At 47.4% G+C, this 72089-nt stretch overlaps 1 protein-coding gene and 1 long non-coding RNA gene across 3 annotated transcripts in view; both read right to left on the bottom strand.

Annotated features, from left to right (window-relative positions):
* LOC120945897 (prostaglandin reductase 1-like) overlaps positions 1–3429 on the bottom strand; it is a 70953-nt gene extending 67524 nt beyond the window's left edge. The window contains exons 1-2 of one of the 2 annotated variants that reach the window (XM_040360462.1): positions 3329–3429; positions 3131–3233 (exon numbers count right to left, since the gene is read on the bottom strand). The gene's annotated coding sequence lies outside the window, so the exon portion shown is untranslated. The remainder of the gene's footprint in view (positions 1–3130; positions 3234–3328) is intronic. The other variant, XM_040360471.1, reaches the window with a different exon arrangement.
* Positions 3430–23752: 20323 nt separating this feature from the next.
* On the bottom strand, positions 23753–60442 carry LOC120945923. The gene is made up of 3 exons (XR_005750627.1): positions 60257–60442; positions 53353–53500; positions 23753–23963 (listed from the first exon to the last, which is right to left on the bottom strand). It is a non-coding gene; the product is annotated as an uncharacterized LOC120945923 (long non-coding RNA).
* Between the last annotated feature and the right edge of the window lie 11647 nt (positions 60443–72089).

Below are 72089 nucleotides of genomic sequence, written 5' to 3'. Positions count from 1 at the left end.
TTCCAGTTAGCGTGAAACAGGAGAAGTTCTGTTTTCGAACCATTGAGTTTAAGATAACTGTTTGTCATCCAGTTATCTATTAGAGTGAGGCATTTCTCTAGTCCAAGAGAATGATCCTTTTTGTTGCAGATGCGGAAATACAGTTGTGTGTCGTCTGCATAGGAGTGGTAAAGTAACTTCTGGTTACTGATGATTTCAAAGCGAGGGCGAAGATAGATATTGAATAGTACGGGCGATGAGGGAGATCCCTGAGGGACTCCGCATGACACCGTACGTTTTTCAGAAGTGAAAGACCCCAGTTTCACCATTTGTGATCGATTTTCCAAGAAGGAGGAGAACCAGGGTAAAAAACACATTCAGCGACTCCGGCTACTTCAGCTAGCCTAGCCAGTAGTAGTCCGTGGTCTACAGTGTCAAAAGCCGCGCTTTGGTCCAGCAGTATCAGGAGACAAGATTCTCCTTTGTCTGCGGCCTCGAGCGTCATCCCATATTTTGAGCAGCGCCGTTTCTGTTCGTGACCTGGACGGAAGCCTGATTGAAACGGATCGAGTAATTTATGGGTGTCTAAATGCAGTTGCAGCTGTTGTACAACTACTTTCTCCATTACCTTGGAAAAGACATTTAGAGCCGTTATGGGCCTCCGGTTGTTTGGGTCTTTGGGGTCGAGGGTAGTGTTTTTTAGAATTGGTTTTATTGTACCTTGTTTTAGCAAGGTGGGCACCATGCCCTCCTTGAATGATTGGTTAATGAGCTGCGTGATAACTGGTGCCAGTATATCGGCACTTTCTTTCAGCAGTTTAGTGGGGATGATATCATTGGGTGCTGTGCTATTACGCAGAGTCCCGATGATGTTTTTAGTGGCATTGATGGAAATGGGTTTTAGAGTGAATTTTGGTGATTGCGGCGGATTTATGTGGGTATTAGGTTTGTAATTTGGGGGGGAGTTGGTGACAGTTCCATTTTGCTGAATACTTTCACGGATTTTTTCAATTTTATTAATGAAATAATCCGATAATTCGTTGCAAAATTCTTGTGAATCATAACTGGGTGCCTCTAAACAAGCAGGATTCATAGTCTGAGTGACCAGCTTGAAGAGTTCTCAGGGGCGGTTAAGGGCATTTGCGATGATGTTGGAGAAATGATTTTTGGCCGTGAAGATTTTTGTGATATTTCTTTGTTATTATCTTGTAAATGGTGTGGTTTTTATCTGAAGAGCACCTTTTCCACGCAGCTTCTGCTCTTCTACGCTCTTGCTTTAGCAACGTCAGCTGGTCATTAAACCAGCTGGAGTTGTTTTTCCGGATGAAAGTTTTGGTGCTACCAAGTCAGCTGACTGTAGTAACGCCTTGTTGATGACATCAAGTGTTTCTGTGGCTGTTTGTTTTTGTTGGGTTGTTTTTATTTTGTTCCCTAGTGTTGTTTTGAAGAGTTCCGAGTGGAGCTTCTTCTGAGATCTAGTCCAGTGAGTTGTCACCGGTTTTGACGTTTTTTTTTTGGGCTGGCATTTTTGGTGATTGTGAATTTGATGGCATGGTGTTCGGTCCATGGTTGCGGCTCATTTCCCAGGATGTCAATTTCCAAATCGTGTTTGAAAATGAGATTGAGCGTATGGCCTGAGGTATAAGTGGGGCCTTGTATTAGTTGCTGCAGACCTAATCCTTCCAGATGGTCGATGCAGGCGTCGGCTACGGGGTCCAGCGAGGAGTTGGCCCAGATGTTGAAATCCCCAAGCACCAAAAGGTGTTTGATGTTTAGGGTATATGTGGAGATGAATTCCGTCAATGACGTGAGAAGGTGCGTTTTTGGGCCTGGTGGTCTATAGCAAAGTAGCATATGGACCGTATCTTGGGGATTTGTTTGCAGCTGCAGAGTGAGGGTTTCCATGAATGGAAGCAAGTTTTGAAGGACTGGTTTGGTGATCGAGAGGTGAGTCTTGTGGATCACCGCCAGGCCCCCCCCCCCCTCTTTGCCCCACTCTGTTTTGCATTTGAATGCGATAATTTGCTGGCACCAATTCTGTTAGAATGGTGTTGCAGTCAGCTGTCAGCCAGATTTGTGATGAAGAGGCAGTCTAGATCGTGTTGAAGGATGAAATCATAGATTTCTTGTCTGTGTTTTACTGCCCATCTTGTGTTGACCAAAGTGCATATTATGCGCTTGGGCTGGGGTACCTGCGCGTAGTTTTTGACTGTTGATCGTTAATTGATTCTCAACAGTCGCTCATTCCTTAGAGCTTTTTTGGTGACAACTGGGAGTATAGAGGCAAATGGTTTTAGTTCCCGGATGGTTTCTGCTGAGTATTTTAGGTAACCCATGGTCGCAGAAAAAAAAAAAAAAAACACAGGGAAGTAATTGGAAGTATGGTCCAAGATGTTTAGATTCACCCAAAAATAAGGCACCTAATCCCAATTAGATAGATAAAGTTTTTTCCAATGGGAAAGGGAAGGGGATAATTTGCGGTGCGTACTTTAGCAAATTGATAGTGATGAGAAAGCACAATTCTTGTTACAAAAATGCTTTATTTATGAATACAAAACATACAATACAATAGTTTAAAAGAAAAGTGGACAACCAGTTTGTTGATTTGATTCAGTGGATAACACAGCATCAGTCAGTTGTATGGATGCAACTGGAAAAGGAAATCGCATGGACCCTACATATTTCGAGGACTTCCGCTTCTTCAGGGGAGGGAGCGATATCCAGTCAAAATATGCAACTGAAAGGTATAACACACACACACACACACTAACCAGTAAGATATGATACACATTCCAATTGCTTGGTAGCATAAATCTGGTACAACATATATAGGTAAAAAATGGTTCCAAAGTTTAAAGACCACACTATCTTACCCACGAGTTGCCCACAGCTAGCGACAAACACAGAAAACCGCCGAGGTGAAAATGGTCATGTGCATGATCCCGCAAATGAGCAGGAAAAGTTTGAAAATGGTCACAAAAGGACAGTCATATAAGGGTTAACATGTAACGATAACAATTGGCTACAAATTACAAAGGTGTCCCTGCCTCCAAACGGGACAACCATAGAAAAAGATAAAAATAAATAAATTGTATAAACATTATCAAAACAGAGCCAAGATTATTTAGAAATTGCAAAAAAATACACATACCTGTATAAGATCTATATAAGGATCACAGGCAGTGTTGCAAAGTCACAATAAGCTTAGTGTGTATAAAGCCAGAAGAAATCAGCTGCTTGATCCAGGAGGGGAACTAAAGAGCATACACAGCAAGCATAATTGAAATTAGATGGAGTGAAATCTAGCAGTGTAGTTGTAGAGAGATAGCACAAAAGGAGTTTAACATACCTGCAAAGCACTAAGGACAAGAGTGCTCACTGAACATATGACCCTGCACCATTCTGCACTGAGTGTGCAGCAAAATGCCATTTAAATAGGCTGTCCTAACCCGATGTGTGACGTGTAAGCATCACATGATATCGGGTGGGCCAATCACAGCTAAGACAAGTCCCAAAGCAATGCACCTGCAGCGTGAGGAGGCTTGATGGGATGACAGGTGGAATGGATCAAGCAGAGAGCTCACTATGTCAACACGGTGGGGAGAAAATTTAACCCCATCAGTGGACAAGTGGGCTCAAGAAAGTATGTATGACAATGCACACAGCAAACAAGGCAAGCTGATCACTGATGGACAGGGTCTGTGTTGTCAGTGTTACCGACAAAAAAGGAAGACTGCTAACGACATTGCATAGGGGAAAATCAGCTGTGGTAAGGGGAGTGAGTGTGGAGGCTAACACTAAACTCCCCGGGCGCCCTTGTGGCCAATAAACAAACTGCACAATTGGCCATACCAAGGAGGAAACTGCGACACATCGCTAAATGTGCCCAAAACAGTGGAAAGAAAGTTGAAGCCCAGCCCGATATCCACTATCAGGTTGAGGGCCTCAAAATATTGGATGTGGCCAGAAAACTGTGGAACCATTAAATTAGTACATATGATTGAAATAGTTTGTGTAGATGTTGTAGATATTATATATGTAAAAAACATATGACTATAGAGCTGATTTTTGGTTGAAAATAAAAACAAATAGTTCATATAGTATGGTTACAGTGTACCTATTATAAATTCATAATTCAACAATATAATTCAACAATGTTAAAGGAACAGGATGTTATCCTGTATCCTAAGAAATGCCCCAGTTAATTATGCATCGGAAAGAGGGAAAGAGTAGATTGGACTAAAAAAAAAAAAAAAAAAAACAACAACAATAATTATATAAAATAAGGAGAAAAAAGGAAAATAGGGAAAACCCCAGGCGTGCTGTGCCAATCTGCAGCGATCGGGAAAAAAATTCCTTCCTGACCCCCTAACGGGCGATCGGTGCAACCCTGGATCAATTGCCTAGGGGGGTGTGGGGGGGGGGTGGGAGTCCTGTTTTTTTGTGCTGTGTCTGCAGCAGCCGAGAGCTGGGAGGATCCTGCCTGGCTGCACTATCCCTGGGGAGAGCCGACTCGTTTGAGAGCATCCTGCTCTCACTATCCCTGGGGTGAGCAGACTAAGGTGAGAGCGTCTGCTGCACTGCTGAATCTATATATCAAGAGTTCCAACTTTATTAGCTGCAAGCTTGTTCTGGATCAGTGATTGAAAAAAATAATGAAGACTCCAGTCTTACCTCCTGTTTCAAACTCCTGGTTTTTAACTCAGGCACTTTTGGTCAAAGAATGCACTTCTGGTCAGAGAGTCCACATGTGAAGCCACCATCAACTGGGAGCCAGTTTGTATTCACAGTTTACATCAGGTGTGCTCAACCAGTGGCCCACAAAGCCCTCTGATGTGGCCCGCGACCTCCTTCTCTGGGATGGAATAAAATAGAATAGAATACTGTTATTAAAGGTAAGTTTTTATTACTAAAATCACAGTGTGTGTATATATGGGCATATCTTTTCTGAAGTGGTTGCTGGGCTGCTTTCAAACTAATCCACAGGTACAGAGAAGTGCATCTGTGGGTTACTGAGCCATAGATTTCTATTACCTGCGAGTTTTGTGTGCTGAGAGTAGAGTGGGCTCTATAGAGCTAAGTGGGCAGCCATCCACCCACTCTACTCATTGTGGCCCATGATCGGTTACCAAGTTGCTTAAGTGGCCCTTTCTGTTCAAAAGGTTGGGCACCCCTGGTTTACATGGTATATCAACACTTTCAAAAGAAAACACAGAAAGATAGTGTATAAGTAGCAGAAAACCACACATATACAAGTACCAATCTAGTAAGTGCCAGCTTTAAGTGGGTGCTTAAGTTGTGCCATGGCATGGTTGGCTTTATCTAAAGACAGATCTTGGGCTAAATTGGAATTGCCCCCAAAAATGACCTTACCCTCCAGGTGTGGAGGCAGGATGTGAATCAATGTGGTGAAGAATGAAGCTTGGCCCGTGCAGAGAGCACAATTTTGGTTATGCTAATGTACAGTTGTGTTGTCTGTATGTTTTATTAACAAATAAAAAAAATAAAAGTAGTGCGTGTACAGCTTGTATAACAGTGTAAGTTTGCTGACCCCTCAAAATAACTCAACGTACAGCCATTAATATCCAAACCGCTGGCAACAAAAGGGAGTACACCCCTAATAAAAAATATCCCTCTCCGGTGTCATGTGACTCGTTAGAGTTACAAGGTCTCAGGTATGAATGGGGAGAAGGTGTGTTAAATTTGGTGTTATTGCTCTCTCACACTGGTCACTGGAAGTTCGACATGGCACCTCATGGCAAAGAACTCTGAGGATCTGAAAAAAAATTGTTTCTCTACATAAAGATGGATTAGGCTATAAGAAGATTGCCAAGACCCTGAAACTGGAGGACACTACACCACCGAGAGAACCAGCGAAGAAAGATTTCTTTTTTCGGTCCTCTCGTGGTGTAGTGTCCTCCATTGATTGTCAGCGGGTCACCTGTACACACCCAGCACTGTCCTCCCTACCTCTCATCAATCATGTGTGACCGGAGAAGATCTCTGAAGATTATTGAAACCAGACACTTGAGTTTTTTTCCTGATTCATCTACATCTAGAAATTTGGATGTCTATACCACCACCGGAGAGTCCCATTCGAACCATCAGGAACATGGATAGGTGTAGAGCGGGATAACCGCTTTTCCCCTTATCTTGAAGGCTCAGTGTAATCTGGTGTGAGGTAAGCACTCTGTGAGCATTAATCACTATGAAGATCCCTTATAGAAGAATCATTTGATGCACTAGTTTAAAAGAATTGTGGCACTCATCTCACATTATTAAGAAGGACTATTGTTTTCACTATTTACTTTTTCGATATGGAAAAGTGTGGACATTTGCATTTATACACAGTCTGGCTTACAGAGTCAGACCATGGGGCCTGATTTACTATGCTCTGTGCGCTGCGCTGGTTCATGCCTTAATTAGTGCGCCGGGTGGAGGCTTAATTAGGCGCATGAACCAGCGTAGCAGCGGCGCATTGAAAGTAATATGTAAAGCCGCGCCGAACTCCCTATAGAAGTCTATGGGAGAAATCAAAAGTGTTCATTTTAAAGGCTAATCTGCTAGTTTTGTCCTAAAAAGTGTTTGGGGACCTCAGTCCTGCCCCAGGGAACATGTATCAATGTTTTTTTTATTTTTTAAAACGGCCGTTTTTTTGGGAGCAGTGAAATTAATAATTCTTAAAGTGAAACAATAAAAGTGAAATATTCCTTTAAATTTTGTACCTAGGGGGGGGGGTGTAATGTCAGCATGTGAAATAGCGCATTTTTCCCGCACTTAGAACTGCCCCTGCACAAAATGACATTCAGAAGGAAAAAAGTCATTTAAAAATTCACACGCGGCTATAATGAATTGTCGGCTCTGACAATTCTAAAGGGATTCATTCATAAAACAAACAAAAAAATGTGTAGGGGTTCCCCCAAAATAAATTACCAGGCCCTTCAGGTCTGGAATGGATATTAAGGGGAACCCCGCTGTAAAAACAAAAAAAAAAAAGACGTGCAGTTCCCGGCAAATATCCATTCCAGGCCCTTCAGGTCTGGTGTGGATTTTAAGGGGAACTCCACCCCAAATTGAAAAAAAAATGGCGTGGAGTCCCCCTAAAAATCCACACCAGACCCTTATCTGAGCACGTTGACCTGGCCGGCCGCAGAAAAGAGGGGGGGACAGAGTGCGGCCCCCCCCCCTCTCCTGAACCGCACCAGGCCACATGCCCTCAACATGGGGAGGATGTCCCCATGTTGATGGGGACAAGGGCCTCATCCCCACAACCCTTGCCCGGTGGTAGTGGGGGTCTGCGGGCGGGGGGCTTATCAGAATCTGGAAGACCCCTTTAACAAAGGGGACCCCCAGATCCTGGCCCCCCCCTATGTGAAATGGTAATGGGGTACATTGTACCTCTACCATTTCACCCCAAAAAAAATGTCAAAAGTGTTAAAAATGACAGTAGCCGGTTTTTGACAAATCTTTTAATAAAATCTTCTTTTCTTCTTTCCTTCGGGTTTCTTCCGCTGCTTCTTTCTTGGGTCTTCTCGTCCACATCTTGCCCGACGTCTTCTTCTATCTTCTCCGTCCGTCCTTCAGCCTTCTGGTCCCGCATCTTGCCCGTTGTCTTCTCCGGTCTTCTTCTCCGTCCATCCGCCAGCCTCCTCGTCCGCATCTTGTGTCTTCTCCGGTCTTCTTCTCGGTCCGCCAGCCTTCTCGTCCACATCCCCGGACCCAGCGTTTGAATTTGATTTGGCCGCCGTGTTGCACTCCTGGGACCCGCCCCCCTCTGACGCCACAAGTAAACTCCTTAGAATGTCATGTGCGTCAGAGGGGGGCGGGGTCACAGAGCGTCACACAGCGGGGGAATTCAATTTCAAGCGCGCCGCCCGGAGAAGAAGTTCCCGCCGTGTCACACTCATGTGACCCCGCCCCCCTCTGACGCACATATGCCACACGCGGACTTTCATATGAGTTTACTTGTGGCGTCAGAGGGGGGCGGGTCCCAGGAGCGGGAACACGGCGGCCAAATCAAATTCAATCGCGGCGTCCGGGGAAGAAAAAGATGTGGACGAGAAGGCTGGCGGACGGACGGAGAAGAAGACCGGAGAAGACAACGGGCAAGATGCGGGACCAGAAGGCTGAAGGACGGACGGAGAAGATAGAAGAAGACGTCGGGCAAGATGTGGACGAGAAGACCCAAGAAAGAAGCAGCGGAAGAAACCTGAAGGAAAGAAGAAAAGAAGATTTTATTAAAAGATTTGTCAAAAACCGGCTACTGTCATTTTTAACACTTTTGACATTTTTTTTGGGGTGAAATGGTAGAGGTACAATGTACCCCATTACCATTTCACATAGGGGGGGGCAGGATCTGGGGGTCCCCTTTGTTAAAGGGGTCTTCCAGATTCTGATAAGCCCCCCGCCCGCAGACCCCCACAACCACCGGGCAAGGGTTGTGGGGATGAGGCCCTTGTCCCCATCAACATGGGGACATCCTCCCCATGTTGAGGGCATGTGGCCTGGTGCGGTTCAGGAGAGGGGGGGGCCGCACTCTGTTCCCCCCTCTTTTCTGCGGCCGGCCAGGTCAATGTGCTCGGATAAGGGTCTGGTGTGGATTTTTAGGGGGACTCCACGCCATTTTTTTTTTCAATTTGGGGTGGAGTTCCCCTTAAAATCCACACCAGACCTGAAGGGCCTGGAATGGATATTTGCCGGGAACCGCACGTCTTTTTTTTTTTTTTTTTACGGCGGGGTTCCCCTTAATATCCATTCCAGACCTGAAGGGCCTGGTAATTTATTTTGGGGGAACCCCTACACATTTTTTTGTTTGTTTTATGAATGAATCCCTTTAGAATTGTCAGAGCCGACAATTCATTATAGCCGCGTGTGAATTTTTAAATGACTTTTTTCCTTCTGAATGTCATTTTGTGCAGGGGCAGTTCTAAGTGCAGGAAAAATGCGCTATTTCACATGCTGACATTACACCCCCCCTAGGTACGAAATTTAAAGGAATATTTCACTTTTATTGTTTCACTTTAAGAATTATTAATTTCACTGCTCCCGAAAAAACGGCCGTTTTAAAAAATAAAAAAAACATTGATACATGTTCCCTGGGGCAGGACTGAGGTCCCCAAACACTTTTTAGGACAAAACTAGCAGATTAGCCTTTAAAATTAACACTTTTGATTTCTCCCATAGACTTCTATAGGGAGTTCGGCGCGGCTTTACATATTACTTTCAATGCGCCTGAAGGGCCTGGTATGGATATTTGGGGGGACCCCACGCCATTTTTTGGCGGGGTTCCCCTTAATATCCATTCCAGACCTGAAGGGCCTGGTAATTTAATTTGGAGGGACCCCCATTTTTTTTTTTTTTTTTTAATTATTTTTAATGAGCAATGACTGTATTCTTTATAGCCATGAGTACTTTAAACTTCCTTTTTTTTGTTTCACTTCAGAAATGACATCTTGTACAGGGACAGTTCTAAGCACGGGAAACATGCGTGTACCCCCCCTCCCCCCCTGTATGAAATTTAAAGGAATATTTCACTTTTATTATTTCACTTTAACCACTTCCATACCGCGTCTATTCTGGCACTTCTCTCCTTCATGTAAAAATTATATTTTGTTCCTGGGAAATTAATCAGGACCCCCAAACATTATATATAATTTTTTAGCAGACACCCTAGGGAATAAAGTTAGCGGTCATTTTTTATTTGATTTCCAATGGTATTTGTGCAATAATTTTTCTAACGCCTTTTTTTTGGCCCAAAAAAAAACACGGTTCATGAATTTAAAAAAAAAAAAACAGTAAAGTTAGCCCAATTTTTATGGATAATGTTAAAGATGATGTTACACCGAGTAAATAGATACCTAACTTGTCACGCTTTAATATTGTACACACTCATGGAATGGCGCCAAACTTCGGGACATAAAAATATCCATAGGCGATGCTTGTTTTTTTTTTTACAGGTGACCAGTTCAGAGTTACAGAAGAGGTCTAGGGCTAGAATTATTGCTCTCGCTCTAACGCACGCGTCAATACCTCACATGTGTGGTTTGAATGGTGTTTACATATGTGGGCGGGACTTACATGCATATTTGCTTCTGAGTGCGAGCTTCTAGGGACAGGGGCGTTATTTTTATTTTTTTTTTACCTCATATTTTTATTCTTGCACTTTTTTGACACTTTTTTTGATTTTGGATCACTTTTCTTCCTATTACAAGGAATGTAAACATCCCTTGTAATAGGACTAGTGTGTGACAGGTCCTCTTTATGGAGAGAGGCGGGGTCAATAAGGCTGGAAAGCATGGTATTGAAAAAAAAAAAAAAGATCTCATGCTTTCAGCTGCAATCATGTTCGTTCAGCACAGTGGTGTAGTGTATAGCACTTTGACCTAGCAGCAAAAGAGTCGTTGGTTCGAATCCCACCCGTGACAGCATCTGCATGGAGTTTGCATGTTCTCCCTGTGCCTGCGTGGGTTTCCTCCCACAATATAAAAACACGCTGTAAATCGGATCCGGTCTAAATAAGCCCTAATATGCAGTAGTATATTTAGGTTTTGTTCTGCCCTAGGCCTGACTACATATCTGCACCTCCTAATAGAAAAATGACCCACCCCTTCCTGTCAAGGTCACACCCTGTTTTTGTATGACCCACCCAGGAATTTTCAGGGGACCCACACACTAGTTCTGGGGGGGCACTGGATTCCCTTAACCACTTCCATACCAGGCACTTACGCACCTTCCCGCCCAAGCCAATTTTCAGCTTTCAACACTGTCGCACTTTGAATGGCAATTGCGCGGTCATACAACACTGTACCCAAACAAAATTGGCGTCCTTTTTCCCCCACAAATAGAGCTTTCTTTTGTTGTTATTTGATCACCTCTGCGATTTTTTTTTGCCCAACAACTAAAAAAAGACTGCAAATTTTGAAACAAAAAAACGTTTTTATTTTTTTAGGTTAATTTTTTTGTAAATACGTTTTTCTCTTTCAATTACGGGCACTGATATGGCGGCACTGATGGGCACCGATGAGATGGCACTGATGGACATCGATGAGGTAGTACTGACGGGCACAGATGAGGTGGCATTGATTGGCGGCGCTGGTATGCGGCACTGATGGGCACTCATAGGCGGCACTGATGGGCACTCATGGGCGGCACAGATGGGCACTCATGGGCGGCACTTATGGGTGGCACTGATGGATACTTATGGGTGGCACAGGTGGGCACTGATAGGTGGGCACTGTGCATGGATGGGCACTGTGGGGTGGCACTGATGGACACTGTGGGGTGGCACTGATTTTACCAGGTTGCCAGTCAGTGCCCATTTGTGGGCACTGATTGGCATCTTTTTTCTTTTTTTTAATGCTTTTTTTTTTTTTCCATATTTTTTTTTTTTTTCCCATCCTGGTGGTCCAGGGTGGGCATCCCTGCTGGTCCAGTGTGGTGATCCGAGGGGGGGCTGCGCTGATAAACAATCAGCGCGAACGCCCCCTGTCAGGAGAGCCGCCGATCGGCTCTCCTATACTCGCGTCTGTCAGACGCGAGTGAGGAAGAGCCATCGATGGCTCTTCCTGTTTACATTGTGATCAGCCGTGATTGGACACGGCTGATCACGTGGTAAAGAGTCTCCGTCTCCGTGAGAGACTCTTTACCGAGATCGGAGATGCAGGGTGTCAGACTGACACCCCGCATCACCGATCGCCGCGCTGCGTGCCCCCACAGGCGCGCGCGGCATGAAATCCTGCAGGACATCCTGTCAGGATTGTGTAACCACTTCCCGGACGTAAATCGGCCATAGGCTGGGCGGGAAGTGGTTAATTTGCATAGTTTTTCTCTCACTTCCTGTTTGGCTATGGGGCAGGAAGTGAAGGCAAATCTCCCCAATTGGACACAGATAATACAAAATAAACTGACAGGGCCTATAACCCTCCCTCACTCTATCAAAAATTAAAGAAAATAAAACTTGTTGATTATAGTTCTTGTCAGGGGCGGACTGACCATTGAGTCACTCGGGCACTGCCCGAGGGCCCCATGCCACTAGGGGGCCCCATCCGGGTTGCCAGGCTCAGTAAAACCAGGGACAGTATGTAAAAATCTGTTTTTTTTTAGATCTGTCCCTGATATGTCCGAAAATGACATGCTTTTAATGTGAATATCCCAAGATTTTAGCTGCCCGCCTCTGCACTACCTCCTGGCGTGGTGGCCATCTGTAAGCCAGAGGGGCCCCATAATCTTCTATTGCCCGGGGGCCCCATGAGTTGTCAGTCTGCCCCTGGTTCTAGTTTAAGCACAAATTTCATAGAGTTTTATTGAGAGCCCTAAGAAAATATAACCATGCCAATAGGCCAGGATAGAGCGTTGCTAATATGTAGGAATGTGTGCGTTAGAGCACCCCACCCAATGTTAACTAAAAAATTATTAATTTGCAAATAAGTATTATCTGCTCATTTTTTTGGGGATGTCTGCACCCCTGATAGTGACAACATTTGTGAGGTGTCTTCACCCTTTCTAATTCATTCACTTCCTGTCACATAGCCAAACAGGAAGTGAGGGTAAAACCTTACTAATATCTTTTCTTGGGGACACAGAGATCAATCTAAATAGTTTCCCATTATGTAAATTGCACTCTAGCATTTTGCTGTGTACACCCCAAATTATTAGGGATCTTGGACTTTGGGGTCCATTTACTAAAGGCAAATCCACTCCTACAAGTGCAAAGCAAGGAAGAAAACAAAACAACTTTGCTTCTACAGGATTGGATGTTAAAACCATCAGTGCTTCCTCTCTGATTTTCAGCAACTATGCTTGTACTGCAGAGTAGCTTTGCCTTTACTAAACCCCAAACTAAATAATCATTTGGGGCAGGGATCCTCAAACTACGGCCCTCCAGCTGTAGTAGAACTACACATCCCATGAGGCCTTGTAATGCACTGACATTCACAGACATGACTAGGCATGATGGGAATTGTAGTTCCTGAACAACTGGAGGGCCGTAGTTTGAAGACCCATGATTTGGGGTGTACACAGCAGTGCTGGAGTGCAATTTGCTTAATGGGGACACTAGTTAGATTGACCTGTGTCCCCAAGAAATGACACTGGTAGGGTTTTAACCTCACTTCCTGTTCAGCTGTGTGACAGGAAGTGAAGCCAATTTTAAGAAAAGGGACACAAAGCTCAACCCAAAAATAAAAAAACACAAATCAGGGGTTCTAACACTCACTTGGCTTCCCTCAAACACCCACAATTTGAATAGGATTGCCTTGCGCTAGATTTAAGCACAGTGCTGTAAATCAGCATGTCAAGCCTGTCCACCAATAGCAAACCCCCCCCACACAGGCCATGTTTGCAGGTTTTCCTTCATCTTGCACATGTGCTTTAACCACTTACCCCCCGGACCATATTGCTGCCCAAAGACCAGAGTACTTTTTGCGATTCGGGACTGCGTCGCTTTAACAGACAATTGCGCGGTCGTGCGACGTGGCTCCCAAACAAAATTGGCGTCCTTTTTTTCCCACAAATAGAGCTTTCTTTTGGTGGTATTTGATCACCTCTGCGGTTTTTATTTTTTGCGCTATAAACAAAAATAGAACGACAATTTTGAAAAAAATGAATATTTTTTACTTTTTGCTGTAATAAATATCCCCCAAAAATATATAAAAAAACATTTTTTTTCCTCAGTTTAGGCCGATACGTATTCTTCTACATATTTTTCGTAAAAAAAAATCGCAATAAGCGTTTATTGATTGGTTTGCGCAAAAGTTATAGCGTTTACAAAATAGGGGGTATTTTTATGGCATTTTTATTAATATTTTTTTTACTAGTAATGGCGGCGATCAGCGATTTTTTTTTTTGGTATTGCGACATTATGGCGGACACTTCGGACATTTTTGACACATTTTTGGGACCATTGGCATTTTTATAGCGATCAGTGCTATAAAAATGCATTAGATTACTATAAAAATGCCACTGGCAGTGAAGGGGTTAACACTAGGGGGCGGGGAAGGGGTTAAGTATGCCTGGGTGTGTTCTTACTGTGGGGGGGGGGGTGGCCTCACTAGGGGAAACACTGATCCTCGGTTCATACAGTGTATGAACCGAAGAAAAGCATTTCCCCTGCTGACAGGAACGAGAGCTGTGTGTTTACACACACAGCTCCCGTTCCCCGCTCTGTACCGAGCGATCGCGTGTGCCCGGCGGCGATCGCGCCCGCCGGGCACACGCACGGGAGTCGGGGGCGAGCGGGGGGCGCGTGCGCGCGCCTCCGGCGGCGCGCGTGCGCCCCTAGTGGCGGCTAAAGGGTAGGACGTCATAATACGTGATCTCGCCTAGGAGAGCCACCTTGTGGACGTATTATGACGGTGCGGCGACGGCAAGTAGTTAAAAGACAGTCTGGACAGCAATTCTTGATAAGAGAAATCCACAAAACATGTCCTGTCGGGGGTACTTGAGGTCTGAGGACCACTGCAGAAAAAAGAAAATACTTACCAGTTTTGTCTTTAAAGTCATGGAGAATAAACATGGCAAACATTTCATGATTACACACCAGGAAAGAAGCTTAGACAAAAATCATACATAATTTGTTAGGCCCAAACCGATTTCAGCTGCAGCTGTCAACATATGTAGCATGAAAAAGTAACAAAAGACAAACTTAAAAATTTTAAAGTAATTTTTATTGGTCAACAAAACAAGGAAAGCAAAAAAAGACAAACAAACAAACAAAAATACATTTCAAAATTCAAAATAACCATAGCTTTAACATCTTCACACATTTTTCATAAAATAAGGCCACATAGAAAAATACATCAAAGTGAACATCATTTAAAAATAAACCAAAACCATTGGCAAAACAAAACCCATGCAACAAACCACATTTGTGTTTAGCAACAGCATTTCTGCCAGCCTGCCCCTTCTGAGGGCAGCTGAGGACTGATCGATCCCTGCTTTTTATAACAGTGCTAGTAATGAAGCAATTGAAATCACATGAACAAATTGCAGTCTCTAGTTTGGGTGAGCTTGTAATTGGGCACACCTGCAATTAACCCAAACCACGCTCTATGAGCATCCAAGTGTTTTTCACCTTTTAAAAAGAAAGGATAATTTTTTTCTAAGTGTTTGAGCATGCTCAGTTCATCACACATGTAGGAACCAAGCTGCAATGGAATGAGAGCTTTTTTTTTTTTTTTTCCCTGATCTGATGCTTTCCAGCCTGAAGGGGAGGTGTTAAAGACAGAAGTAAACACGCACATTTAATAATCTATTTGTGGGAAAAAAAAGGTTGCCAATTTTGTTTTGTTTGGGAGCCACGTCGCACGACTGCGCAATTGTCAGTTAAAGAAACGCTGTGCCAAATCACAAAAACTGGCCCGGTCATGGACCAGAAATATGGTCCGGGCTCAAGTGGTTAAAAATTCACAAAACACTAAAGTTAGCCCAATTTTTGTTGATAATGTGAAAGATGATGTTACACCGAGTAAATAGATACCTTACATGTCACGCTTTACTATTGCAAACACGCCTTGGAATGGGGCCAAAATTCAGTACTTGAAATTCCCCATAGGCGACCTTTTTTTTTCCAGGTTACTAGTTTATAGTTACAAAGAAGGTCTAGTGCTAAAAGTCTTGCTCTCGCTCTAACGCACGCGTCAATACCTCACATGTGTGGTTTGAACGATGTTTATATATGTGGGCGGGACTTGCGTAAGTCCCGCCCACATATGTAAACACCGTTCAAACCACACATGTGAGGTAGTGACGCGTGCGTTAGAGCGAGAGTAATACTTTTAGCACTAGACTTTCTCTGTAGCTATAAACTGGTAACCTGAGAAAAAAAAAAAAAAAGGTCGCCTATGGGGATTTTTTTAAGTAATGAATTTTGGCCCCATTCCAGGCGTGTTTTCAATAGTAAAGCGTGACATGTAAGGTATCTATTTACTCGGTGTAACATCATCTTTCACATTATCACCAAAAATTGGGCTTTTGTTTTGTGAATTTTTCGAGCTATAACCAAAAATAGAGCGACAATTTAAAAAACCAAAAAGAGTAATTTTGACTTTTTGCTATAATAAATATCCCCTAAAATATATATTCAAAAAAATAAATAAACCCCTCAGTTTAGGCCGATACATATTCTACATCTTTTTGGTTCCCAAAAACTCGCAATTAGCGTTTATTGATTGGTTTTGGCAAAAGTCTCCAAAATATGGCATTTTTGTTGTATTTTTTATTTAACAAGTTATTGCGGCGATCAGCGATTTTTATCGGTACTGCGACATTATGGCGGACACATCGGACACTTTTTTGGAACCATTGGCATTTTTCTAGCGATCAGTGCTGTAAAAATGCATTGCTTACTCTAAAAATGCCACTGGCAGGGAAGGGGTTAACACTAGGTGCGAGGGAGGGGTTAAATATGTTCCCTGGGTGTGTTCTAACTGAAGGGGGGGGGACTGACATGGGTAAATGACAGATCGCTGTTCATGAAGGGGAACTCCAGACCAAAAAAAAAAATGTGGGTTCCCCTTCAGGTGCATACCAGGCTCTTAGGCTTGGTCTGGAACATAAGGGGTTAAACCTGCGCCGAAAACCAGCGTGGGGTTCCCCCCAAGATCCAAACCAAGCCCTTATCCCAGGCACGCAGTCTGGCCGGACAGGAATGGGGGCGGGGACGAGCGAGCGCCCCCCCCCCCTCCTGAGCCATACCGGACCGCATGCCCTCAACATGGGGGAGTGTGTGCTGTGGGGGAGGGGGGCACTGCCCCCCCACCCCAAAGCACTCTTGTCCCCATGTCGATAGGGACAAGAGCCTCTTCCCGACAACCCTGGCCGTTGGTTGTCGGGGTATGCGGGCGGGGGGCTTATCAGAATCTGAGAGGCCCCTTTAATAAGGTGGCCCCCAGATTCTGGCCCCCCACCCTATGTGAAGGAGTATGGGGGTACATCGTACCCCTACCCATTCACCTGGGGAAAAAAATGTAAAGAAATAAAACACCACACATGAATAAATTAATTTATTAGTCTGCCGGGGGTCTTCTGCCGGGGCCCCCCACCACCACCCCATTAGGCCCCAGGCTTCGCCGTCTTTCACCGGGACCCCCTTCACCAGTGAGGCTCCTGCCTTTGGGGGAGGGTCCCGGGCTTCTACGACGGTTTCTGCGGGGGGGGGTGCACTGGCACCCCACCCCCGTCTTCAGCGACGTAATTCACCGGGACCCCCTTCACCAGTGAGGCTCCTGCCTTTGGGGGAGGGTCCCGGGCTTTTACGACAGTTTCTGCGGGGGGGGTGCACTGGCACCCCACCCCCGTCTTCACCGGGCTTGTACAGTGTTTTCCGCCGGGGGGCGACACCCGCGGGCTTCTGCGATGCCTTCCGCTTCTGCCTGTCTCCTCCGCGGAGCACAGGGCTTGTCTCCGCTGTCTTCTCCCTTCTCTTCCATTCGATGTTGACACGACGAGATCCGGCGCTGGAATGCCGTCTGAGCAGCGGGCATGGACTTATATAGGGCAATGCCACCATGTGACCTCAACCCATGTGACATCACATTCCCATCATGCCCAGGGAATGTGATGTCACATGGGTTGAGGTCACATGGTGGCATTACCCTATATAAGTCCATGCCTGCCGCTGTCAACATCCAATGGAAGAGAAGGGAGAGGACAGCGCAGACAAGCCCTGTGCTCCCGGAGGAGACAGGCAGAAGAAGGAATAGAGAAGAAAGAAGACGGAAGAAAGCCCTGGCTCCGCGGGGGAGCCAGGCAGAAGAGGGAGCAGAGAAGACAGAAGAGAAAAGACCTGGGAGTTGGCGCACCCCCGGCAGAAGACCAGGAAGACCGGAACCCTGGCGGAAGGCACCGGAAAGACCGGGGGAGAGGCGCCATCCCCCGGCAGAAGACCCCGAAGTCCGGATGCCCCCCCCTAATGTAAAAGAGCTTAAATGGGGTGGGGGCATCCGGCGGAAGGCTCCGGAGAGGACCGAGGGATGGCGCCCTCCCCCGGCAGAAATCACCGAAGCCCAGGGTCCCGGCGGAAGATCGGGAGAGAAGAAACCCCCCCTTGTAAGAGAGCTAAAGAAGAAAGGGGGGGCTCCGGAGCAGATTAATAAAATATTTTATTCTGTGTGGTGTTTTATTTTACTTTACACGTTCCCCCATGTGAATGGGTAGAGGTACGATGTACCCCATACTCATTCACATAGGGTGGGGGGCCGGCATCTGGGGGCCCCCTTATTAAAGGGAGCTCGCAGATTCCGATTAGCCCCGCCCGCATACCCCGACAACCAATGGCAAGGGTTGTCGGGAAGAGGCTCTTGTCCCTATCGACATGGGGACAAGAGTGCTGTGGAGTGGGGGGGCAGTGCCCCCCTCCCCCACAGCACACACTCCCCCATGTTGAGGGCATGCGGTCTGGTACGGCTCAGGAGGGGGGGGGCGCTCGCTCGTCCCCACCCCCATTCCTGTCCGGGCCAGACTGCGTGCTTGGGATGAGGGCTTGGTTTGGATCTGGGGGGGGGAAACCCCGCGCCGAATCGGCGCGGGTTTAACCCCTCACGTTCCGGACCAAGCCTAAGAGCCTAATGTAGCCCTGAAGGGGGACCCGCGCCGATTTCAAGTTTGAAATTTGGCGCGGAGTTCCCCTTCAGGGCTGAAAACAGCTCGGAGATTCCCGTGCGCCGCGTCACGCAGCGCATTCACGGGTACGCCGCTTGGTATTTACCAAGATTTTCACGGCGTACTGACAAGGCGCACGGGAAGCGCCAAAATTTCTCTCTGCGCATGCCCAATATGCAAATGAACCTCCCGAGGTTCAGGCGCACTGTGCAAGCGTACGGGATCTGTTTTCAAAAAACACTTTCCCTTTCAATTCGGCCCGCCAAACACATTCAAACACATGTCACTTCACTTCCCCTGCATCCCCCCACCTCCCCCCCTAATAAACTCCTGCCCAAACCCCCGCAATTTACATTTCAATGTGCCGTGCGCCAGGTCTGTACTGGTGCACAATGCACCCTCTCCTGGGCGCACGGAGCACATTAGTAACTAGGGAAATACACTGCACTAGCAGCGTATTTCTTTAGTAAATGGCAAAACGGCTGCTACTCCTGCTTTTACTCCATGAGTCATGGAGTAAAGGCTTGGTAAATCAGCCCCAATGAGTTTTCACTCAGTTACACATGAAAAGATATAATAAAATATTTTCAAAAATGTGAGGGGTGTACTTACTTTTGTAAGATACTGTATAGTGTCAAATAACTAGAATGGCCTGTGCACCAGACATAAACATGTAATAAATCAGCCAAGGGGAAACATTGTGCATTAAAGTGCAGTCTATAGTTATCCTAAAATAATTACTAAGTGACCCGCCTTGTCAGCCACAGCGGTAGAAGGGTCTGCCAACCATTTAGCCCACACTTATTTTTTTGGGGCAGCCTCTATGTAGATAGGTGTCCTTGTAAAAAGACAACACATTATTTACATGCTTTTTCAATATGAGAAATGGAAGGGGGAGCCCGTCGCTTTCAACACAGGGTGGTCGTTTTCCTGGCATAGAATAGAAGGAGGCCAAACAAGGCCCTTTCAGCCACCCTGGGTACCAGCTCTTCCACCAACCTCAGCAGATTTTTTTGGGGGATGGAGCAATACAGACATTTGGTATTTCATTTACCACTGCAAGTATGTGTGACCAGTAGACACTAATCAATGGGTAGGACCAGAAAATGTGAATGTAGTCCCTCCGAGCATGGTCACAGCATCAGCACTCCAAGGAAAGGGAGAACCTCATCTTATGCAACTGAGAAGGAGTAAGGTAAGCCCTGTGAATGATCTTATACTGTCAATGAGACAAGAATCTTAAATGGGAAATCTCACATGACCTCTCAACCCCCGGAGTCCAGCTCCAGAACCTCCCTGGCCCAGTGCTGACGAAGCTTGGACAGCTCAGGAGAAGAAACTCGAAGGAGATGTGCATAGAGGATGGTAATAGGCTTTTCTGAACACTCAAAGCGCAGAACCCTTTCCAGGTCTCGCTGCACCAATTGCATTTCACCATACTGTAGATATCCAAAAAGACGTGAGGGTGGGATGTTATAATGAGACATTAGAAGGTCAAACAAATATATTGAGAGATCCGAGGTAATATCTGAGAGTAATTTAATATTGTATTTAGCCCATATGGCAGGGTCTGGGAGTTTAGAAAAATGCGGTATGGTAGGGTTATTCCTAAGGGGGGCATTCGGAGAGCCCCGCCTTTCAGGCCCAAAGGGTGGTAATCATGGAAGGGATCAGATCATAAGGAGCTTTGGGGCCACAGAGAAGGAGGCTCGACAATGCCTTGGCAGCCTCGGTGACTATTGCAGGGTTGGGACCTATCAGGAATAAGCCACCAAAACGCAGTTACCAACTGGGTTGCAATGATATATTTTTGGCAGTCAGGGAATTCCAAATCCCCTGTGATGTGGGATGCAGCATAAGGGTAGTTAACTTAAGCCTGGGGGGGGGGGGGCCCTAGAGGAAGGAGGAGAAAATGTTGTTTAATTGAGAGAAACAAGATTTGGTAATCCACTGAGGGGTAGAATCTTCATTTTAATAAGGTTAATACGACCTAAGAGGGACAGAGGAAGGTTCTCCTATGCTTTCAGCTTGGCTTTGACAGAGTTGACAACCAGGCATAGATTTCATGAAAAAAAATCAGCCACGTCTCTCTAAATGCGCACCCCTAAATAGGTAAACTCGTCCACCCGTTTTAACTTAAAAAAAACAGAGCCACCCTTTTTGCATCTGTCACCTTTAAAAAACTTAATTAGGACCAACAACGATCCTTGTAGAGAGGAGTCAGCATCATTCAGGAAGAAGAGGAGGTCGTCCACCCTCTGATCCTGCCAGGCCAATCTAAGTCCTTTAATATGTGGTGAGACACAAAGTGCTTCAGCCACAGGTTCTATCGCTATGGCAAAAAGTCCTGGAGAGAGGTAGGAGATGATCGACCTCCCAGTCGAAAGGCAGCCGTTGGCAAACAATATATACCGTATTTATCTGCCTATAGCGCGCACCGGCGTATAGCGTGCACCCCTAATCTAGACGTGAAATTCCTGGAAACATTTTTTTTATTACTTACAGTTTTGGTGTCTTGCCCGGCGTCCATCGGCGGCCTTGTCCGGTCCGGCGTCCGTCTGCGGCCTTCGTGGTGTCCTCCCCGCTTCTCCCGCGCTGTCTCTGAGCCGATCCCCGGCTTCCTGCACTGTGTTTGAACGCCGCCGACGACATATACCGAGCGCAGTACACTCGGGCACGCTCGGCTCCTCTCGGCTCCTCTCGCATAACCGCAAGGGGAGCCGAGCCTGGCCGAGTGTGCCCGAGTGTACTGCGCTTGGTATATGTCGGCTGCGGCGTTTAAACACAGCGCGGGAAGTGAGTATCGGCGTATATCGCGCACCCACGATTTTGCCCTGATTTTAAGGGCCAAAAAGTGCGCGGTATATGACGATAAATATGGTAGTTTTCAGCCACAGGATAAATACCAAGGGAAAACCCATACTTTGAAGAATCTCCCACAGGAAAGGCCATTCAAACAAGTTGAAGGCTTTTTCAATATCGAGAGAGGCAACCACTCTATTACCTTAATTTTCATGATATGCGTGGAGATTGGTGAATAGTTTAAGAAGACTTGTGGGTCATGAAACTGGTTTGATCTGGATCTATAATGGAGAGGAGTAGAGAATTAAATCTGGAGGTGAGAAGCTTAGTTAAAATTTTAAGGTCATTGTTAAGAAGTGCAATAGGTATATAGGAGGCACACAGTTTCAGATTTTTGGTGGCTTTATGGATGAATATGACATGCACGTTCGCCATGGAGGGGGGGGGTGACCTTTTTGAGGCAATGGGTATATAAGGAGGACAGCTGAGGAGCTAGTATGTCGACCTGTGCTTTGTAGAATTCCACCGGTAGACTATCTGGAAAAGGAGCCTTACCAGTGGAAAGGGAGTTAATGACTGCAAGAACCTCCTCCATAGTGATTGGATGAACTAAATGAGACTTCTCTGAACTGGGAAGCCAACCAAGGGCTATCAAATCCAGGAGGAGTGTCTGTTTTTTAAAAGTCAGCAGCTACAGTTTTTTAGCTGCTGACTTAATTTTTCAAAAGATGACTGAAGAACCACTTTAAGTTCAGCTTCAAACCAGAAGATTTCTCTCCATTAAATATCCTCAGTCTGGCGGCCAGCATCATTCAACCCACATCTTCTGAGCCCAGGTCACCCTGAATCCACCCCAGCCTAGGACTGGACAGTGAAAGGAGAAGCAGCACAGTGATGAGCTCATCTCTCTGTTACTCAGCTATCTCATCCTATTAGCATGCTTCTTAGCACATGAAATGATTGGCTTCTTCCTCTTATGCCACGTACACACAATTGGATTTTCTGTCGGAAAAACCTTGGATGGTTTTTCCAATGGCATTCTGCTCAAGCTTGGCTTGCATACACAAGGTCACACATAAGTTCTCTGAACTTTCGACTGTCAAGAACACGTGACGTACAACACTACGACAAGCCAAAAAAAGTTCAATGCTTCTGAGCATGCGTCGAATTGTATCCCGAGTATGCTTCGGAATTTTGCGCGTCGGAATTGCTACAGGTGATCGGATTCTCCGATAGGATTTTTTTCCGTCTGAAAATTTGAGAACCAGCCCTCAATCTTTTGTTGGCGGAAATTCCAACAGCGAAAGTCCGATTGAGCATACACACGGTCGGAATTTTCGTTCATATGCTCACATCGGACTTTTGCTGTCGGAATTTCCAATCGTGTGTACGGGGCATTACACTCCATTTATGCTATACAGGGACTGCAAGAGACTGATTCCAGGCAAGATTTGAGTACTTACACTGCTTTTATTTAAAAATACATTTAATGATGTATTAATGATTGCAGAGCTGTATTATTTGTACTTCTTTTATATGCATAGAGTTCAGCTTTATGAAATAAAATCCATTCTTGGAATTCAACTTTAGTTACATTTGTCTGAGCTTGAACAATTTAGGTATACATAATTCATACCTGTGGAATTACTATGGAAGCAGACAATCACAACAGTAGTCACCAATTCTGCAGTAATCACTGAGGTCTTCTGGATCCTGCACAGAGTTGCTGCCCTTGTACATAGTGAACACGGGAGGGGGGGCGTTCACTTATCACTGCCCCCATTCACATAACCTTGTATTTTTTATTTATTTTTTATGAATACAAGGCATTCTCTAATTGGACGATGTAGCGATGTGAGGTTGCGACATCATGAGATTCACGTTGTCCATTCAGAAAATGCCTTGTATTCACAGAGAGATTTTTTTTTTGTGAATGGGGGCCGAGTTGAGTGAGCAATCCTCAGTGGTTACTATGCAGAAGGACAGCCACTTGGCACAAGGCATTGGCCAGGCTTGGAATGTGTATACTTACTATACATTCATCCTAGCTGGACCCAACTATGTAACTATGCAATACCAACCATAGCTGGAATTCAGTTGTACACATGCTAAAATATTAACTATATTATAATTCGAGATTTTCCTAGCTTGTGACGGAAAATATTGATTATATGAAGACAGGAGGCGAGTATCTTATGCATTAATCCTTCTTTATTAATGCTCACAGCAGAAGTGTAAAAACAACTAACGTATGTAATAAAAGAAAAAACTGGTAGAACCACACCTCCCAGCAGTCCCATGGCCTAAACCACTCCCATATTGGTCTCTATAAATGGACTGCTCTCATCTAGGATCTTCCTCTTTCTTGTGTGAATGCGAGGTGTTGGTTCTAACTTCTGATTATCGGCTCTACGACCAGTCGGCCCCTTTATCCGTAACCGAAGACTTCCAAAGAAGAGTAGGCTGTAGGTCCCGACTGCGTTGGGCCATGATGTCGTGTAGACTTGCTGATTAAACCGAACAGGGGAACATCACCCTAACCATAATTTTAAGCGAAAATTCCAGGAAATCGATAAGTCAATAACCTGAAACAAAACACAAAACGTGAAAGGGTTGGGAAGGGAGGGAAGATACTCGCCTCCTGTCTTCATATAATCAATATTTTCCGTCACAAGCTAGGAAAATCTCGAATTATACATCAGACAGGAGGCTCATATCTTATGCAAGTTCAAAGCTAACACAGCATAAATATATGTATGTTCCAAATGAAAACAAAACAGTACATAACAATCAACATCATAAAACAGACATGGCAACATGATCTTCTGGTCTGAAATAAAAAAGGCGGAAGACTGATTCAGAGGACCAATCGGCCGCCATTAGCAGATCAGAGAGAGAGCCTCCGGTCGCCATCACCTTGGTAGCCATGGCCCCTCTGGAGGAGTGTGCTCCAAACAGGGTGATGTCTATACCAGCCAGAGCCATGGTGGATCTAACCCAACGTGCCAAGGTGGCAGTTGTGACTGGATGATGGGGTCTGACGTAAGAAACTAATAATTGCGAGGCGTTTGGACTACGGAGGTCCGCAGTGTACGCTTCGTATACCTGTAGACATTTTACCACACAGAGTCGTGGGTGTGAAGGGAAAAAGGGATAGAAGACTGAATGTAGACCGGTCTTCGTCCTGCGGACTATCGTGAACTTGACACCCTGGGGTGAAAATTGGCGTCTTGAAATGTCCAAGGCTCTGACGTCGGAAACGCGTTTTATAGAAACCAGGCAGAGCAGGATAGTGATCTTGAAGGACAGCATTTTAAGGGACAGCGAATCGTTGTCTCCCCAGTCCGAAAGCATGGTAAGAACCCTAGAAACGTCCCAGGTGGACTGATACCTAGGTCGCGGGGGACGTTTGAACCTAATACCCCGCAGAAGTTTGCAAATAAGGGGATGTTTGCCTACGGGCATGGAATCTACTGGATAGTGGTAGGCCGATATGGCTGACCTGTAGACATTGATGGAACTATAGGCCTTGCCCGAGGAGAAAGAGTCTGCCAAGTAGTTTGCGATGACGTTTACAGGGGCACGTAAGGGATCAACTTGCCGTTGGTCGCACCAACGTACCCAAAATTGCCAGGCTGATCGGTATGCCGACCGAGTCCCGGGGGCCCAGGCCATGGTGAGGAGGTCCCTAGCTGAGCTTGAAAGGTCGTCACCCGGGTCCGACACCCGGATACCAGCCATGCTAGGAGCGTCAGAGTGCCTTCTTCCACCAGGGGATGAATGCCCTTGGTTGGGTGGGACAGGATACGAGGGAATCGGGGAAGAAGTCTGGGAAGGTCGATGATCGAGTCCAATATCAGGGGAAACCAAGGTTGAGCTGGCCACCACGGTGTGATCAGAACCACCGTAGCTCCCTGACTGGTAATTTGTAGAAGGACCCTGGGGATCATGGAGAATGGGGGGAACGCATAATGCGTACCTCCTGTCCAAGAGTGGCGGAAAGCGTCCACAGCTGAGGACCCTGGGTCCGGTCTCCAACTGAAGAAACGGGGCAGTTGGTGGTTGAGGCGAGAGGCGAAGAGGTCTATGCCCAAGGGGCCCCAGAGCAATTCTATTCGGGTGAAGACCGAACAGTCTAAACCCCAGTCGCTGGAATCTACCAGATATCGAGAGTTCCAGTCTGCTATTGTATTGGAGACCCCCGGAATGTATTCCGCTACAAGAGAGATGTCTCGAGACAGACAGAAGTGCCAAATCTCGGCGGAGATGTCCGCTAGAATCTTGGATCTGGTACCTCCCAGGCGGTTGATGTATTGAACCGCCGCGATATTGTCCATGCGCAACAATACGCAACAATTGGTCCGTGTTGCTAAGAAACTCTGAATGGCGAAGAGAGCCGCTGAGAGTTCCAAAGCGTTGATATGCAACAGGGATTCCTCCCTGGACCAGATCCCCCCCGTGGATCTCATCCCCAAGCGGGCGCCCCAGCCCCGTCGGCTCGCGTCCGATTCTATGACTACATCCGGCCGTGCGTTGAAAATCGTCCGGCCGTTCCAGTCGGTGGCGTGACGTAGCCACCAGCGCAGTTCGGCCCGAGCTTCTGGGGATAGGGACACTTCGTCTGCGTAACGAAGGCCCTGGCGCAGGTGTAGGATTTTTAACCTCTGAAGGGCTCGGTAATGTAAGGGAGCTGGAAAGATGGCTTGAATGGACGCGGCCAAAAGGCCCACTATGCGTGCCAGGATGCGTAGGGATAGGAAGCCTTTGCGTAAAACCGCCCTGATCTCTTTTCGGATTAGGGCCAGCTTTGCGCTGGGCAGTCGAAGGATAGCGAGGTGGGTGTCTATCGAGAAACCCAGAAATTCCATCTCCTGAGCCGGGACGAGAACCGATTTCTCTCGGTTGATAATAAAGCCGAGGGTTTGTAACAGGTCGATGGTCCAATTCATATGGCGATAGGCCATAGTCTTGGAGTGAGTTAGTATGAGGAGGTCGTCTAGATAAATGATCAGACGCACTCCCCTGCTCCTCAACGCTGCCACGACCGGTTTCAGCAGCTTGGTGAAACACCATGGGGCTGAGGACAGGCCGAACGGTAGGCACGTAAATTGCCAGATGCGACCCCACCATCTGAAACGGAGGAGATGTTGGGAGTCCGGGTGCATGGGGACTGTGAGGTAGGCGTCCTTTAGGTCCACCTTCACTAACCAGTCTCCGGGGGTGAGTAGATCTCGAAGGCAGTGAATGCCTTCCATTTTGAAATGTCGATAGGCGACATGTTGGTTCAAGTCCCGGAGATTTATGACCGGGCGGTAACCCCCCCCCTTCTTCTTGACTAGGAAGAGGTTGCTGAAGAACCCCGGGGATGGGGTGGTGACTTCGGTGACTGCATGCTTGGCTATCAATTCCCGAAGTTCGGAGTCTATGAGGGTCACATTTTCCTCTGAAAAATGGATAGGGGGTGGCGATACCCCCAGAGTCGGTGGGGACACAAGGTCTATTTGGAAACCTGCTACTGTATTCAGCACCCAGGAGTCTGCCGTAATCGCAGACCAGGCGAGCGTAAAAAAAAAACATTAGGCGACCTCCCACCGGTATGAGGGGAAAGGGAATGGGTGTGGTACTCACCGGAATACGGGCGTGAACGAGGGTATCCTCTCTGGCCGCGTCCCCTCCAGGGTCTCCCACGGGGAGGGAAGAATGGTGCCGGTTGCGCGGTGGTGGTATAGTGGGTGGGAGCCTGGGTATAGTGTGGTTGAGCGGAAGACCTCTGGAAAGGTCTGCCCGAATTGTATCGGCCGGCAGAGCGGCCCCTGTATCTGCCGGCCCGAGGAAAAACTCTGGCATTGTTGGGTTTTTTCAGGGATGTTTGTGCTTTGTCCAGACTGTTGAACATACCGACAAATTTATTAATGTCCTTTATTAAGGACTCGCCAAAAAGCATGCCCCCTGCTGAGGGGCCTGGCTCGGACTCCGCTAGATGGGCTAGCTGTGGGTCGAGGCGCATGAGTATAGAGCGCCTGCGTTCAACTGAACAGGCGGTGTTGGCATTGCCCGTAAGGCAAATGGCTCTTTGGGCCCAACCGCGCAGTTGTGTTAGGTCAATCCCTTGGCCTGTTGTCGCGGATTGTTCCGCTAAGTTCAGGATTTTGGTCAAAGGCCCGAACAGGTCCAGGATGCGGTCTTGGATACCTGTAAAGGATCGGTCTATTCCTTTCTTAGGCATTTTGCCTGATTTCAGCAGGTATTTCATTAAAATGGGGTCCACTGTAGGTGTGACAACCGCCTTCATGGGGATATGCGGGCGGGGGCACTCCGCTCTAAGCTTGTTGCGATTAGATTTATCTAAAGTTTTGCGTGCCCAGAGTTCTACATATTGGGACACGTGGGGCAGTGGGGACCAGTCCCCAGAGCGAGGATGGGAAATAGTGTCTGGATTAAATAGGGGTTCCCCCATGGCGTCTAGCACGTCTTTGCCCTGTTCGTCAGGGTTGGCATCCGGGAGGATTGCCGAGGCCCCCGCATCCTCTTCCTCATAGTAATCAGATCCTGAGACATCTGGTTTATCCGACTCGGCGGATGAATCATCGTCCGACTCTAAAACGTATGAGTCTGGTTTGGCTCTTTTAGCTAAACCGTGCCTTTTTGTTGACTCTCTGAGGCTCAGAGGTTGAAAGGGATCTGTAGGATGCGTGGGGTGGCAGTCCGTGGAAGGATCTGCTCGCCGCATATTATTAGCTTCCCCTGCCGGGGAGTCATAGACCGTCACCACATTCTTCCTTTTATAGGAAGATTTTCCTTTCTTAGTGGTCGGTTCTGTGCCGAGGGGTACGGTCACAGGGGGATGGGTGGATTGGGATGGTCCGGAAGCGGCAGCTAATGTCAGTGCTGCCTGGACAGATTGATTAATGATGTCCTGTAATTGGGTTGTACTGAGAAGATGAGTTGGTTCTAGAACCAAGTCCTGCTCTAATGGGGAGGGGGAATTTTCCTCAGTCATGTTATAATGAGACAGCAGTAGAAACTGTATGTAAATAGAGAGCGATGGCTCTGTAAGGGATTCTGATAGGGAGTAGAGGACTGTGGCACAGGGATGGGAATAAAATTCCCAGAACAAATAGTGCAGAAAAGATTTTGCGTCTGAGAAACTATACCAGGCTCTCCCTCCGGTCACCAGCGCTGACTGGCATGCGACGGGAGGAGAGCCTGGGATCGATTGCGCTCTGGGGCGAAGTCTCGCGAGACTACGGTTCCCAGGCGTCCATTGGTTGAAAGGAACGATGGGACCCGCCTCCCGAGTCCAGCACGTGGAGCGATAGGACGGCGGGGGCGGCTCTGTGAAGATAGAGCGAGGCGGTGGATCCGCCTCCTTTGCGACGCGCGTTCGTTCTATGGGAAGGAGAGAGGAGGAAGATTGCCCAAGATGGCGCGCCGCATGGGAGAAGAAAAAACAGGTGAAGAGAAAAGGCGCGTATGACCGCTGGTGACCGCTGGCGATCGCGGTCCCAGCGGAACAGGGGTAAAATAGTACAGCGCAGAGGTAGTGAGGAAAAAAGGGGGGATAAAAGAGGATGGAAAGGAGGTTATTTGGTGAATGAAGCCTTGTGTGGTGAGACAAGGTATCTGTAGACCGTACTAAGACAGTTACATATCTAATGACAATAAGTATTATCAATATAAAATCAATATTAATATATATCCAGATATTTGATGTATACTTAACTTGCTCCGCCGTGAGCAGAAAGAAAGAGGGAGATCCTAGATGAGAGCAGTCCATTTATAGAGACCAATATGGGAGTGGTTTAGGCCATGGGACTGCTGGGAGGTGTGGTTCTACCAGTTTTTTCTTTTATTACATACGTTAGTTGTTTTTACACTTCTGCTGTGAGCATTAATAAAGAAGGATTAATGCATAAGATATGAGCCTCCTGTCTGATGTATAATATAAATTATATATAAATTTAACAGGCAGAAGAACTATCTATTGAAATCTATAAACGTTTACAAGAACAAACATTTCTAAAGATAAATGTTCAATGCCAGGAAAGCCAAAGATTGGCAGTTATATAAATGTAATAAAATATGTTCGTTGCGTGACATGGTGACTTTAATCATTCTGCACATTCCTTCAGAAGTGAAGCAATTCACTAAACAAGTGAGAACACTGGTTGTACGATTTCTTTGTAACCTTTCATCTACTTTAGTTGTAGAGTTCCCCATAAAGAAGAGCAGTAAAAGTGCTGACTCATACCAGGTTTGCAGTCTACTGTGAATGTCATTTGTATTGTGGCAACTTTACAACTGTCACTGCATTGTGAAAACTCCTACCGCACTTCTCCCTTTCTATTGACCCAATATGTAAAGTTTAATAAAGTGTATGTAAAATTATAACTTTTGTTAAAAGGTATATTTTATTTAGGGCTGTGGAAATTAACTATTAATTCCTCGATTAATCGATACATTTTTTTGATTGATCAAAATTCTTTTGATCGGTACTCATCTCTCTGCCGGCTTCCGGGTCTTCAGGGAGTTCCGTCGGAGATCCGGTGATGTCACGGACACCGGCGGGGCTCATCTGAAGGGTTCCTTTGCCGTTCCTTCATATCTGCATGCCGGCAGGACCTTACTATCTGCCACACGCAAGGGCTGTTACACTTCCCTCTATCACTTCCCTCTTTCAACCTGGGATTCTACAACCATCCACTGGGGGTTGTGATAGTTCCCTTCATGGGACATATACATGCCGACGGACTGATGTTAACCCACTCCTCATCTGGATTCAGCAGTGGCATCGTTGTACCCATTTTTATACCAGTATCATACTTAGCTACATGTTTTTATGACTGCTTTTGCTACCGTTTGGTATTACTCGCACCATTTTTACAGTTTATGTAGCTACATCGATTTTATCTCCAGTGCAATATTTATTTTGTTACCTACTTGGAGACTATAAAAGTTTTAATGCTATTCCCATCGAGCACTGCCTTTGTGTGTTTTTTGTATCCTACTATCCATTTTTCCAGTTGTTGGTAGCTGCACTGGGAATCAGCCTGCAAGGAGGAGATCAGCTAAAAGTAGTTGGATCTGTATGTGCGTTATAATTAATCAAAATTAGCCTATTAATCGATTAAAAAAAAATCGAACGCGAAAATTGTAATCAGTAACAGCCCTAATTTTATTAGAAAGTGGTAATAACAGTTGTTCATTTGTTAAAATCGGAAATAAAATCATGCTGGTTTAATCGTAGGTAATCATAAAATACCACAACAAAATTATACACCCAAGTACAATGCAATGATAAAAATACATAATACAAAGTATAATAATTTTGTCACACATTTTGTATAATAATAAACTTGTATAACAGCTCTCCAATGCATCGTTTTCCATCACTTTATCATATTTCCTACTCAAAAATACAAAGGAATTTTTTTTTCAAGTCTTCCAATGGGGACACTGGTCCTGGTAACAACCAGGGATTCCTTCATTTTGGAGGGATTTCCTCTCACTTCCTGTTTTGTCTATGCGACAGGAAGTGAAGGAAAATCTCCCAAGTAGGACACAGATAGGAAAAAAAAAACTGACAAGTTTTATAATGCTCCCTTACTCTATGCAAAATGAAAAAAGAAAATGCCCTCAGTTCTACTTTAACCGCTTGTGGACCAGCCGCTGCAGTTATACTGTGGCAGGTTGGCTCCACTGGGTGAACCGTCGTAGCTGTACATTGGTGGCTTTAACTTCCCTGGCGGTATGATTCTGTCTGGAATTACGTACCAAAAGCGGTACAATTATTTTGCAAGGAAATTTGGCGTTTTATACTGTAGGCCTGTAATTTTTAGAAATAACTCACTTAAATCTGACCAAGCAAGAGTCTTGTAGGCATCCCGGGTATGATTTTTTTTTTAAAACAAAATTATAAATTATAATATAATAAATAATTATAAATAATTATAACAAATATTAATATAATTATAATAAAAATTATTCAATAATGTAATCAACTCAAAATCACTGAAATTTGCTCAGTTGCAGAATTGTCGCTGTCATTATTATTATTTTTTTATGACGAATTTCCCCACAAATCGCTATCGCACATTTCTGCAAGTGATTGTAATTTATTATCGCTGTTTTCTAGCTGATCTAAAACCATTTTTGACATAAAGGGACACTTTTGGACAATTTACAGTTTTTAGGCAGAAAGAACATTTTTTATTATATAAAAGTACATGTAGGGCACTGGGCAGACCACTAGGGACAAGGGGGGTGTGTATTTTTTACATACAGTACTGTAATCTATAAGATTACAGTATACTGTATGTAAAGTGTTTGTTTACTTTTTTGAATTTGGCGCCGTTCTCCGCTCCCGTGCGTCGTAACGTCGCAGGGAACGGAGATCGGCGGCACACGGGGAGACTGTGACTCGAGCGAGGAGGTCCCGCTCGCTCACACAGCGGGGTGGCATCGCTGGATCCAGGGACAAGGTAAGTAACTTGCCTGTGGATCCAGCGAAAGGTAAGCCACGCCGCTGCACACTCTGCACGTCCAGCCCGAGCGTGACTCGGGGTTACCGATCCTAGCATAAAAAATCAACCCCGAGTCACGCTCGGGTTTACCGCCGGGGGGGTTAAGCGGGCTAGCAGGCGTGCGTGATCTCTGGGCATGAGAGGCAGAACAGGGACGTGTGTGTGTGTGTGTGTGTGTGTGTGTAAACACACACATCCCTGTTCTGTGAGCTGAGGAAAGACAGGGATCGCTGTATAAATGTGAATGGTCCCAAAAATGTGTCAAAAGTGTCTGATGTGTCCACAGAAAATAAACGGTTGAAGTTGTACTCACTGTTGGGCTGTTATGTGTAGCTCAGAGTTGTAGCTACCACATCAAATCTGTACTCACGTGCTGCCAGAGAGATTTGCAGCCGAGCCATCCATCCATGTGTAGCACACATAGCCTGAAGCACTCCTCCTCAGTGCAGTAATGATAGGTAAATAATATAGTAATGTCCAGTATAGAAATATACTACAACTTCAACCGTTTATTTTCTGTGGAATGCTGATCAATTATCTGCTCACCAACAGTGTATATATCAACACATCCAATATTCATGTAAGCCTAATTGCCACTAGCAGTTCAACAAGATTTCAATATCTGATGGACATATCTACTTGATATATTAGAATGGACACTACCCATAAGTAATGGGAACCCGTCAATTAATTGTGGCTACATTGTTGCAAAGTCCTCTCAAGTGCAGCATAGGTGAACTCTGATACTTAATGATCACTACTACAGTGTCTCAAATATATATTTTTGTTGAATGCCTCCTTATCAGTTACTATCTGATGGAAATTGAATAACTGTTTACGCCAGACGCGGCGACCCATCTGAAGAGCAGAGACACATATATATATATATACCACTTTTTTTCTCCAGCCTAGTAGAATTGTCTGCGGTCCCTGGGACTATATCTCTCTCATCTGATTTATCACTTGCCATTTATCTCCAATTGAGCAGTATTACTATACCACTATATAGTGGATCCTTCTCATGTCCCCATTTTTGAGCTTTTCTTTTTTGCAACTTTTCCCACTTAGACGGTGGTACTTTCACCTGTAGTTACAGGGAACCACCGCATGGTGTGGAAATCTTTAGGATTATTGATAGCAGTGGGGGTTTTATATGTGCTTGGGGTGGGGGGTCTCTTTGTGTTGTGTGGAGGGTGAATGGGTGAGTTATGGACTTAGATCTCCTTATTGGATGATCAAGCTCCAGTTTTCAATTTGTCACTGATTTTTGCCGTCTCGTTTTTTGTGAGTGTATTCTCAGGTCACTTCTAGGGTACTATACCATTATTGGTTACCTGTGTGTTTTTAATGCCTTTTATGCTCTATTTTCTGCTATTTTGTAGACACTATGGGCCAGATTCACAAAGAACTACGTTACGCTGCGGCGGCGTAATGTATCCCATTTACGTTACACCGCCGCAAGTTTACAGCGTAAGTGCCTGATTCACAAAGCTCTTACCTGTAAACTTGCGGCGGTGTAACGTAAATGCGCTTGGCGCAAGCCCGCCTAATTCAAATGGGGCGGGTACTGCGCATGCTCCGTCGGGAAAATTACCCGATGTGCATTGCGCTAAATGACGTCGCAAGGACGTCATTGGTTTTCGACGTTAACGTAAATGGCGTCCAGCGCCATTCACGGACGACTTACGCAAACGACGTGAGTTTTCACATTTCGACGCGGGAACGACGGCTATACTTAACATTGGCTAGTCCACCTAGAGGGCAGCCTTAGTTTTACGCGGCGCATCTCAACGGAAACAACGTAAAGTTAGAGCAACGGGTAAAGCGGATGTTCATGAATTGCCGTAACTAGTCATTTGCATATTCTACGCCACCTAGCGGCCGGCCTAGAATTGCATCCTAAGATCCGACGGTGTAAGTCAATTACACCTGACGGATCTTAGGGCTATCTATGCGTAACTGATTCTATGAATCAGCCGCATAGATACGACAAGCGTATCTCAGAGATACGACGGCGTATCAGGAGATACGCCGTCGTATCTCCTCTGTGAATCTGGCCCTATAACTATTACGCAAACCAATCAATATACGCTTATTGCGTTTTTTTATTTTTTACCAAAAATATGTAGAAGAATGCGTATCGGCCTAAACTGAGGAAAACATGTGTTTAAAAAAAAATAGATATTTATTATAGCTAAAAATAAAAAATAGTGTTTTTCTTTTTTTCAAACTTCTTCCCTCTTCTTTTGTTTATAGTGCAAGAAATAAAAACCGCAGAGATTATCAAATGCCACCAAAAGAAAGCTCTATTTGTGGGGGGAAAAAATGATAAAAATGTAATTTGGGTACAGTGTTGCATGACTGCGCAATTGTCATTCAAAGTGTGACAGCGCTGAAAGCTGAAAATTGGTCTGGGCAGGAAGGGGGTGAACGTGCCCTGTAGGCAAGTGATTAAATATGGAAACAACTTTAAAATCTAAACATATTGCTGACTATTGCATATTTCCTACAAAGACATTATGTATTAGTGTTAGAATATAGCCATCTTTAGAAATTAGAATTTTTAAAAGAATAGAGTAAAACAGAATAGAATATATTAGAAAATAAAAGAATAGAATAAAAAAGAATAGATTAGAAAAGAAAAAATAATAGAATATAAAAGCATAGAATACAAAAAAGAATAAAAAAGGAATAGAATAGAATGAATATAGTCGTCTCCCGAATTTGGAAAAGAATAGAGTAAAACAGAATAGAATAGAAAAGATTAGAGTAAAACAGAATAGAATACATTAGAAAATAAAAGAATAGAATAAAAAAATTATAGAGTAGAAAAGAATAAGAATATAATATAATAGAGAATACAAGAAAAGACTAAAAAACATAATAGAATAGAAAGAATATAGCTGTCTTCTGAATTTGGAAAATAATAGAGTAAAACAGAAAAGAATAGAAAAGATTACAGTAAAACAGAACAGAATAGAATAGAATAGAAAATAAAAGAGTAGAAACAAATAGAATAGAATAGAATATGAATATGAATATAATAATAGAATAGAAAGAATGTAAGAAAAGGGGGGAAAAACGGTTTCAATTCCCCCCTTTTCTCATGGGATGGCAGCAGGACTAAGAAAATAGAAAATGATAGCACAGTGGCAGTTTCAAGCTCCCCTATCTCTGGGGGAGCTAGGCAAGTTTAGTTTGCACGCAGGGATCACGCGGGCGGGAAGTAATTGCGCGTGTTTTTTCCTGGTCTTTTTAGAAGGGTGACTGCTCAGCTGGTCTTATCTGGTTCCAGCCAGGTGTTTTTTGGGGCTATATAAGACAGGCTTTGAGGGTCCGGAACCAATTCGCCTCAGAGGATAGGACCTGTGGTGTTCTAGAGGTATTCCTCATTGAGCAAACAGATTCCTCTGAGGCCAGAAGATGTCACTTCTCCGTCAGCTGATTGAGAGAGCAGGTGAAGAAGGCGGAGAAGACTGGGTCAGGGAATGCTTGAACTTACCCAGGACATCGAGTCAAGAGGCTTCGGTGGGAGCTGCAGCGTTGGTAATGGAAGCGGCCCGGTCGTCGGCAGAGAGCATCTCGGTGGTCAGCGGCACCTGCATCTATGAGCCTACACTTCGCCCGGAAGAAGATGGCGTCACTCCGCCGGAAGACGACTCGGATCGGGGGAGGAGCGTCGGCTGCAGGTCCGGTGAACGGAACACGTCGGCAAAGAGGCGGCGCATGCCGCTGCTACGGCTCTCCCCGTCCCCGCCACGTCCAACGGCATCCAAGGCTACCGGGAAGAAGCCGAAAGGTCGCGGAAGAGGATCCGGAACGGCGGCAAGAGGCAGAGCGGGCGTGAAAGGCGGAACAAGGGTAATGTATGACTCGGCTGGTTATCCAGCTGGAGGCACCCATGTGAGCGGAGTTGGAGCGGTGGAGAATCCTGTTTTTCCACAGATGTATTTGGCGGATGATTGGCGTCGGCTGTCCAGGCACGAGGAAGATTCCATCAGTCTGGGGGTGATCGACGACGGCGCTGCATTCAACACAGAAGTGCAGCGGAGTGCGGAGGCTGTGTCAGCACAGGCCAGTCCATTGAGACCAGCGCAAGAGTCGGGTGAGTCAGTCAACATGGCATTGTTGTCTAACATGTCTGAGCTGCTGTCTAAATTGGTTAAGGACGTTCAGATTTTACAAAACAAACAAGTTTTGCCGCCACAAGATGCTGCTCGGGAGATATGGGCGCCATCTTGTGGTCAATTTGCTAATGACAGGGAAAAAATTACTGATTCTATTCCTATGTCTTCTTTTCACTCTGCTCGCATTCAGAACTTACCCGAGACTTGTCTGAAAGTCCCGTCTCCTTTAGGATATCATTTGGCTTTAACAATCAAAGAAAAGATTTGGAATGGAGAGTTTGTCGACATGCTTTCTTTGCTTCCTTCAGCCAAAGAGTTCATGTTTAAAGATAAGAAGGAAGATGACGACAGACACAGACCAGTCACCAAATCTTTTAACAATTGGTTGCAATCGTTTTTCATATTTTCAGGAGTTATCTGCGAGAGATTTACGGAAAAAAGTACGGGCCTGTTTCAACACCTAGATATAATTCTAGAGGCGTTTAAAAATTTTGGCGGCACCGCCTGGTTTTCTTATGACGAGGCGTTTCGCCAAAAACTATCTGTGCATCCGTCATTAAAATGGGGAGTTAAAGATGTCGGATTATGGTTGATTTTTTTCTCCCCCAAAAGTCTAATTATGTCAAACAGGTCACGGCACAGCCCTCCGCATCAGCAGTGTACAAAAAAGGTATTTGCTTTAACTTTAATGATGGACAATGTAAATGGCCAAATTCTTGCAGATACCGGCATGAGTGTGCCTTTTGTTCAGGAACACACTCGGTATCCAAATGTTTCAAGAAGATGGCCGCAGCCAACCAATCAACAGGGCCTAGAGTTCAGAAAGGCAATCACACCGGTGAGTTGGCAAAGTATGTCCCCATGGCTACGAATTTACCCAGACAAGGGGATGGCTCGGCTACTAATTGACGGTTTCCAGGAAGGTTTTTTATTGCCGTCCTTTTTAGGTTCAGGTTGTAAGGTCGTTAATAATCTAAAATCCGTGGAACTATTTCCTTCCATTGTTTCCGAAAAAATTTCAAGGGAGATCCTGGAAGGTAGGATGGAGGGTCCTTTTCAGTCCCCTTCTTTCCCTGATTTCAGGATATCTCCTTTGGGAATCGTACCCAAGAAAGAAAAAAATTATTTTTGGTTGATACACCATCTATCATTCCCGAAGGATGATTCGTTGAATGACCAAATAAGCGAAGACGTCGCGTCTGTCAGGTATTCATCTTTCGAGGATGCGTTGATACTGCTTAGAAAGTTAGGTCACAGGACTCTTTTGGCTAAAGCAGATATTAAATCTGCTTTTCGCCTGCTACAGTAGGTGAACCCGATTTTGTGTCAATCTCGCTCTCTTTCTCGGCGAGATTGAGCACCTACGAGCCCCATCGCGGGAGCCAGCGCCGAGCTGGCTTGCCGCGATGGAGACAGAGCCGTCATAGAAGCGACGGGAGATCCGACTTGGATTCCCGCCAATTCTACGTGTGCGGCGTTTGTTATGAATCCTGAGGGGGAAGTCCCCGCCGGATTTTAAATAAAAATCCGGCATGGGTCCCCCCTCAGGAGCATACCGGGCCCTTAGGTCTGTTATGGGTTGTAAGGAGAGCCCCCCCTACGCCGAAAAAAACGGCGTAGGGGGTCCCCCTACAATCCATACCAGACCCGTATCCAAAGCACGCTACCCGGCCAGCCAGGAAGGGAGTGGGGACGAGCGAGCGCCCCCCCCCCCCCTCCTGAGCCGTACCAGGCTGCATGCCCTCAACATGGGGGGGTTGGGTGCTCTGGGGCAGGGGGGCGCACCGCGCCCCTCCCCCACCTCAGAGCACCCTGTCCCCATGTTGATGAGGACAGGGCCCCTTCCCGACAACCCTGGCCGTTGGTTGTCGGGGTATGCGGGCGGGAGGCTTATCGGAATCTGGGAGCCCCCTTTAATAAGGGGGACCCCAGATACCGGCCCCCCACCCTAAGTGAATGAGTATGGGGTACATCGTACCCCTACCCATTCACCTGCAAGAAAAGTGGTAAAAACACAAATAAACCACACAGTGTATTAAAATATTTTATTTTTCTGCTCCGGAGGCCGCCCCCTGTCTTCTTTATTAGCTCTTTTACCAGGGGGGGCTTCTTCTTTGACGTCTTCGGGTGGGTGGGGGCCGCCGTCTGGTTCTCTTCCACCGCCGGGGGGGTGGCTTTTAAAAAAGCCCCCACCCCCCCGGCGGGTTTCCTCCGGCGTCTTCGGTGGGGCTCTTCTTCTTCCGCTATCCCGACGGGTCTTCTCCGCTATCCGGGGGGTCTTCTCAACTCTCCGGGGTTCTCCTTCTGTCTTCGCCGCTCTCCGTTGTTGACTCGGCGCACCCCGGTTCTTCGTCTCGCTGTCCGGTGTCTTCTTCCGTGCTGTACGTCTTCTCCTTCCGTGCTGTGATGAGTTCTTCTTCCGTGCTGTGACGTCATGTTCTTCACTTCTCTCCTTCTCCCGATGTTGACACGTCGCCTTTCCTCTCTGCAATGACGGGTGCGCGGGTGCATCGGACCTATATAGGCCTCACAATCCCATCATGCTCTGTACCTACCCATGTGATACCTACCCACGTGGAATTGTTTCCCATAGTTGTGGCTCTAGAACTTTGGGGAACATTTTTTAAGAACAAAAGGATCATTATCAGAACTGATAATAAAGGAGTATTGTTTGCAATCAACTGCCTATCATCGAAATCTCCGCCGGTCATTATCTTGCTCCGCCACGTTATTTCCAAGTGTTTAAGCTTAAATATATGGTTAAAAGCGGTGCATGTGGCGGGTAAAGATAATGATTTGGCGGATGCCTTGTCTCGCCAACAGATGGACCGTTTTTTCCGGCTTTTTCCAGAGGCGGATCCGATAGGTCTGCACTGTCCTCCTCAGCTATGGAAGTTAATCTGAGGCCCCGTACACACGACAGAGGAACTCGACGTACTTGGCACGTCGAGTTCCTCGTCGAGTTTTGGGATGAAGCCGCCGAGGAGCTCGGCGGGCCGGCTTCTCCCATAGAAGAACGAGGACAACGAGAAAATAGAGAACATGTTCTCTATTTTCTCGTCGAGTTCCTCGGCGGCTCCATCGAGCCAAAAGTGTACACACGACAGAGATTCTCGGCAGAATCCGGGTTTTGACCGAGTTTCTCGGCGAATTCTGCCGAGAAACTCTGTCGTGTGTACGAGGCCTGAGACCTATCTATGAGTATATTGTGAATTCTGTGGCACACTCAACCTGGGTTGGATACCGATCGGCCTGGTTGATGTGGTTAGCCTTCTTGAACTCTCTACGACAGCCGGCTGGCATGTTTTCGGAACATTTAGTTTTGATGTTTATGCAATCGTTATTTGTGAAAAAATATTCTTGGTCTTATGTTTCAAAGACTTTAGCAGGAGTGTCTTTCTTTTGTAAATTCAAGGGTTTACCATCCTGCCTAAGTTATTTTTCCGTGCTCCAAGCCTTAAAAGGTTACAAAAAGGAACATTTTACACGGGATCGACGGTTGCCAGTAACACCGGCGCTGTTGAAAAAATATGCGCGGTTACAGGTCATGTTTGTTTTTCTAATTTTGAAGCTGTACTGTTTCAGGCTGTATTTTCGTTAATGTTTTATGCAGCACTTCGGGTATCAGAATTAGACATTATTCAAGTATCTGATGTCTTTCTTTCTGACGTGGCGGTTCGTATATTTTTGCGTCGTTCTAAAACAGACCAGATGGGAAAAGGCATTTGGATCAATTTAGCGGCTTGCGAAGGCTCGTTGTCATGTCCAGTGAAATTACTCAGGAATTATATTAATTTAAGACCTGTTTTTTCTCAGAAATTCTTCATTCACGAGTCCGGACGGCCTCTCACCAAATTTCAGTTCAATAGCGTGTTCCGCAAGTGTTTGAAGGTGCTCAATTTAAATACAAGGGTGTTGTCTTCGCACTCTTTCAGAATAGGGGCAGCAACGGAAGCTGCCAGGTTGGGTTTAGATGCAAACATAATTAAACAGGTGGGCAGGTGGAAATCTGATCGATACTTGTCATACGTCCGTCCTAACTTGTTCTTTTGATTCATTTCAGGTATCGTCCGAACGATCTGGATCGTCGGGCATTCCTTAATTTTTTGGGCTCATCAGAGAGCAGTTGAACGCAGCTACACTAGCAATCTGGGCTTGGATCCGGCGCTTTTCAAAGTTATCTGGTTCGGTAGGAGAGGCATGATTTGGTCAAGTTTATTTTGGGAAATTAGTCAGATTCTTCGCCATCATTCTCCTCCAGATGTTCTTATCTTACATCTGGGGGGGAATGATATTGGAAAACTGAAGACATTGGACATCATCTTTAAAGTTAGGGATGACCTCCATAGGCTTCAATTGTCTTTCCCGCATACTGTTTTCGTTTTTTCGGAGATCGTGCAAAGGTGGAGATGGCTTGCCTTTCCCCCTTTGCGCCCTTTAGAAAAAATTTGACGGCGCATAAATAGGGCTTTGTCTAAATTGCTTTCTCCTCTGGGTGTTATTTGTTACAGGCACATGGAATTGGAGGGGTTGATTCCTGGTCTGTTTAGGGCTGATGGAATTCACCTGTCCAATATTGGATTGGACATTTTCAACACAGGTTTGAGTTCCTGTGTTGAAATGGCCGCGGTTGTGGGTGCTGGTGACAGGTGGGCATGAATTCCCCCCTGTCTTTTGGAATTTTTAACTTTATGATAAATACAGCCTGAGCCGTGTGACTAGGTTGTTTAATAAGTTGATTTGGAATAAAATTTAATGGTTTGAATACAATTTTATGTTAAAACCAATAATAAAGCAGCCGCGGCCTTAAAACCCCAGAGGAGTGTTTGTTATTTATTTATTTATTTAAATTATTTATTTTAAATTAATTAAAGGTATTTATTTATATGGTCAAATGTTCCTGCTTGCTATCCCATGTAAGAAAAGGGGGGAAAAACGGTTTCAATTCCCCCCTTTTCTCATGGGATGGCAGCAGGACTAAGAAAATAGAAAATGATAGCACAGTGGCAGTTTCAAGCTCCCCTATCTCTGGGGAAGCTAGGCAAGTTTAGTTTGCACGCAGGGATCACGCGGGCGGGAAGTAATTGCGCGTGTTTTTTCCCGGTCTTTTTAGAAGGGTGACTGCTCAGCTGGTCTTATCTGGTTCCAGCCAGCTGTTTTTTGGGGCTATATAAGACAGGCTTCTGAGGGTCCCGGAACCAATTCGCCTCAGAGGATAGGACCTGTGGTGTTCCCCTCCCACCCCCCCTTTTTGTTCCTTTTGTTTTAATTTTAATGTGTATCTTTGTCGCAGGCTGATATTATGTGGTGGTGTGTCACCTTTGCATATATATGCATAAGTATGGTATGTTTATATATATCGCAAGGGGGGTGATGTGAAATTTCCTCTGACCTGTGAAAAAATCGGACCACTTCCGGTGCTCGTACGTCAGAGCACAGCTGATCGCGGGTCCACGGCGCATGCGCAGATGGGTTTTTTGAGTCTGAAAATATCCTTGACTGGGGTAGGCGGGCAGAGGCGGATCAAGCTCAATTCAGAGACTCGGGTGGGAGGGGCGGAGGCGGTGCAAGAGTTTTAATGACATTAACCACTTCAGATCCGTAGGACGTCCTGGGACGTCCTGGACTTTGAGTGGTGATATCTGAATGATGCCTGCAGCTGCAGGCATCATTCAGATATCTCTGTCTTCAGCCGGCGATTCTGTGCACCAAAAGAACGATCAAAGCGGCGGTTCCGCCGCTCGATCATTCTTCTAGGCAGCGGGAGGGGACGTCCCCCCCCTCCCGCCGCCATCCGGTGCTTCTCCGGGCTCTCCCGTGCCATCGGGGGCCCGGAGAACGAATCGGCCGGCGCGCGTTGCTGAACCATAGAGATGACTGGTGACCAGACGGTCACAGTCATCTCTATGACCGTCGGAGGGCCGGGCGCGACGTTATGACGTCACGCCCGGTACCCGGAAGTAAACAAAGCCGCAATCGCGGCTGTCGGCATGTAATCGGTGAAATGTTTTTCACCGATTTCATGCTTGTAAGCCTGTAGGAGAGATGTGGGGTCTTATTGACCCCACATCTCTCCATAAAGAGGACCTGTCACAGTGATTCCTATTACAAGGGATGTGTACATTCCTTGTAATAGGAATAAAAGTGATCAAAAAAAAAAATGACAAAAAAAGTGTAAAAATAAAAAAATGAAGTAAAAAAATAAAATAAAATAATAAAATTTTTTTTTTTAAACGCCCCTGTCCCGGTCGCTCGCGTGCAGAAGCGAACGCGCATGCAAGTCCCGCCCACATATGTAAACACCAGTAAAACCCCACATGTGAGGTATCATCGCGTGCGTTAGAGCGTGTGCAACAATTCTATCACTAGAGCTACTCTGTAACTCAAAAATAGTAACCTGTAAAAAATTTTAAAGCGTCGCCTATGGAGATTTTTAAGTACCGAAGTTTGGCGCCATTCCATGAGTGTGCGCAATTTTAAAGCGTGACATGTTAGGTATCTATTTACTCGGCGTAACATCGTCTTTCACATTATACAAAAAAATCGGGCTAACTTTACTGTTTTGTTATTTTTTAATTCATGAAAGCGTTTGAAAAATTATTGCGCAAATACCGTGCGAGAAAAAAAGTTGCAATGACCGCCATTTTATTCCCTAGGGTGTCTGCTAAAAAAAAATATATAGTGTTTGGGGGTTCTGATTAATTTTCTAGCAAAAAGATTGTGATTTTTACATAAAGGAGAACAGTGCCAAAATAGGCCCAGTAACGAAGTGGTTATCGGCAGCACCGCCTCCAGCCCCGTCCCTAAGCAGAGCTTCTTGAGGTCCGTGAAAAATATAGATTTGGGTTGGCGGGCGGAGGCGGAGCAACATTCTCAATTACATTGCAGCCAGCACCGCCTCCAGCCCCGTCCCTTTACACACAGTAGCCTGCTTCTTCCCATACTGTTTTGGTCCGTGAATTTCACAGACTCGGGTAGGCGGGACGGAGGCGGAGCAACAGTTTAATGCCCAATATTAAAGTCTGTCAAGAAAATGTCTATTTAGGTGGAGAGCTTCTGAATACCCGACCAACAAACACATTTCCATTTTATTCCTCATTTCAATGGGAAAGTTTAAAGTGCCAAAAAGTAAAGTTCCGCTCTTCTGTATTTTTTTAGGCTCCATGTACACGGGACCATCCTCCCCACCGGCTGCAGGGATCAACCCCCCCCCACCGCCATCCTCCCAGCTGTATGAATCACCCCCCCCCCCACCGCCATCCTCCCAGCTGTACGAATCACCCCCCCCCACCGCCATCCTCCCAGCTGTATGAATCACCCCCCCCCACCGCCATCCTCCCAGCTGTACGAATCACCCCCCACCGCCATCCTCCCAGCTGTACGAATCACCCCCCCCCCCCCCACCGCCATCCTCCCAGCTGCAGGAATCACCCCCCCCCCACCGCCATCCTCCCAGCTGTATGAATCACCCCCACCGCCATCCTCCCAGCTGTACGAATCACCCCCCCCCCCACCGCCATCCTCCCAGCTGTACGAATCACCCCCCCCCACCGCCATCCTCCCAGCTGTACGAATCACCCCCACCGCCATCCTCCCAGCTGTATGAATCACCCCCCCACCGCCATCCTCCCAGCTGTACGAATCACCCCCCACCGCCATCCTCCCAGCTGTACGAATCACCCCCCCCACCGCCATCCTCCCAGCTGTACGAATCACCCCCCCCCCCCACCGCCATCCTCCCAGCTGTACGAATCACCCCCCCCCACCGCCATCCTCCCAGCTGTACGAATCACCCCCCCCCCCACCGCCATCCTCCCAGCTGTACGGATCACCCCCCCCCCCCCCACCGCCATCCTCCCAGCTGTACGAATCACCCCCCCCCCCAACATCCTCCCAGCTGCAGGGATCAACCCCCCCCCCCCAACATCCTCCCGGGTGCAGGGATCAACCCCCCCCCAACATCCTCCCGGCTGCAGGGATCAACCCCCCCCAACATCCTTCCAGCTGTACGAATCACCCCCCCCACCGCCATCCTCCCAGCTGCAGGGATCAACCCCCCCCCCCAACATCCTCCCGGCTGCAGGAATCAGCCCCCCCCCCCAACATCCTCCCGGCTGCAGGGATCAGCCCCCCCCAACATCCTCCCGGCTGCAGGGATCAACCCCCCCCCCACCCTCCCCCCGGCTGCAGGGATCAACCCCCCCCCCCAACATCCTCCCAGCTGCAGGAATCAACCCCCCCCCCCAACATCCTCCGAGCTGCAGGGATCAACCCCCCCCAACATCCTTCCAGCTGTACGAATCACCCCCCCCCACCGCCATCCTCCCAGCTGCAGGGATCAACCCCCCCCCCCCAACATCCTCCCGGCTGCAGGAATCAACCCCCCCCCAACATCCTCCCGGCTGCAGGGATCAACCCCCCCCAACATCCTCCCAGCTGCAGGGATCAACCCCCCCCCCCCCAACATCCTCCCGGCTGCAGGAATCAACCCCCCCCAACATCCTCCCAGCTGCAGGGATCAACCCCCCCCAACATCCTCCCGGCTGCAGGGATCAACCCCCCCCCCCCAACATCCTCCAAGCTGCAGGGATCACCCCCCCCCGAGCTGTAGGGATCACCCCCCCCCACCACCACCACCCCCCCCAGCTGTAGGGATCACCCCCCCCACCATCCTCCCAGCTGCAGGGATCACCCCCCCCCAGCTGTAGGGATCACCCCCCCCCCCACCATCCTCCCAGCTGCAGGGATTAACCCCCCCCCAGCTGTAGGGATCACCCCCCCCCCCACCATCCTCCGAGCTGCAGGGATCACCCCCCCAGCTGTAGGGATCACCCCCCCATCCTCCTAGCTGTAGGGATCACCCCCCCCACCATCCTCCCAGCTGCAGGGATCACCCCCCCACCACCACCCCCCCAGCTGTAGGGATCACCCCCCCACCATCCTCCCAGCTGCAGGGATCACCCCCCCCCAGCTGTAGGGAACACCCCCCTCCCACCATCCTCCGAGCTGCAGGGATCACCCCCCCCCAGCTGTAGGGATCACCCCCCCACCATCCTCCAAGCTGTAGGGATCACCCCCCCACCATCCTCCGAGCTGCAGGGATCACCCCCCCCAGCTGTAGGGATCACCCCCCCCCACCGCCATCCTCCCAGCTGTACGAATCACCCCCCCCCCACCGCCATCCGCCCAGCTGTACGAATCACCCCCCCCACCACCACCCCCCCCAGCTGTAGGGATCACCCCCCCCCCCAGCTGTACGTATCACCCCCCCACCGCCATCCTCCCAGCTGTACGAATCACCCCCCCCCACCGCCATCCTCCCAGCTGTACGAATCACGCCCCCCCCCCACCGCCATCCTCCCAGTTGTACGAATCACCACCCCCCCCACCGCCATCCTCCCAGCTGTACGAATCATGCCCCCCCCCCCACCACCATCCTCGGACCTGTGAAAAAATCGGACCGCGTCACTTCCGGTGCTCGTACGTCAGGAGCACAGCTGATCGCTGGTCCAAGGCGCATGCGCAGATGCTTTTTTTTGGTCCGTGAATATCCTAGAATGGGGTAGGTCACTTGTGCCCGTCATACGCAGCCAGTGTGCCCACTATTTGCAGCCACTTGTGCCCGTCATACGCGGCACTTCCTTCTTATTCTGTAGTGGCGGCTGTGGCTCCTGTGTCCGCTTGGCTCCTCAGGCTTCCTCCGTCATGTCTCCTTTTCCGCCAAAGCGTTAGGCATCCGATAGGATCGCCTAAAGCTTTGGCCAATCGGGAGACAGGTTTTACTGACCTGCCTGCTGATTGGCAAGGAGGAACTTTGGTGTGAAAATAGCTTCTGGCTCTTATCACGTGCTTAAAGATACACACCCCTCCTATTCCCGCCATAGTATTTCATGCGTCCGGCATCCTGAAAGGGGCCACGCACATGAATAGGGAGGGCGGCAGAGGTGACGGGGGCGGTGCCCATGCGGGGACACCATTCTCTCCCCCGGAGGACGAGGACACCATTCTCTCCCCTGGAGGACAGGGACACCATTCTCTCCCCCAGAGGACGGGGACACCATTCTCTCCCCCGGAGGACGAGGACACCATTCTCTCCCATGGAGGACGGGGACACCATTCTCTCCCCCAGAGGACGGGGACACCCTTCTCTCCCCCGGAGGACGGGAACACCCTTCTCTCCCCTGGAGGACGAGGACACCATTCTCTCCCCCCGGAGGACACCATTCTCTCCCCCGAGGATGAGGACACCCTTCTCTCCCCAGAGGTAGGGGACACCCTTCTCTCCCCCGGAGGACTGGGACACCATTCTCTCCCCCGAGGACGGGGACACCCTTCTCTCCCCCGGAGGACGGGGACACCCTTCTCTCCCCCGGAGGACGGGGACACCTTTCTCTCCCCCGGAGGACGGGGACACCCTTCTCTCCCCCGGAGGACCTGTCCTCCAGGGGAGAGAATGGTGTCCCCTACCTCTCGGGAGAGAAGGATGTCTGTCCCCGTCCTAAGGGGAGAAGGGTGGCACCCTCTCCTCCTCCAACCACCCAAGAATCAGCTCTTCCAATTTGGCCCACACTGTGGCCCATCTCCTTCTCCTTCAAACAGCCAGGGGCCCACTCCTTCTCTGCCAACCACCCAGGTTCTCTCTCCTTCTCCCCCGGCCACCCAGGGGCCCTCTTCTTCACTAAATGGCCACCAAGGGGCCCTCTCCTCCTCCAAACACCCAGGTGCCCTCTCCTTCTCCCACGGATACCCAGGGGCCCTCTCCTCCTCCAAACACCCAGGTGCCATCTCCTTCTCCCTAAGCCACCAGTGACCCCAAAGCGGGACACACATGCGCTCTGCCTTCCCGTGACCTGATACCCACCGTCCTGGGATGCCATGATGATGGTGTGCAAGTCTCCAGTGTGAGGGCTATAGGTAAACTCGCACTCAGCTTCTTTGGCCCGATTGGAGGAAAAGCAGCGGCGGTGATCCAGACCCCAGCACTTGACAGAGATCAAAGACCAGTGGTGGCCCCTGCATGGTGGGCCCACAATGCATGGGCACCGCCCCCGTCACCTCTGCCGCCCTCCCTATTCATGTCGGTGGCCCCTTTCAGGATGCCGGATGCATGAAATACTATGGCGGGGATAGGCGGGGTGTGTATTTTGAAGCACGTGATAAGAGCCAGAAGCTATTTTCACACTTAAGTTCCTCCTTGCCAATCAGCAGGCAGGTCAGTAAAACCTGTCTCCCGATTGGCCAAAGCTTTAGGCGATCCTATTGGATGCCTAACGCTTTGGCGGAAAAGGAGACATGACGGAGGAAGCCTGAGGAGCCAAGCGGACACAGGAGCCACAGCCGCCGCTACAGAAGATGAAGGAAGTGCCGCGTATGACAGGTACAAGTGACTGCATATGGAGGGCACAACTGCTGCGTATGACGGGCACAAGTGGCTGCAAATAGTGGGCACACTGGCTGCGTATGACGGGCACAAGTGACCTACCCCAGTCTAGGATATTCACGGACCAAAAAAAAAGCATCTGCACATGCGCCTTGGACCCGCGATCAGCTGTGCTCCTGACGTACGAGCACCGGAAGTGACGCGGTCCGATTTTTTCACAGGTCCGAGGATGGTGGTGGTGGGGGGGGGGGGGGGGATTCGTACAGCTGGGAGGATGGGGGTGGGGGGGGGTGATTCGTACAGCTGGGAGGATGGCGGTGGGGGGGATGGTGATTCGTACAGCTGGGAGGATGGCGATGGGGGGGGTGATTCGTACAGCTGGGAGGATGGGGGGGGGGGTGATCCCTACAGCTGGGAGGGTGGCGGTGGGGGGGGGGTGATCCCTACAGCTGGGAGGATGGGGGGGTTAGTACAGCTGGGAGGATGGTGGTGGGGGGGGGGTGATTCGTACAGCTGGGAGGATGGCGGTGGGGGGGATGGTGATTCGTACAGCTGGGAGGATGGCGATGGGGGGGGGGTGATTCGTACAGCTGGGAGGATGGGGGGGGGGGTGATCCCTACAGCTGGGAGGATGGCGGTGGGGGGGGGTGATTCGTACAGCTGGGAGGATGGCGGTGGGTGGGGGGTTGATCCCTGCAGCTGGAAGGATGGTGGTGGGGGGGGTGATACGTACAGCTGGGAGGATGGCGGTGGGGGGGGTGATACGTACAGCTGGGAGGATGGCGGTGGGGGGGGGGGGGGGATTCGTACAGCTGGGAGTATGGGGGTGGGGGGGGGTGATTCGTACAGCTGGGAGGATGGCGGTGGGGGGGGGGTGATACGTACAGCTGGGAGGATGGCGGTGGGGGGGGGGGGTGATTCGTACAGCTGGGAGGATGGCGGTGGGGGGGGGGGGGGGTGATTCGTACAGCTGGGAGGATGGCGGGGGGGGGGGGTGATTCGTACAGCTGGGAGGATGGCGGTGGGGGGGGTGATTCGTACAGCTGGGAGGATGGCGGTGGGGGGGGGGGGGTGATCCCTACAGCTTGGAGGATGGTGGGGGGGGTGATCCCTACAGCTGTGGGGGGTGATCCCTGCAGCTTGGAGGATGGAGGCGGGGGGGTGATCCCTACAGCTTGGAGGATGGTGGGGGGGTGATCCCTACAGCTGGGGGGGGTGATCCCTACAGCTGGGGGGGTGGTGGTGGGGGGGGGTGATCCCTACAGCTGGGGGGGGGATCCCTGCAGCTGGGAGGATGGTGGGGGGGGGTGATCCCTACAGCTGGGAGGATGGTGGGGGGGGGGGTGATCCCTACAGCTGGGGGGGGGGTGATCCCTGCAGCTCGGAGGATGGTGGGGGGGGGTGATCCCTACAGCTTGGAGGATGGTGGGGGGTGATCCCTACAGCTGGGGGGGGTGATCCCTGCAGCTGGGAGGATGGTGGGGGGGTGATCCCTACAGCTGGGGGTGGTGGTGGTGGGGGGGGGGGATCCCTACAGCTGGGGGGTGATCCCTGCAGCTGGAAGGATGGTGGGGGGGTGTGTGATCCCTACAGCTTGGAGGATGGTGGGGGGGGGGGTGATCCCTACAGCTGGGGGGGGTGATCCCTGCAGCTCGGAGGATGGTGGGGGGGGAGGTGATCCCTACAGCTGGGGGGGTGATCCCTACAGCTGGGAGGATGGTGGGGGGGGTGATCCCTACAGCTGGGGGGGGTGGTGGTGGGGGGGTGATCCCTACAGCTGGGGGGGGGTGATCCCTGCAGCTGGGAGGATGTTGGGGGGGGGGGTTGATCCCTGCAGCTGGGAGGATGTTGGGGGGGGGGCTGATTCCTGCAGCCGGGAGGATGTTGGGGGGGGGGTTGATCCCTGCAGCTGGGAGGATGGCGGTGGGGGGGGGGGGGTGATTCGTACAGCTGGAAGGATGTTGGGGGGGGTTGATCCCTGCAGCCGGGAGGATGTTGGGGGGGGGTTGATCCCTGCACCCGGGAGGATGTTGGGGGGGGGGTTGATCCCTGCAGCTGGGAGGATGTTGGGGGGGGGGGTGATTCGTACAGCTGGGAGGATGGCGGTGGGGGGGGGGTGATTCGTACAGCTGGGAGGATGGCTGTGGGGGGGGGGGTGATTCCTACAGCTGGGAGGATGGCGGTGGGGGGGGGGGGGTGATTCGTACAGCTGGGAGGATGGCGGTGGTGATACGTACAGCTGGGAGGATGGCGGTGGGGGGGGGGGTGATTCGTACAGCTGGGAGGATGGCGGTGGGGGGGGGGGGTGATTCGTACAGCTGGGAGGATGGCGGTGGGGGGGGTGATTCGTACAGCTGGGAGGATGGCGGTGGGGGGGGTGATTCGTACAGCTGGGAGGATGGCGGTGGGGGGGGGGGGTGATCCCTACAGCTTGGAGGATGGTGGGGGGGGGTGATCCCTACAGCTGTGGGGGGTGATCCCTGCAGCTTGGAGGATGGAGGGGGGGGGGTGATCCCTACAGCTTGGAGGATGGTGGGGGGGTGATCCCTACAGCTGGGGGGGGGTGATCCCTACAGCTGGGGGGGTGGTGGTGGGGGGGGTGATCCCTACAGCTGGGGGGGTGATCCCTGCAGCTGGGAGGATGGTGGGGGGGGGTGATCCCTACAGCTTGGAGGATGGTGGGGGGGGGGGTGATCCCTACAGCTGGGGGGGGGGTGATCCCTGCAGCTCGGAGGATGGGGGGGGGGGGTGATCCCTACAGCTTGGAGGATGGTGGGGGGTGATCCCTACAGCTGGGGGGGGTGATCCCTGCAGCTGGGAGGATGGTGGGGGGGTGATCCCTACAGCTGGGGGTGGTGGTGGTGGGGGGGGGGTGATCCCTACAGCTGGGGGGTGATCCCTGCAGCTGGAAGGATGGTGGGGGGGTGTGTGATCCCTACAGCTTGGAGGATGGTGGGGGGGGGGTGATCCCTACAGCTGGGGGGGGTGATCCCTGCAGCTCGGAGGATGGTGGGGGGGGAGGTGATCCCTACAGCTGGGGGGGTGATCCCTACAGCTGGGAGGATGGTGGGGGGGGGTGATCCCTACAGCTGGGGGGGTGGTGGTGGGGGGGTGATCCCTACAGCTGGGGGGGGTGATCCCTGCAGCTGGGAAGATGTTGGGGGGGGGGGGTTGATCCCTGCAGCTGGGAGGATGTTGGGGGGGGGGCTGATTCCTGCAGCCGGGAGGATGTTGGGGGGGGGTTGATCCCTGCAGCTGGGAGGATGGCGGTGGGGGGGGTGATTCGTACAGCTGGAAGGATGTTGGGGGGGGTTGATCCCTGCAGCCGGGAGGATGTTGGGGGGGGGTTGATCCCTGCACCCGGGAGGATGTTGGGGGGGGGTTGATCCCTGCAGCTGGGAGGATGTTGGGGGGGGGGGGTGATTCGTACAGCTGGGAGGATGGCGGGGGGGGGGGGGGTGATTCGTACAGCTGGGGGGATGGCGGTGGGGGGGGGGTGATTCGTACAGCTGGGAGGATGGCTGTGGGGGGGGGGGTGATTCGTACAGCTGGGAGGATGGCGGTGGGGGGGGGGTGATTCGTACAGCTGGGAGGATGGCGGTGGGGGTGATTCGTACAGCTGGGAGGATGGCGGTGGGGGGGGGTGATTCGTACAGCTGGGAGGATGGCGGTGGGGGGGGATTCGTACAGCTGGGAGGATGGCGGTGGGGGGGGGGGGGGGTGATTCATACAGCTGGAAGGATGTTGGGGGGGGGGGGGGTTGATCCCTGCAGCCGGGAGGATGTTGGGGGGGGCTGATTCCTGCAGCCGGGAGGATGTTGGGGGGGGGTGATTCGTACAGCTGGAAGGATGTTGGGGGGGGTTGATCCCTGCAGCCGGGAGGATGTTGGGGGGGGGGGTTGATCCCTGCACCCGGGAGGATGTTGGGGGGGGGTTGATCCCTGCAGCCGGGAGGATGTTGGGGGGCGGGTTGATCCCTGCAGCCGGGAGGATGTTGGGGGGGGGCTGATTCCTGCAGCCGGGAGGATGTTGGGGGGGGGTGATTCGTACAGCTGGAAGGATGTTGGGGGGGGGGGTTGATCCCTGCAGCCGGGAGGATGTTGGGGGGGGGGTTGATCCCTGCACCCGGGAGGATGTTGGGGGGGGTTGATCCCTGCAGCCGGGAGGATGTTGGGGGGGGTTGATCCCTGCAGCTGGGAGGATGTTGGGGGGGGTGATTCGTACAGCTGGGAGGATGGCGGTGGGGGGGGTGATTCGTACAGCTGGGAGGATGGCGGTGGGGGGGTGATTCGTACAGCTGGGAGGATGGCGGTGGGGGGGTGATTCGTACAGCTGGGAGGATGGCGGTGGGGGGGGGGGGTGATTCGTACAGCTGGGAGGATGGCGGTGGGGGGGGGGGATTCATACAGCTGGGAGGATGGCGGTGGGGGGGGGGGGTGATTCGTACAGTTGGGAGGATGGCGGTGGGGGGTGATTCGTACAGCTGGGAGGATGGCGGTGGGGGGGGGGGTGATTCGTACAGCTGGGAGGATGGCGGTGGGGGGGGGTGATTCGTACAGCTGGGAGGATGGCGGTGGGGGGGGGTAATTCGTACAGCTGGGAGGATGGCGGTGGGGGGGGGGTGATTCGTACAGCTGGGAGGATGGCGGTTGGGGGGGGGGGGGGGTGATTCATACAGCTGGGAGGATGGCGGTGGGGGGGGGGGGTTGATCCCTGCAGCCGGTGGGGAGGATGGTCCCGTGTACATGGAGCCTAAAAAAATACAGAAGAGCGGAACTTTACTTTTTGGCACTTTAAACTTTCCCATTGAAATGAGGAATAAAATGGAAATGTGTTTGTTGGTCGGGTATTCAGAAGCTCTCCACCTAAATAGACATTTTCTTGACAGACTTTAATATTGGGCATTAAACTGTTGCTCCGCCTCCGTCCCGCCTACCCGAGTCTGTGAAATTCACGGACCAAAACAGTATGGGAAGAAGCAGGCTACTGTGTGTAAAGGGACGGGGCTGGAGGCGGGGCTGGCTGCAATGTAATTGAGAATGTTGCTCCGCCTCCGCCCGCCCACCCAAATCTATATTTTTCACGGACCTCAAGAAGCTCTGCTTAGGGACGGGGCTGGAGTCGGTGCTGCCGATAATGTCATTAAAACTCTTGCACCGCCTCCGCCCCTCCCACCCGAGTCTCTGAATTGAGCTTGATCCGCCTCTGCCCGCCTACCCCAGTCAAGGATATTTTCAGACTCAAAAACCCATCTGCGCATGCGCTGCGCATGCGCCGTGGTCCCGCGATCAGCTGTGCTCTGACGTACGAGCACCGGAAGTGACGCGGGTCCAATTTTTTCACAGGTCCGAGGAAATTTCACATCAGGGGACAAGGTTTGTTATGAATTCATGTTAATAAAAGAGTGGAATTTTTAACTTTATGATAAATACAGCCTGAGCCGTGTGACTAGGTTGTTTAATAAGTTGATTTGGAATAAAATGTAATGGTTTGAATACAATTTTATGTTAAAACCAATAATAAAGCAGCCGCGGCCTTAAAACCCCAGAGGAGTGTTTGTTATTTATTTATTTATTTAAATTATTTATTTTAAATTAATTAAAGGTATTTATTTATATGGTCAAATGTTCCTGCTTGCTATCCCATATAGCTGTCTTCTGAATTTTGAAAATAAAAGAATAGAGTCAAACAGACTAGAATAGAAAATAATAGAGTAAAACAGATCAGAATAGAAAATAAAAGAATAGGAAAAAATAGAATAGAAAATAAAATGATATAATAGAAAAGAATAGAACAGAGTAGAATAGTAGGATGAGTTTTTCACGTATATGGTGTCATCCCGCGATCATATCTGTATCTAAGGATCCTGTGATTGTATATGACAGACACGCGATTCATGGTAAGCACTGCATATAGTGCCATTTTTGTAAGTGCAATACTTTACCTTTTTTTTTATAAATTTGAATTTTTATATGTAGAGCTCTAGATCTGTGTGCTTATTCTTCCTGCATGTATGCTTTGGGGATTGGAAATCTATTCATCCATCCATCTGATTAAGAGGCATTTGAAGTGTCAGCTGTTTGTCTTGATCCCTAGAGAGGGAAAAATATGTGGGGTCATGACAGTGAGGTGAATGGCTAATCTACAAGGGTGGAGGATTCACACTTTGCATTACATATCACATTGGTGATTGGAGAGGATTCAAATTGGATATAATTTTCTTTTCCTTTGATATTTTTGGATCTGAAACAAAACACATTTTTTCATTCTGCATATTTTCATAACTGGAGAATGGGAAAGGAAAGGGAGCCATTAATAGGCCCTCCTTCCCCTATGGGATCACTGCAGCAGCAAAAGTATGTCACCTATGAGGTTGGGTTCATAGAGAGGTCAGGGGTTTATGTAAAGTTCAGATTAAAGGTATGATTCTGGAAGGTTAGCAGTAGAAGGGGTGATTAGCTGGGGAAATCAGGTGTGCAGGTAAGGTTGGAAGGTTGGAGAGGGCAGATAGCTATTGGTCACAATAGTCAGGTGACTGTTTAGAAATTGCTGGAAAGCCAGTTGCATGGGAATGTAGGCTGTACCAAATAAATATAACTAATACCTATAAATAAAAACTCAACATACCAAAGTGTATTTAAATAATTTTATTGATAATAATTATTTTTTTATTCATTTTCTTTTTTGGTAATAGAAATGGCCGCGGCACCTTTATTGGTAAATATATAAATATATATAAATAAATAAATAATCCAATTAATAATTTAACTTCTTAATAAATAAAACTTTCAATATTCAACTTCTTAAAATAACTTTCCAAACTTAAAATTCTCTCTCAAGATCTCGCTCAGTCATAAAACTCGAGCGAATACCATAAATAATAAATAAATACAAGTCCCCCCTTGACTTCAAGGGTGACATGATACATAACAGGTGCTGCGACAGGGTGGGAGGGAAGGGGGAGCACACCACGCTGATCCAGGTTACAGCTGGTTAATGCCTCGGGGTGCTGGGCTTATATAGCCCCAAAAAGACCGGGAAAAACGTGACTTGAAAAAGACCGGGAAAAACGTGACTTGAAAAAGACCGGGAAAAACGTGACTTGAAAAAGACCGGGAAAAACGTGACTTCAGCCTTCCCGCTCAAAATCACGTTTTTGCCGCCCAAAACCAGGCTTCTGCCCGCCCAAATTATACCTGACAGCCATAGTGAAGCTGACAGGACTCCATTTTTTTTTTTTTTTTAAACAGACATATAAAATAACGTTTACTGTAAATTTAATTTATTTATTTATTTTTTATTTATTTTGCCAGCCACTCTCCCCATGTTGTGGGCACTAATTAATGCCCCCTTTTCATGGGAATGTAGGCTGTACCAAATAAATATAACTAATACCTATAAATAAAAACTCAACATACCAAAGTGTATTTAAATAATTTTATTGATAATAATTATTTTTTTATTCATTTTCTTTTTTGGTAATAGAAATGGCCGCGGCACCTTTATTGGTAAATATATAAATATATATAAATAAATAAATAATCCAATTAATAATTTAACTTCTTAATAAATAAAACTTTCAATATTCAACTTCTTAAAATAACTTTCCAAACTTAAAATTCTCTCTCAAGATCTCGCTCAGTCATAAAAATCGAGCGAATACCATAAATAATAAATAAATACAAGTCCCCACCAGCCGCTTTTGTCCGCTAACAAAAGCGGCCTACCCCACCACCGTGGCCATTTCTATCATGTTTTGAAAATCCATATTAAAAATATCTAAACCTATATCAGATAGGTGAACACCATCTGGCCTGTAAAGGCCAGATAAGCCACCCTCCAATTCAGTATGCCTATAGGAAAAACTGCCCAACACAGGCATGAATTTTTCAATTGAATGATTAACTCGTTTACGTATCTTCTCCAAAGATTTTTTCTCTGACAAAGATAACCAGATCAAACGAGGAATCATCTCTGAAAAAATTATTCTGGTACCTGGGAAAAATAAATGAATACGTTGCAAGTCATTTTTTATCATTAAAATTAGGTCCAACGTTGAACATTTACCTACATCGTTCCCTCCTAGGTGAATTATTAAAATATCCGGGTAAGGCAAAACATTAGAAAGCAAAGAAATATGCTGAAAAAGATTGTTCCACCGGAGGCCACGAATACCTTTCCAGAAGATTTTAAAAGAATCAGAGGGTAAAGAAAGATTAGTAGAGTAGCAACGTTGACCTGCCCTTTTGTGAGCCCAGTGAACAAATGAATGTCCAATTATCCAGACGGAAGATATTGAACCTAGAATCAAACAGATAGATTAGGGCGAATATATATACTAAATCTCTTAGATTCCCATCTACCCAGACTTTTAATAACAGAATCATTAAGACCCATTCTAGCAGCTTCCGTGGCAGCTCCAATACGGAAAGAATGAGGGGAAAATTTTAAATGACCAAGATTTAAAGAAACCAAACAGCGCCGAAATATGGTAGAAAATTGAAACTTTGTCAATGGAGAAAAATCAAGATGAACCAAAAAATTACCTGCACATGAAGGCCTAACTGAAAAATACTTGGATAAAACTATATAAGGGCAAATAATAGGATCACCGCAGGCATGCAGGGTAAGCCAATGCCCTCTGCCAAAAATATCAGTTTTTGACTTGTTGACAAAAACTTGTACTTTCCCTTGCGAGATGCAAACTTCCCCTACTTGCAAACCAGAATTACCTTTTTTATTGTTTGGAACTAGCTCCGATATGCGGAGAGCTGCAAAGAAAATTAACACGAAAGCTGTCTGGAATAGTAAGGATTCAAATTCTGAACAACAAACTTTACTTGTAGCTAAACAAATATTCCTTAAAAGCTCTATGGAAATGGGCCTACGCGTATCTGGTGTAAATGTCTGCCTTCTATAACCCTTTAGGACCTGACGTACTGAAAAGAAGCTGTTACAGGCAGGCAAATTATGCAACTTCAGGAAAAAAGAAATCCCAGCCAAACTCTTGTTGATGTAGTGATAGGATAAACTTTGTTGCATAAGAGAACAAAGAAATGCCAGGACTGTCTGTTCCGTAGGGGAAAAACCAAATAAACCTACTTCCTCATGAAACAACAGCCACTTCCTCCATGCAACCGAATAATCGATCCATGTCTTGGGGGCAATAGAGCTTCTAATGGCTGATATAACAGGAGTTATATCAAATCCCATAAATGACTCGGGCAAGTGTAGCCCACTGGGTCCGCTTCCGGAAAGAGTTGTCTGAAACGAGCCATCTGGAAACGAGACAGTGCATCCGCTATCAGATTACTTTTCCCAGCTACATGCTTCGCTTTAACCCAGATATTAAGTTTTAGACATAATAAAACAAAATATCTCAGTAACTTTATCACCAAAATGGATTTTGAAGAAAGACAATTTAGTGCAAAAATAACACCTTTATTGTCTGAATGGACCAAAATTCTTTTATTTGCTAAAATATTCCCCCACAGTTCAAAGGCTACCACTATAGGGAATAATTCAAGTAGGACTATATTCTTGGTTGCCTTATTGGCCACCCAAAAAGGAGGCCAACTACCACAGCACCAGTGGGTGCTCCAAATTGCAGCAAAGCCATGTGCACCCGCTGCGTCAGTGTAAAGGTCCATATCCGCTGAAAAAATAAAATCTTCTTGAAAAAAGGTACGACCATTGTAATCTTCCAAAAACTGAGACCAAACCAAAAGATCATCTTTCAGCTCGGAAGTGATGCGAATATGAGAAAAAGGAGATTTTAATCCAGACATTGCCAAAGACAACCGTCTGGAAAAAATCCTGCCAACCGGCATGACCCTGGTTGCAAAAGCCAATAATCCCAAAAAGGACTGAAGTTCTTTTATCAGGACCTTCCTTCTTCTTAGAAAAAGAAAAATCAAACTTTGAATTTTATTTATTTTAGCTAAAGGAAGTTGATACTGACATAACATGGTATCAATGGAGATACCCAAAAACTCTATAACTGTAACTGGCAAGACCGTTTTTTCAGTGGCAATAGGAACGCCGAAATATTGCGAGATATTTAAAAATAATTTCAATAATAAAAAAACAAACGGGAGAATTTGGCGGTCCAATAAAAAGATAATCATCTAGGTAATGGATGACGCCGTCGCAACCCGACTCGTGGGTGATGACCCATTGCAAAAACGTGGCAAACATTTCAAAATAACTACACGATAGTGAGCAACCCATGGGTAGGCACATATCAAAGAAAAACTTTTCTTCAAAACAAAAACCCAATGAGCTAAAGGATTCAGGGGAAATAGGCAATAATCTGAACGCAGATTTGATATCAGACTTTGCTAACAAGGCCCCCTTACCGAATTTTTTAATGAGTCTTATTGCGTCATCAAAACTTGCATACGAAACGGAGGCCAAGGAGCCATCAATCTCATCGTTTAATGAATCACCTTTGGGATACGAAAGGTGATGTATCAAGCGATATGAGCCAGGCTCCTTTTTGGGCACAACACCCAAAGGAGAAATGCGAAAATTTTCAAAGGGAGGAGAAACAAAAGGACCAGCAACCCTACCGGCAACTATCTCCTTTATCAATTTCTCCCTCACTACCTGGCTATGCATCAAAACGGATTTTAAATTGCTTACCATGGTACAACCGACACCTGAAAACACTGGTAGTTTAAAACCTAAGGAAAAACCTTCAATTAAGGCCTCCGCCTTCTCCCTGTCTGGGAACAGCATTAGCCAAGGGTGCATTCTTTCCAGCTTCACCGGCGTGCAAGCTTTTGGAATTATCCCTGTGTTGTGAATGTGGATAATTTCTTTTGAAACACTTTGTGACTGGATGGGTCCCAAAACAAAAGGAGCACTCATGCTTGTAACGGCACGAGGTCGACCACTTGCACTGGGACTCATTGAAAGCGTAACAAAGACCTTTCTTAATTGAACTATTTTGACTTACCGGCGATTGTCTTGCAAAAGCCGGTTTTTGAGGAAGAATTAAATTTAGCCATAAGCCTACGTCTTTCATACCCCACTTTAAGTTGGGGTAAACCGACATTTTTTGGCGGAAAGATTCATCATAATTGAACCAACCATATCCGCCAAAATTCCGATAGGCTTCCAAAATATTTTCCAAATGTTGAAATAAACCGCTACATTTATCAGGGAATTTTTCTCCCATAATAGCAGAAAAAATACAAAAAGCTTGAAGCCAATTATAAAAAATTTTTGGGAAAAGAAGGGTATGGAAGGCATTGACGCTACCACTGAGCTATAAGCTCTATGAACAACCGTGCGACGCCTATCATCAGTAACCTCATCTAATTTTTTATCAAACTTCCCAGAAAATTCTTTGCCAGGAAGTAAAGTTAATAAATCAATAAAATCACCCTTCCAAATTTTCTCTTTAATATTAGTTGACAGATGAAAACCTAACGGAGAAATATCGCATGGCAGGGGCTCTTTAAAACAAATTTCAGGGACTTGCGCAGGGACTGGCAAAGAACAAACGGGATCCTGCAAAGAATTAATGTTAGAAATGCTAGGGATCAGCGAAGGGTTAACCTGATTAGACCACACATTAGCTGGGGACACTTGTGAATTTAATTGGCTACTAATAACATCTTGCAATTTGTTAATAGAATTTAATAATTGACTTAGCATTGAATGGCCAGCAGACTCACCATCTACAGAGGACGCTGCTGCCACCTGTGGTGAAATTGTAGTACTGCACGCGCTGTTCTGAGAGCTTGAGGCTTGTACAGATGCTTCTGAATGACGCTGAGCCATCACCTCATCCAGCCTATTCTGCCTGGAGACTAGTGATGCTGAGGAGTCCTCCAATGAAGATGGAACCTGCAAAGGAAATAAAAAAGGCCTCTCTTCTGCTTGTGATTGACGGGCTCTACCCCGCCCTGCAGTGACGCGCACAGGAGAGGGAGAGGCCGACCTCTTCTGCTTCTTCTTCTGGATCCGGAGACTGCTGCGAGGTGTGACGCTGGCTGAGCTCATGCTGGCTTCCTCTTCCGTCCGGGACACCGATGCTTTCGCCGGGCGCTCAGGCGGCTGGCTCCTAGGAGACCTGTGGGGGAGAAAAGATGGCTGCAGAGGGAGAGGGTCCTGAGTTACCTCAGAAAGACCCGCTGTGTCTTCTTCTTCCTCGGGAACGAGAGGGAACTCCGCCTCGGGTTCAGACACGCATCTCCTCAGCCATTCCTCGCCGCCTTCAGCTGCCGCACGCTCCAGGATCTTCCGGACCAATGACTCCATGACTCCAAGGTACGAGGGGGGGGGAGCACACCACGCTGATCCAGGTTACAGCTGGTTAATGCCTCGGGGTGCTGGGCTTATATAGCCCCAAAAAGACCGGGAAAAACGTGACTTGAAAAAGACCGGGAAAAACGTGACTTGAAAAAGACCGGGAAAAACGTGACTTCAGCCTTCCCGCTCAAAATCACGTTTTTGCCGCCCAAAACCAGGCTTCTGCCCGCCCAAATTATACCTGACAGCCATAGTGAAGCTGACAGGACTCCATTTTTTTTTTTTTTTTAAACAGACATATAAAATAACGTTTACTGTAAATTTAATTTATTTATTTATTTTTTATTTATTTTGCCAGCCACTCTCCCCATGTTGTGGGCACTAATTAATGCCCCCTTTTCAGTCTATTTAAGGGAATGGGTCAGCTTGGATCAGTGCCAGCTAATCAACAGACGCAGCAGGAGGAGCTCCCCGCTGTGCTTATTGCTGACTGACATCCCTTCAAATGGATTCCCTATTGCGGCAGCTATTGGAGAAAGCAGAAGCTGAGGGCGGCGAAGCTTTGCTTAGGCAGTGCCTTTCCTCACCTGGTCCCATGTTGTTGGAAGAAGGGGAGCTATGTGACGATACCCCCCCGGGCAGCAGCAGCTTCAGTGACCGCAGCAGCCGTATAGGATGGAGTTTGAAGAGGAGCCCGCAGTGTTCTTGGTGCCGGAGGTCGCGAGATCTGAAGAGGTCGCGTCAGAGGCGGTGGAGGAGAGGAGAACGAGCAAGAGGAGGCGCGCACAGAAAATGATTGACAGCCCTGCTCCGCCCATGCTGGTTGGTGCGGGGCGCAGTGAGCCCATTTTTTTTTTCAGGAAACAGAGCGGCGATACTGTGCCTGCCGGAGGAGGTCGTGGGCGGTCGGCTCGCGGAGCGTCAGCAGCTGCGCTGACAAGAAGGCAGGCTTCCCCTCAGCTGGGCGGGTCAGGTACGCAGCAGGGACCGCTACGAGGCAGAGGAAGAGGAAGGGGGGAGCCAGAGGTGTCCCTACAACCAGCGGTGCAGAATGCAGCCAGCGTTATCCTTGTGAGATGCACGTCACCATCAGCAGCTCCTGGAGTGGACAGTGCTCAGGGGCTGTTAGGTGAGTCTGGTATGGGAGCACAGCTCTCAGCCTTATCTACTACTTTAGAGCAATTGGTAGCTATTATGCGCATGCAAACAGACTCTCAGCAGTAGGGATGAGCTTCGAGTTCGACTCGAACTCATGTTCGACTCAAACAAATGCCTGTTCGTCTGTTCGGCGAACAACGAACAATTAGGGGTGTTCGCGGCAAATTCGAAAAGCCGCAGAACACCCTGTTAAAGTCTATGGGAGAAATCTAAAGTGTTAATTTTAATGGCTAATATGCAATTTAACATGTATCAATGCAAAAAAAGTTTTTAAAAAGGCAGTTTTTTCAAGAGCAGTGAATTTAATAATGCTAAAAGTGAAACAATAAAAGTGTAATATTACTTTAAATTTCGTACCTAGGGGGGGTGTAAAGTCAGCATGTGAAAAAGCGTTTCCCGTACAAAGAACTGTCCCTGCACAAAGTGTCATTTCTGAAAGAAAAAAATGCATTTAAAACCGGCTTTGCGGCTCTAATTAATAGTCGGCTCTTTCAATTACAGAGATGATTCATTCATGAAGAAAAAAAAAATGTGTGGGGGTTCCCCCAAATTAAATTACCAGGCCCTTCAGGTCTGGAATGTATATTAAGGGGAACCCCACCGTAAAAAAAAAAAAAATGACGTAGAGTTCGCCGCAAATATCCATACCAGGCCCTTCAGGTCTGGTGTGGATTTTAAGGGGAACTCCACCCCAAATTAAAAAAAAATGGAGTGGAGTCCCCCTAAAAATCCACATCAGACCCTTATCCGAGCACGTTAACCTGGCCGGCCGCAGAAAAGAGGGGGGACAGAGTGCGGCCCCCCCTCTCTCCTGAACCGCACCAGGCCACATGCCCTTAACATGGGGAGGATGTCCCCATGTTGATGGGGACAAGGACCTCATCCCCACAACCCTTGCCCGGTGGTTGTGGGGGTCTGCGGGCGGGGGGCTTATCAGAATCTGGAAGACCCCTTTAACAAAGGGGACCCCCAGATCCTGGCCCCCCCCTATGTGAATTGGTAATGGGGTACACTGTACCTCTACCATTTCACGAAGGAAGTGTAAATAGTTTAAAAAAAAACACACAGACACCGTAGAAAAAAATCCTTTATTAATAAAAAAAAATAAAAAATCCAGCGATGTAAATCCACTGTCTCCTATCCAGCGATTGATGATTTCTCCAGCGACGGATGATCAGCGGTCCGGTCCAGCGATGCAGAAGATCTATCCGTCCAGAGCGCAGCAGGGGAGCTCCACTCTCCGCTGGACACAGCCCAGCGGAATGACGCGCTGGAGCTGTGACATTACTTATATAGGGGAAGCGGCCACCCGTCACGTGACCCCGCCCCCTCTGACGCACCCTCGTACATCACTGGGAAAGACCCTGAAAGACAGGGCTTTCCCAGTGACGTACGAGGGTGCGTCAGAGGGGGAGGGGTCACGTGACGGGTGGCCGGCGCTTCCCCTATATAAGTAATGTCACAGCTCCAGCGCGTCATTCCGCTGGGCTGTGTCCAGCGGAGAGTGGAGCTCCCCTGCTGCGCTCTGGACGGATGGATCTTCTGCACCGCTGGACCGGACCACAGATCATCCATCGTTGGATAGGAGACAGTGGATTCACATCGCTGGATTTTTATTTATTTTTTATTAATAAAGGATTTTTTTCTACGGTGTCTGTGTGTTTTTTTTTAACTATTTACACTTCCTTCGTGAAATGGTAGAGGTACAGTGTACCCCATTACCAATTCACATAGGGGGGGGGCAGGATCTGGGGGTCCCCTTTGTTAAAGGGGTCTTCCAGATTCTGATAAGCCCCCCGCCCGCAGACCCCACAACCACCGGGCAAGGGTTGTGGGGATGAGGCCCTTGTCCCCATCAACATGGGGACATCCTCCACATGTTGAGGGCATGTGGCCTGGTGCGGTTCAGGAGAGGGGGGGCCACACTCTGCCCCCCCCTCTTTTCTGCCGCCGGCCAGGTTAACGTGCTCGGATAAGGGTCTGGTGTGGATTTTTAGGGGGACTCCACGCCATTTTTTTTTTAATTTGGGGTGGAGTTCCCCTTAAAATCCACACCAGACCTAAAGGGGCTGGTATGGATATTTGCGGGGAACCCTACGTCATTTTTTTTTTTTTTTTTACGGCGGGGTTCCCCTTAATATCCATTCCAGACCTGAAGGGCCTGGTAATTTAATTAGGGGGAACCCCCACACTTTTTTTTTCTTTATGAATGAATCATCTCTGTAATTGAATGAGCCGACAATTCATTAGAGACGCAAAGCCGGTTTTAAATGGCTTTTTTTCTTTCAGAAATGACACTTTGTGCAGGGACAGTTCTATGTACGGGAAACATGCGCTTTTTCACATGCTGACTTTACACCCCCCTAGGTACGAAATTTAAAGTAATATTACACTTTTATTGTTTCACTTTTAGCATTATTAAATTCACTGCTCCTGAAAAAACGGCCTCTTTCTCCTCCTTTAGATTTGCATACAGTTCCTAGTTCAGTAAATATGCCTAATAAAATGTCTAAGGAATGTATGCCATGTCTACTCTCCCCCCTTGGTTTTCATGTTCCTAGCTCGCTAAAAGAAAAGATTTGGAGGGGGAAATTTATTGATTTAAACTTAATCCTTCCCCCTGCTAGGGAATTATATAAATATGATAGGAAGGAGGAAAAATCCGAAGAGGAGCGTCACAAACCTATAATCAAGTCATTTTACAGTTGGTTACAGGCATTTATGATTTATGCAAGTATCTTATGTGAAAAATTCCCTGAGAAAAGTTGTTTATTGTTTCAACATATAGATATAATCCTGGAAGCTTACAGGAGCTTTACTGGGTTTTCATGGCTGACTTATGATGAGGCTTTTAGACAAAATCTGGCGATACAACCATCGCTCCAATGGGGATCAAAGGATGTGAGCCTATGGCTAAATTTATTTTTACCCCAGAGGCAGCCAGTTTCTCGCCCATCTGGTCCAGCCACGCCCACAGTTGCTTCTGCTTCTGGATACAGAAAAGGGTTAGGCTTTGCATACAATGACTCGCAATGTAAATGGATGAATTCTTGTAAGTATAAGCATGAGAGCGCTTTTTGCTCAGGTTCTCACCCAGTAGTCAAGTGTTTTCGCAAGCTGCAGGGACACCCCAAGGATGTTTTTTCAAAAAGCAATCTCGCCTGTGATGCTCCCAAGAATGCTTCCATGGCTGCAAATTTATCCAAACAGGCAGATGGCTTACCTATTAATTGAGGGTTTTTCATCAGGTTTCCAATTACCAGCTTTTGCCGGGTCAGGGTGTCAGGTGGTTGATAATTTGCAGTCAGTCAGGGAGGCACCTCACCGGGTAAGGGAAAAATTATTAAAGAAGTAAAAGCTGGTAGGATGGAAGGCCCATTGGAGTTCCCACCCTTCAAAAATTTTAGGATTTCTCCTCTTGGTTAAGTTCCAAAAAAAGAGCCGAATGAATTTCGGTTAATACGCCACCTGTCATTTCCTTTTGGTACCTCACTGAATGACCAGATTGATTCCACCACTGCGTCAGTTTCTTACACCTCTTTTGATTCGGCGGTGGAAAAAATCTGTCGCTTGGGGAAGCAAGCGCTTTTGGCGAAGGCAGACATTCAATCTGCTTTCCGGCTTCTTCCCCTAAACCCAGATTGTTTCAATTCATTAGGTATTCAGTTTGAAAATAAGTTTTATTTTGACAAAGCTCTACTAATGGGCTGTTCAGTATCCTGTTTTTATTTTGAGGCGTTTTCAACTTTTTTGGAGTGGGTGGTGAGTAGGGTGGCCAGTTTGGACTACCTTATTCATTATTTAGATGACTTTTTATTTATGGGCCCAGCTGATTCTGGCGGCTGCTGGAAATTATTGGAGTCATTTCAATTAGTGTGTAAATATTTTGGGGTTCCGCTTGCTGAGGACAAGACAATTTTTCCCACCACTTGTATCAATTTCCTGGGAATAACGTTAGATACTTTAGCAATGGAATCTAGATTGCCTGGTGACAAGGTTTATGGGCTGTCTCAGCTTCTCCAGCTGTTCATGAGGAAGAAGAAGGTAACGTTGAGGGAAATGCAATCGTTGTTGGGTCAATTGGCTTTTGCTACACAGATTCTTCCTATGGGCAGAGTTTTCTCCAGGAGGTTATACTCAGCAATCTCAGGCATTAAAAGTCCGTCAGCTCATATTAGGGTATCAGCAGAAATAAAAAAGGATTTGTTGGTTTGGATACAATTTTTTTAGAACACTACAATGGTAGGACAATGTGGCAGCAAGAAATTATTCTTGACAGGGATTTCCTCTTAGAAACGGATGCAGCCGGATCAGTCGGTTTTGGAGCAGTCTGGGGGGGTCTCTGGTGCGCCTCTACTTGGCCGGACAGGTGGGTGGCAAACGTTTTTTGTAAGAACATAGTTTTGTTAGAACTATTCCCTGTTGTTGTGTCACTGGAAGTATGGGGTTCTTGCTTTGCCAATAAATGGCTGCTAGTTAGTACCGATAACAAAGGTGTAGCATTTGCAGTAAATAGTCTTTCATCAAAATCTCCACTAGTAGTCGCTTATCTAAGACATAACATTTTCTTGTGTTTAAAATGGAGCATTTGGATTAAGGCAAGGTATATTCTTTGAAAAAGTAACGAAATTGCTGATGCTCTTTCTCGCCGACAGATGGACCAGTTTTTCAAGCTGTTGCCGGGGGCAGAGAGGGTCGGGATGCCTACCCCATTACACTTATGGGATCTAATCTGATCTGTCAAACCATTCAGAACTCGGTGGCCCCGTCTACTTGGAAGAATTAGGTTTCTTCATGGCTTTCATGGGCAACTTTTTTGGGTTCAAAGCAATTATCTGTGTCTAATCATTCAGAGCAGCTAATTCTCACATTTCTACACTTATTATTCTCGAAGCGGTTCTCTTGGTCCCACATTAGTAAGACTTTGTCAGGAATATCTTTTTTCTTGCGTTTATATAATTTGCCGGCTTGTCATAGTTTTTTCTCTGTTAAGGTAAAGCTCTGAAGGGGTATAGAAGGAGTTGGGCGATGCAAGACGGTAGGTCCCCCATTACGCCGGATATTCTGTCACGGATTTGTGGGGTAACCTCGCTGATATGTTCATCTGGTTATGAGGCAAGCCTATTCAACTCAATTTTTTCTATAGCATTTTTTGGTGCTTTTCAGGTTTCGGAGATCCTTCCTCTGGAGCTAGGGGCTCGGGCATATTATTGTCAGAAGCTTTGGTTTCACGGGACAGGATAAAAAAAATCTGAAATCTAGCAAAACAGACCCCCTAGGTGTAGGGACCTGGGTCCAACTAAAGAGATGTCAGGACAGTAGCATTTGTCCAGTAGCAGCTCTACAGGCTTACCTAGGGATTCAGCCACCCCTTTCCAGTTTTTTGTTCATACATAGGGATGGAGCTCCCGTTACAGTGTACCAATTCTCTGCTGTTCTGGAGAAGAGCCTGGAGTTTCTTCAGCTGGGGCATTTGAAAATGACCACGCATTCATTTCGGATCGGTGCGGCCAAGGAGGCTGCAAGGATTGGTCTGGAAGAAGGTATTATTAAAAAAATTGGTAGATGGAGGTCAAATGCGTACAAACTCTACATACGTCCTTATTAATTTGTTGTTTTATTTCAGGATATCAACGCTCTGTTTTGATTGTAGGGCACTCTTTTATTTTCTGGGCCCAGAAGCGAGCAGCGAATAGAGTATATTTGGAGAACTTGGGCCTGGATCCTTCATTTTTTTTAATTTTTTGGTTTGGACGCAGGGGTATGGTATGGGAGGATTTAATTTTTGAACTAGGTAGGTTATACGCAGTTTACAATGCTCCGGATATTTTGATTTTACATGTTGGTGGAAACGACATTGGTAAGAAAAAAACGTTTGATTTAATTTCTGAAATGAAAGATACATTTAAGTTTCTGAAGTTATCCTCCCCGAATACGGTGCTGGTGTTTTCTGAAATAATACCAAGGTTGCGATGGTTAGAGTCGCTGGTTTTTAAACCATTGGAGAAGGTACGCAAGCGCATTAACAGAGCAATGGAAAAACTCCTTACCCCAGAAATAGGAATATCATTCCGCCATTTAGAGTTAGAAGGTGGTTTGCAAGGATTATATAGGAATGATGGGGTACACTTAGCGGATATAGGTTTAGACATTTTCAACATGAACCTCCAAACATGCATAGAGTCGGCCGCGGTCTGGGGGTGTGGGGACAGAAGGACTGCAGGTTGCACCCCTTCTGTCGGTTGGGAGATTCGAGATAAGGTTTGATGATTACTGATGGATCAGCTTGAGTCTAAGTGGCTGGGCTGAATTATGGTATTGAGTTTGGTGAATTAAGATTTGAAGTTATAAAATAAAGTTTGATGTGATAAAAACGGTTAAAGAAACCAGTGAATCAGGCCGTGGCCAATATTATCCCCAAAAAGTTGAATGTTTATGATAGTCATGTATGATTAAATATATGGACTGATATCTGAAATTAATAAATATTCTATGAATTATTTTTGGTTGTGGTGTGTTTCATTCCTCTATGCATGTGTTTTTGTTTTGTTTTTTGTTATGGGGCATGTGATCCCATGGGAAAGGAAAGGGGGAGCCATTAATAGGCCCTCCTTTCCCTATGGAATCACTGCAGTAGCAAAAGTATGTCACCTATGAGGCTGGGTTCATAGAGAGGTCAGGGGTTTATGTAAAGTTCAGATTAAAGGTATGATTCTGGAAGGTTAGCAGTAGAAGGGGTGATTAGCTGTGGAAATCAGGTGTGCAGGTAAGGTTGGAAGGTTGGAGAGGGCAGATAGCTATTGGTCACAATAGTCAAGTGACTGTTTAGAAATTGCTGGAAAGCCAGTCGCAGTCTATTTAAGGGAATGAGTCAGCTTGGATAAGTGCCAGCTAATCAACAGACGCAGCAGGAGGAGCTCCCCGCCCTACCCCCCTCCCGTCGCGGCCGATTCACGTGGTGACTCACTCTGGTAGTAATTTCCAGAGGGGAGATTCGAGATAAGGTTTGATGATTACTGATGGATCAGCTCGAGTCTAAGTGGCTGGGCTGAATTATGGTATTGAGTTTGGTGAATTAAGATTTGAAGTTATAAAATAAAGTTTGATGTGATAAAAACTGTTAAAGAAACCAGTGAATCAGGCAGTGGCCAATATTATCCCAAAAAAGTTGAATGTTTATGATAGTCATGTATGATTAAATATATGGACTGATATCTGAAATTAATAAATATTCTATAAATTATTTTTGGTTGTGGTGTGTTTCATTCCTCTATGCATGTTTTTTTTTTTTTGTTATGGTGCATGTGATCCCATAGAAGGGTTTAAAGTTAGGACAATTGCAGATACTGTGAAGATAGTTACCTGTCATTGTCAGACATTCAGAACAGGTAGGTAAGTCCAGTTTGCCCATTCTGTGCAATTTCTGTGGAATGTAAAGTGTAAAGTTTAAATAGGTTTATACTTAGGGTATAGGACTGTGGTGATGTGCAGGCCTAGTTTTCTTCTCCATGACTCTTCAGAGAAAAAGGGAAATTGTTATGGCTTTGGTTTCCCTCTAATGAATATGTATCGAGTTGACCACAAGACTAATAATAACTTACTTAATAAATTAAGACTGTTAAGCCCTGTACACACGATCGGTCCATCCAATGAGAATGGACCGATGGACCATTTTCATCGGTTAACCGATGAAGCTGACTGATGGTCCGTCACGCTTACACACCATCGGTTAAAAAAACGATCATGTCAGAACGCGGTGACGTAAAACACAACGACGTGCTGAAAAAAAAGAAGTTCAATGCTTCCAAGCATGCGTCGACTTGATTCTGAGCATGCGTGGATTTTTAACTGATGGTTGTGCCTACTAACGATTGTTTTTTTAACTATCGGTTAGGAATCCATCGGTTAAAACAAGTTGGCTTTTTTTAAACCGATGGTTAAATAACCGATGGCGCCTACACACGATTGGTTTGGACCGATGAAAACAGTTCATCAGATCATTCTCATCGGTTTAACCGATCGTGAGTACGCGGCCTGAGACCTCTTAATAACTACCCATCAAGTGAATAGAACACACATTAATTCACTGCACAACCACACACACCGGGCTAGATTCAGATAGATTAGCGGATCTTTAGATCCGCTAATCTATCTGATTTATGATCCGCCGGCGCAAGTTTTTGAGGCAAGTGCTGTATTCAGAAAGCACTTGCCTCTAAAGTTGCGCCGGCGGATCGTAAATCCCCCGGCGGAATTCAAATTCCGCGGCTAGGGGGAGTGTACTATTTAAATCAGGCGCGTCCCCGCGCCAATCGAACTGCGCATGCGCCGCCGGCTAAATTTCCCAGTGTGCATTGCTCCAAATGACGTCGCTAGGACGTCATTGGTTTCGACGTGAACGTAAATTACGTCCATCCGTATTCGCAAACCGACTTACGCAAACAACGTAAAAAATTCAAAATTCGACACGGGAACGACGGCCATACTTAACATAGGATACGCCGCATATAGCAGGGGTAACTATCCGCCGGAAAAAGCCGAACGCAAACGACGTAAAAAAAAAACGCCGGGCGGGCGTTCGTTTCTGAATCGGCGGAACTCCTCATTTGCATATTCGTTGCGTACAAAAACGAAACGCCACCTAGCGGCCGGCCTGGAATTGCAGCCTAAGATCCGACGGTGTAAGTCACTTACACCTGTCGGATCTTAGGGAGATCTATGCGGAATCTATGCTGATCTATGCGGAATTAAGAGATACGACGGCGTATCAGGAGATACGCCGTCGTATCTCTATCTGAATCTGGGCCACCATCTACAAGCTTTGGGGAATGGACTGTCACAAACGACGTATTATTTACTGCTTTGTCAAAATTGAAAAACTCAAAACAATTAAAATGTTAATGAAAAAAATTAACATTACACTGATCCAAAAGGATTCTGGTTTGCCTTTATTGGTTTTCGTGAGGGGCTTTTCAATCAAGAGTCTGAAATGGAGACTCAAATTATAGTTCTTTCTTTGTCCTCATGATATTTAGTTAAGCTAGCATGTTAGGTCATCTACTTAAAGCGGAGTTCCACCCATTTTCTAAACTTTCTCTATATTCAATCTCCTTAGCTAATCCTTTTCACATTGGCATTTATTTTATTTATTTTCTGCCTAGATTTGCAAGGGTTTCTGGGACATCGCCTACTGCCGAGATCTCGCGTTATTTGCAGATCTTCTCTGATGACAGGAGAAAGGGAGGAGGGGGGCGAGCGGTAGGAAACATTCTGACAGCCCGCAGCTCTCCTCCTCCCACACGGCCGCTGTCTAAGTTGTGCTGAGGGGGAGGAGGTGACGACTTGACAGCACAGCACCCGCTACTATACCTCCCAATAGCGGAGGAAGAGGAGGTCCGTTGTCTGCTAGTTCTGCGGCGGCAGCAGCAGCAACCCCCCCGCTTAACAACTTTTTTTCCCCGTTCGGCGGTAGCAACATCACCCCCCCCTCAAACTTATTTTTTAGCAGCAACGACCACCCCCCGCTTCTCAAACGGCCCTGCTCCCATAGTGTCCCGCAGTCAATGTACTGGGCCCCAATACTATCAATTCACAATTATGAATTGATAGTATTAATTCACAATTAAAATATATATATATTGTTAATACAGGAGCAGTGATTTTAATGATGTTCAAATTAAAAGAATACAAATTTAAATTTCCTTTAAATATAGTGCCTGGGGGTACCCTAAGTCTGCCTGTAAAGTGGCACATCGGTACCATGTACAGAACCTGCTGCAAGAAATTTCTAAGAAAAAAAAGAAATTGCTGGTAATTTAATACCATTGCTGGCAATACATAAATGTATACAAACAAACAAAAAAAACAGCATGGGGGTCCCCTCCCAATCCATACCAGGCCGTTATGGCCCCCCTTCCTGAACTATACCAGGCCATATGCCCTCAACACGGGGGGTGCTTTGGGGTCAAGGGCCAACAACCCTGGGTGGTGGTTGTGGAGGTCAGTAGGCAGGGGGCTTATCAGAATCTGGAAACCCCCTGGCCCTCCCCCATGTGAATGAGTATGAGGCACATAATTGTGAAGTGGAAGAAAAATTCTAAATGTTTTTTTTACAAGTTTTTTTTTACAAAAAAATATCTGAAAAGTGTGGCGTGCATTTGTATTCAGCCCCTTTTACTTTGCTACCCCCAACTATCTCAGTATACTGTAAATACAGTCTGTGAAGCCCTCAGAGGTTTGTTAGAGAACCTTACTGAACAAATAGCATCATGAAGGCCAAGGAACACACCAGATAGGTCAGGGATAAAGTTGTGGAGAAGTTTAAAGCAGAGTTAGATTATAAAAAAAATATTACAAGCTTTGAACATCTCAGGGAGCACTGTTCAATCCATCATCTGAAAATGGAAAGAGTATGGCACAGGTGCTCTGGTCATATAAGACCAAATTGAACTTTTTGGCCCAAAAGCAGTGGTGGTGGCACTGTCCCCCCCACCTCCCATCCATGCGTCCGATCCCTAATCTACATTCGGGGTGCCAGATACATGGATTCTAGGGGGGGGTGTTTTTTTTTAAGCACTTGAATAGGCTTCAAAAAAGGGTTGTGTGAGAATAGTGAATTAATATTCGCTATTCTCACACTGATCCTCCTCCCAGACAATCAGGAAGCGGGTCCTGAGACCCATCACCTGATTGGCTGAAGGGACAAATGCCCACCTGCCGCCCATTGGAGCGCTGCCCACCCGGAACATAGTTGGGGTAAGTGCGGGGTTGGATGACCGATCAACTGTGAGACCCTGTCCAAGCGGGAGCGAGGGGGGTGGGTGCTGGGAGGGTGGTTGTTTGACGCCCACCTGAAAAAAAAGAAACCACCAGCTGCCACTGCATAAAGGCAAAACGCAGTGTGGCAGAAATCAAACATTGCACATCACCCTGAGCACACAATCCCCACCGTGAAACATGGTGGTGAAAGCATCATGTTGTGGGGATGCTTTTCTTTAGAATGAACAGGGAAGCTGGTCAGAGTTGATGGGAAGATGGAGGGAGCCAAATATAGGGCAATCTTAAAAAAAACAAACTGTAATGTCGCGTACACACGATCGGATATTCTGACATCAAAACCATGGATTTTTTTCCGACAGATTGTTCGCTCAAACTTGTCTTGCATACACACGGTCACACAAATGTTGTCGGAAATTCTGAACGTCAAGAACGCGGTCACGTACAACACTACGACAAGCCCAGAAAAATTAAGTTCAATGATTC

The sequence above is a fragment of the Rana temporaria genome, chromosome 1, assembly GCF_905171775.1.
Source record: "Rana temporaria chromosome 1, aRanTem1.1, whole genome shotgun sequence".
In the NCBI taxonomy this organism is placed as follows: Eukaryota; Metazoa; Chordata; class Amphibia; order Anura; family Ranidae; genus Rana; species Rana temporaria.
Note: the sequence above shows the minus strand (reverse complement) of the source record. Positions and strands in the feature narration are given on the sequence as shown.